Source organism: Bidens hawaiensis, unplaced genomic scaffold (assembly GCF_021521415.1).
Source record: "Bidens hawaiensis isolate Kalapana, Puna unplaced genomic scaffold, B.hawaiensis_p1.1 tig00055862_1, whole genome shotgun sequence".
NCBI classification, from domain to species: Eukaryota; Viridiplantae; Streptophyta; class Magnoliopsida; order Asterales; family Asteraceae; genus Bidens; species Bidens hawaiensis.
The window spans coordinates 1-72089 of NW_027500061.1; the positions used below are offsets into that span (position 1 = coordinate 1).

At 39.2% G+C, this 72089-nt stretch overlaps 2 protein-coding genes across 2 annotated transcripts; both read left to right on the forward strand.

Moving 5' to 3' along the window:
• The first annotated feature begins 1518 nt into the window (after window positions 1-1518).
• Window positions 1519-3230, forward strand: LOC143601192 (uncharacterized). Its single transcript, XM_077078665.1, has 4 exons — window positions 1519-2172; window positions 2253-2514; window positions 2925-3037; window positions 3144-3230. The coding sequence occupies exons 1-4, from the start codon at window positions 1519-1521 to the stop codon at window positions 3228-3230; spliced, it is 1116 nt and encodes a 371-aa protein (XP_076934780.1).
• A 2840-nt stretch (window positions 3231-6070) lies between these two features.
• Window positions 6071-8311, forward strand: LOC143601193 (uncharacterized). Its single transcript, XM_077078667.1, has 2 exons — window positions 6071-6969; window positions 7681-8311. The coding sequence occupies exons 1-2, from the start codon at window positions 6325-6327 to the stop codon at window positions 7981-7983; spliced, it is 948 nt and encodes a 315-aa protein (XP_076934782.1). The 5' UTR covers window positions 6071-6324; the 3' UTR covers window positions 7984-8311.
• The last annotated feature ends 63778 nt before the right edge of the window (window positions 8312-72089 follow it).

Below are 72089 nucleotides of genomic sequence, written 5' to 3' on the forward strand. Positions count from 1 at the left end.
AGCAGCATCCATTTGTTTTCTTCAGCCGGCATAAAATTTGTCGAAAGATCAAGTAGACTCTGGTACACGTTGTTTACGCTTCCGATTGCCTTTTGCTTTCCATCTGATACTTTTCGCAAGAGCCTGACAATCGTGGCCATTGGCAATGTCATAATGCTAAAAAAGGGTGACAATAAAGTTGTTGTCAGCTTCAGAAAATATCACTCTCTTTTCCTCTTTGTGTACCATTAGTTTTAAGGAGAATTTGGCTGGAGAAGTGTTAGGAGCCATAATTTTTAGGATGGATAGTACTCTATGGTGAGATCTAGCAATACTATTTAAACTATTGAGCTGGACAATGGAAAGGTGTTCATTACTATGTATTTATTTGAATATTATTGGAAGTAAGCTAAAGAGGCTTTATTAATTATCCGTTGTTGTGACTTCTGGCTTTTCTTTGATCGTTGTGAAGGCAAAAAAGATGCAATTTATTTGATTTAGTTTCTAAAATACTGTGATTCTTTTCCTTTTACTTCGTTTGTGGTGTGTACAAAAAAGATCTAATTTATGTATTGAGTGGTCTCGTTAATTCGTACGATTTTATATCTTTTAATAATTAATTTGTTGACATCCTTAATTACTGGATATCGGGTTGCAATATTGGGTTCTCTAATCTAGCTTCTAGAGGGCTTGTTTTTTATGTTATATATTAAAAGTTTCGTCACAGTTAAACAACTTTTAGTTTTTCTGAAAAACACTCAATAAACATAAATATGTTAAGATATGCTGTTTGTGAATTTGTGAATGGGAAATTGAAGATTTTTTATAGAGTAGAAAGAATTGTAGTTGGAAGTGTAAAGGTAATAAAGAGTTTATTAAATTTATATCTTTTGTGTAAAATCAGAATTTAAGCGCACCGATTTAAGAAATAAAATAGAACCTTAACGTTGAAAAACGAAATAAGTTTGAAGGGGGAATGAGTCAGCCAGTTACTAAATAGCTTTGTTAAGCGGTTTAACCCAAAAACGACCCATCATCATCATCATCATCATCATCATCATCATCATCATCATCATCATCATCATCATCGTACTCAGTATATCCCACTAATGACAAAACTATGGTAGGGTCTGAGGATGGTAAGATGTAGACAACCTTACCTCTACCCTTTCAGAACAGAGAGACTGCTTCCGGTGAGACCCCGGCTCGCCATTTATGTCCTACTAGCCAATCTAAACTGATTATTTTCACATTGTGTCATGGCAAGATTGGCAGCCATAAAATTTACAAATGGGTGTTCCGAAAGGTAAGTTACATCAATTGCAATTCTTTTCTTTTTCTTCTCTATGTTGTCTTAACAGCTAGGACACCAATAAGTCACAATGAAACTTGAACGTATCACACCAGCTGTTTAACTTACAATAATGTTCATAATAAATACTGAGTAATAACACCTCTTCGTTGTCCGCTTAATTAGTTTAAGTAGTATCTCAAGCTCTCACAAAAAACTACTCTATTGCAACATATTGTTTAACATTAATGGATCCTGATTCTTCACAGTCCAAATTCTCTCTAAAACTATTGGTGCACAAAGAGGAAAAGAGAGTGATCTTCGGTGAAGCTGATAACAACTTTGTTGACACACTTTTCAGCATTATGACATTGCCAATGGCCACAATTGTCAGGCTCTTGAGGAAACACCGTAATGAAAAGCTTAAGGCCATTGGGTGCCTAAATAACTTGTACCAGAGCCTGCTTGATCTTTCTACAGATTGTATGTCTGCTGAAGAAAACAAATGGTTGTTGCTTAATCCCATTACTTCATCACATGATGTATGCCGAAAGCTTAAACTCAACATAAATGATGAAGAGCCCACAAAACGCTTTATGTGCCCGGATTTTAGTTGCATTCGTGGATGCTTTTTAGATACATGCTTAATTAGCACTTGTGACCTTGCCAGATGCAGACACTGTGGCAAGATAATGAACCGAGAAGTCGAATATGAGGATTCAACTGTGGATGGTGATAGTGATGATGATGTGTTTGTGTCTACTTTGACAACCTTTATTGTCACGGATGATCTCCGTGTGATTCCGAATAGTCCAGGCTCAAGCATTCTTTTGCTCTGTGAACTTGGAATCACTGACGTTAGCTCTTTAGATAACATGTCATTTGATTTTGGTGTTGACCAGGTAATTAATTTGGTTATGTTTTATTTGGTTTTCTGAAATTATGTTTTAAGTTAACTATATATATACATTTTTTTTTTCAGATTCTTAATCTTTTAGAAGGGGCTCTATTATCTAAGAATCCTTTGACTTGGATGGTTTTCCCTGGTTCTAGTTGTATTCAAGGTTTAGGTGTTGATAGAGAAAAACCTTTGGTTAACCATTTGACAAAAAATGAAACAGCAAGAACTTTAAGGACTTTAAAATTGAAAGTTACCATGCAAAAATCAACATCCAAACTATTATTTGCAGATGGAGATTGTGATTTGGTTGAGTTTATTTTTGGGTTCCTTGAAATCCCTCTAGGTACTGTGATTGGCAAATTATTTAACGGTACTAGTGTTTTTCTAAGTTTAAACAACTTGTACTCAAGCATATCTTGTTTGAGTGTTGGAGAATGCATAAAGTCAAGTGAGCTCAAAAGTTGAGTGTTGGAGAATGCATAAAGTCAAGTGAGCTCAAAAGTATGCTTCTGGAACCCCAGTTGGTACATAAAAAACTCTCGGTAAACCAGATTTTTCCTGTAAGTGTTTTATTACGCTATTCTAAGTTATATTTGCGTAGCTATAATAAGGCTGAAAATGTTTGTGCAAGTATTAGTCGTACCACAAAGCCTAAATTTTTTTCGGGGGAACGCTTTTATGATTGTTCTTTAAAAGATTCATGAGTCGTCGAAGGACGATATTTGAAAGCGTCCGTAAAGTTCATGTTGACAGATAATCTTTTTGTAACTCCGTTATCATCTTTTTCGACAATTACTACGCTTGGTATGTTGGAAGTTCCTTTAAATGATATTGAGGTACATGAAGTGAGCTTCGGCATTGAGCAGGTAAACGATGTTAATTCAGTCAGTAAACGACTGTTTTTACTACTAAAACAAATTTAGTTCATTCATTATGTAAATTTAAGACTCGCTTAACTTTTTTTTTATGAAGGGTTTGGAACTTCTTGACGCTTCTCTAAGATCTTCTGAGGCTTTCACTGGCTCCATTTTAAAAAGGAAAAATAAAACGAAGAACTGATTAGTCGTTGGATCGAGTCGTTTAATTTGCTGGAGGATTACCAAGTCAGTCAAGAAATCCCGCTCATCAGAAAGTTAGTTTGGTGAAGTTGATTGGTATAGTTTTGTTAAGTTGATTTACTCTTACTGTGGTTTGTAAGGTTATATAAGCTTGTGTTTGTAATACATGATGCACTTAAAGGAAGCAATTAAATGGCTCAAGAGTTAGTAATAAATTCAACCTTCTTTTTTTAATAATTCAAAACATGGTAATATAAATCAACCTTTTTTGAAATACCAAACTATATAGATATAAACATTAAAGAAAACAGATAGAAGTTAAAAACCATAACATTAATATGAACTCAAATTCATGCAAGCATCATGATCTATTCCTATGCAGGCTGATCGGTTCTCAAGAGCCGAGTACGGGTTCTTTCGAGTGTCAGTTTCTCGTAGGTCGTCAATCATCAAGCAATTAACAGGTTGTCGCGTCCTGCATCATAAATGATAAAGTTAACGGAAGCAATCAAATAAAAGATAACACCAGATCAACCAAAAAATGAAGGAATTAATATTAATTAAGATCCACGCACCGTGAGGCTTGACTCATTCCCATGCAGCCTGATCGGTTCTCGAGAGCTGAGTACGGGTTCTATCAAGTGTCGGGCTATACTTGGTCGTCATCAAGTAACGGGTCATCGCCCCTAACATCATACTTCCCGTCTTGGAAAAAGACTCCACCATGAATTTCGTGAAAACCACCTAGATTGAAAGGAACATCAATCTGCTCATTATTAACATCATGACGTGACTAAATAGTTTGACTTCCTGGGTCGCTTCACTTGGCTTTTGACTTCTACAACCCGGCTCAAAGGGAGCATGGATTTGCGTTCTATTCACTACAAGCGTGACTCGTTAATAGTTCAGTTCCAACTAGACAGCCACACATAGAGGTGTAAAACGCGTAAATTTACACAACTGAGAAAGGGGGGGGGGTGTCATAAGCTAGGATTCGCCCTTGGGCTCCGGTAAATAAAAGGCATCAACGACATGCAATTACTTTTGTGATTTCGTGCACACACCCTGGAAGCATCGCAATGACATCGTTTTATTGGTGAGTGTTGATGTGCTCCCTCGGTGAAAGTTTCGGCACTCGTATCAACATGTCCTCGTTTTGTTTATCATGAAAGCTTGAGACATTACAAATCTGTTCAAAACAACATCACATTGTTTATATGATAACTACTCGCAAGTAGTAATACCGGAACAATTGTTTTGTTCAAAAATTTTTGTTTTCTAAACTGTTTCTAGCACACCCATTAAAAAACTTAAATGCTTAGACCATAATGTTTTACACTTTTGATTTAAAATGAATAGTTTCTAACACACTACTTAGTAAATTCAACATGAGATTAAAACATTTTAAACTTACGATTAATAATAAATCGTTTCTAACACGCTTGTTAGAAAAAGAAATATTTTTTCAACCAACTTAAAAGAATGTTATTTGTAACCAGCAAGTTATAAATTGTAAATGTTTTTTATTTTACTAAACCGCTTCCTAACAAGCATAACCAATACTCATAGGTGACTTAAACGATGCATGCTATATAACTAAACGTTTACCTAAAACATGCTAAGAATTAGTACTTTATAAGAATCCATTTTAAACAAAAAATGTTGAGTAGCGAGTGGTTCACAAAAATTGTTTAAAAGAGTGTTAATACCATACCGTATACAAACCCAACATATATAAAGAATGTAAATATACATGTTTATGTGAGTATATTGATTCAGCTGTTATCTTCTACAAAAAAAAACCTTCAACAACGGCTTTGACTTTGTTCTTGATTGCAAAACGAGGAAACTACATGTTGATGGTTGTGGCTAATGATTTGTGTACAATATGGGTCTTTTAAAACATATTTCAAGTTACTATTTGAAGAACTTGTCTGTCTCCCTACAACAACCGATGCAGAATGTATTGTAAGTTGGCTCATGCATCCGAGGTTACCCTGGGTAAGATAGTGTTCATCGTGATCTGGAGAATGAAAAAGGAGAAGAGTAGTTCTCTATAATTATAATAAGCAAATGCTACTAATAGTAAGTATTTTTAGTACTTTTGGTGTGTGTGATAAAGAACCTTTAGTTTTTTATTTTATACTCAAATATTCTTCCAAGGTTAATATGAAACAAACACTATTGAACTTGGTCTTGCCAAAAATCATCCACATAACAAAATTAGTTGAAGACGACTTGCTAAAATAAAAACTAGGTCCAACAATAATTGAAGACCTGAATGGATCGTGCGTGAGAGTGGTGTATGACAAATTCACACGTTCTAGAAACCAATTTCGAGTATCTACATCTCATTAATCTTAGCTCTGCTCTAGACATAGTTGAACACAACCTCATAAATAATTATCTATACCGAATATATAAATATAGTTATTTAAGTTCAATATTGGAAAATAAATTCATTTTTCTATTTTGTTTAACACAAGCCTATTCAAATAGGTATGTATAGTTATGTAATTTAGTTGTTTTAAATCAATATAATATTCAAATTTTTTTGTTATACACATGTTAAAATTAAATAACAGATGATTAAGGATAATGTGCTAATGTCTGATCAACTTTACTAAGTTAAATGGTATGATCATTATTTTTTGTAAAAGAAATAAGAAGATGATGTGAATTTGCATTAATATATATAGATTGTAAGCACCGGATAATAATAATTAAATGGAAAAGAATCACATTTTTTTATGTCAGAACAAATGAATGTTGCCATTCAAAAAATGGTGGCGACGTAACTTGTTATCCGCTTACCTATATCTCTATTGTAATTGGATCTTTCTATTGTATTTGGATCTTTTTGTTCGGTATATGAAAAATAGTTTGTATTATAATTCCCTTTAATAGTCTACAATAGGTTCAAAGAAAACCAAGAAGTCACAGGGAAACTTGACCGTAACCCACAAGTTCTAATTAAAGCCTCTTTAACTTACAGTAATAATAATCAAGTAAATACTGAGTAATGAACACCTCTTCATTGTCCAAACAATTACTTTAAAAAGTGTTAGGTAGATCTCACCAAAGAGTACAAGATCATGGCTCCTAATACTCCCCAATCCAAATTCTCTCTAAAACTGATGGTGCACAAAGAGGAAATGAAAGTTATATTTGCTGAAGCTGACAGCAACTTTGTTGACACTCTTTTCAGCATTATGACATTGCCGATGACCGCAATTGTCAGGCTATTTAGGACACGACCTGATGAAGAGGTTAAGCCGATTAGAAGCCTTAACAACTTGTACCAGAGTCTACATGATCTTTGTAGCAATTGTACGTCGGCAGAAAAAAACAAATGGATGTTGCTTAATCCAAGAACTTCATCATATGATGTATGCAGAAAGCTTAAACTCAACATAAATGACCAAGAGCCTACTAGACACTATATATGTCAAGATATTGGTTGTAGTCGACAGTCTGGTGCGTGTTTTAGCATTTCTAGCCTAGCAAAATGCAGTAACTATGGCAAGATGATGGATCGGGAGGTCAAATATGAGGATTCAACTTCGGGTGATGATTGTGAAGGTGGTGTGTTTGTGTCGGATTTGGCATCCTATATTGTCACAGATGACCTGTGTGTGATGCCGAATAGTCCAATCTCTATTGTGCAGCTGCTTTGTGAACTTGGAATCACTGCGGTTAGCTTTTTAGATGCAATGACAATTGACATTGGTGTGGATCAGGTACTTCCATATGTATTGTATTGCACGATCTCTAACGCGGGAAACCAAAATGGACGGAAACTAGATCTGTCCATCCTAGTTTAGCACGAATAGGTTCTGAAATCATAACTAATTTTTTTATATATACTAAATTTTTTTGTAAATAAATTATAAAATATAAATATTAAACATTATTAATAAATCATATCTATATATTTTTTGTATAATTTAAGTTAAAGATAAGAGTTATTCAAAATTAGTTTAACTATGATGTAGAGGTGATATAACAGTATATGGTGTGGATGCTAATTTCCAAAATGCACATCTTACATACATATTTTAAGTTCAAAATAAGATGACAGGATATTATTTTTCAGATCCTTACTCTTTTAAAAGGAGCGTTCTTATTCAAGTATCCATTGACCTACTTGGTTTTTCCTAGTTCGCCTGTAATCCAAGATTTAGTTAATCCTAGAAAAGAAACTTTGTTTAAGAAATTGACTTCCCGAACCTCAACAAGATTGCCGTCGGTAGTTACTTTGCAAAAATCAACATCTAAGGTCTTGTTAGTAGAAGCAGATTGTGATTTCGTTGAGTTTCTTTTCGGGTTTCTTGAAATTCCTTTGGGTACTATGATTGGTGAGTTGATGAGTACGTGGTGCTAGTTCTTTTGAGAGTTTGAACAACTTGTATTTAAGCATTTCTAATATGAGTGTTGGAGATTACATAAAGTCGGATGATCTCAAGAAAATGCTTCTCCAACCAGCTTATTGCCCCGACGGGGCTGCCTATGCAAATTTGAGTCGTTTCCAAAATAGTCAAGGTTATTGTGGTGAGATGCATTGTATTTATAACTTTAGAGATTCTAGAGTGGATGGAAGGTATCTGAAAACATCTGCAAAGTTCATCTTGTCCGATGATCTTGTCATTACTCCATTATCATCTTTTTCTTCAGTTACTATGCTTGGAAAGTTGAATGTTCCTTTTAATGACTTTGAGGTAGTTAAAGTAAGCATTGGCGTTGATGAGGTATAACTTTTTTTGGATTGTTTGTTTTTGTATTTCATTTGAATTTTGAGGTATATTGTGCAGGGTTTGAAAGTCCAGGATGCTGCCCTAAAATCCATATCAGCTCTGATAGATTCCATTCTGAAAAACAATACAGGAAACTAAGAAATGATCCGTTTACTAAAATGTTTATGTTTGATTTTTATTCACCGGAATATGTTGGTATATACATTTTGGTCTGGATAATTGTACTTTGCTATCATATATTATGGATCTAAACCGAAACCCAATTCAATTTTGACCGAAAAATGAAAATGTAATTCTATTCGGTTCTAAATAGTTTTGGTTGGATTTGGTTTTCGATTTAATCAGTTTGAAACCAAATTGGCATTCACAAGTTTTTAGAATATATTTACACCGTTCATCAGTTTGTTAAGGCATTTTTTATTTTCTAGTTTGATCCTTCAAGATTTTGAAATTTGTTTACTTTACTTAATTTTTGAGAGAGGAATGGGCATTCGTGGGTATGCACTGGACCAATCCTGCAATACCAGCTCATTTTTACCTTCAAATACACACGAACCACAAAATCACTTGCAACACATGCACACAAGTACCCTAAATCTTTTGTTTTTTCTTAATTTAAAATTACTAAACAAGTAAATGTAATTAAAATTAATTTTTCATTATAAATCGAAAAAATAAAATACAAAAATTCAAACCGAAAATTTTAAAATTTAAACTAAATGATCCTTTACCTTGTGCTCTAGATGATCGCGTGGCCTCCTAAAAATTGGTTGTCCCTTTGGAGACATTTTCGCGTTGTTCCGCAATCAACGCTATAGAATCCTCCACTTGTTTTTTAGCATCACCAACACTTGAATCGCCGCTTCCTTCCATAACGTGTGCGCATCTAGTTTTTCATCCAATCCACCTTTTGGTTTGACGACCCGACATGCAATTTACCCTTTTCTTCGGTTGCCTAGGACTGATTCCGTCATTCAAATCTAGCATCGACGTGTCCATTGTGAAAAAAATCACCAGATGCATCTTGTGTGTGGTTGCCAAAATAAGATGAATTTCTCTTGCCGGAACATCTACCAAATTCATCGCCTAGCAACGGGATCTTGGTCCATTTCTCATGGTCTTTAACAACCTTCCAAACATCAGCATGTTTGAAAGCTTGATTGCATTAGTCAAGGTAATCCCAAGCACGTTTTCCATAACATTCAAATCATTATATCTTTCATACCGGGTTAAAAAAATAATATAATGATGCAATAAAGTAAAATATATATAACAAAATTAATTTAGACTGAAATGTAAATTGTACAGCTTGTATGAAAAATCCGTTTAGCCAATTCTTTTTAGTCAATATCGTTCCTCAAATTGAGTTTAGTTGATTAGTAGTTCGATCGCTTCCGCCCTAAGCTCTTTGAAGTGTTTAAGAACGGCTTTCCACAAACTATCCGTTTTTTGTTTATTTCCTTTTATCCGATCTACAGAGACATGAACGAATGCTTGAGCTAAACCTACTTCTTTGTTGGCAGTCCAATATGTTCGATCGGCTCATTTACTAAATGTTCCCTTTTTATTTCCTTTTAACTTCAACTACATCATCTTCTTAAAACTCATCATCTTGCACGTCATTTCTTCCAAATTAGGTTCGAATTGTGTTTCTAGCACAATATCTTCATCATCAACGTCTTCTTAAACCGAGGTATCCACAATTTCATGTGGGGACCATTGAGTAACGTACCAAACGGCTCAAATGCGGACAAAGCTTCTTGAAAGAAGGTGAGTCGACCGGGTGCAACCATATATGGGGCATTAGGTTGCGAACAAGAGTTTGGTGGGTGTTGTTGGCCATAAAAATTTGGTGGTGGTTGTGCATGATAATTTTGTGGTGGTGGTTGGGGTCTATATATAAACGTCACCACCAAAAAAGGCCCCTCATGGGCTCGAACCACCACCTCATGTGTTCGAACTAACACCTCATGTGTTCAAACTACCACCTCGTTTGGTTGAACCCCCCCTCGTTTACTTGAATGGGCCCCACAAGGTTTTTTGCTTGAGCAACCCACAACTGTTTGTTTATCCATGGCTAAAATGAGAAAAATGATTGATTTTGTTACTATGATTTGGAGTGAATTGGAGTGGAGGACAATGGATAATATATAAAGTTTGTAAAATTCCGTTAGTATATTTATTTGAGTTGGTCAATAAAGTACCATCTATATTTATTTGAGTTGGTCAAATAACACACATTAAATTAAATATGGTTAAGAGTATATCAATACGGTTAAGGTTAACAGTAAATACCATTTTCTTGCCCGCCCACATGGGACATGGGTGACGGTGTGGTTAGAAAGCTATGGATTGGAGACTACCAGTGAATGTGTCCCGTCCCCTATAATATATATCAAGGTAACAACCGGTCACGTTAGGGTTATGAATGGAGAGATATATAAAGATAATGGTATGTTGAAAATAGAGATCGTAGTTGTAGTGCTGGGTCCATTCTAATTAAATCTTTATTTTAATTTTGGTTATACATATTTTAGAGTAAAGTGTTCATTGATCACGAGGTTTTTTCAAGTATGCAACTTTCAATTAAAATAAGCTTTTTTTTCAACTAGACCATCAAGGTTTCTCAATTGTTGTCATATCGCTCAAATCGTTAATTTCATTACTATTTTAATTTTAATAAATGCAAGGTAAAACCGTCAATAAATTATTATTATTATTATTATTATTATTATTATTATTATTATCTTGCCATCTTCATCCTCAACATCTTTGTATTATATATTTTAATGAACAACGATTTAAAAAAATTAAAGAAATAAATTTTTTGGATGAAATCATATAATTAACTAAACTCATGGATGATTTTTACACTTTACACTATATTTCTTTAAATAAAGGTGGGCCCAACTTTATATTTTTTTGGGTATATTGGTTTTAAATAATCTCAACTATCATCATTTAGTCGTTATTCACCTCAACTAACAAAATGGCTGGTGACGGTCTCATCTTTTGTCATTTTTCTACAAACACAACCTGACTAACGAAATTCTAACATCATTAATCTGTTAATTTTCGAAGATGTGGTATGCTCACGTGTCAAAAATTTTGCTTATGTGGCATATACACAGTATGCTTATGCGAAAGATAACACCACCACCACCATGGCCGCCACCACCTCCATGACCGCCACCACCAAGCGTGGCGTCATGGTGGTGGCGACGCCCATGGTTGAAAAAATTGTTAAAAATAGGAAGAAAGAAAGGGTTGAAATGGTTTTTAAAAGGGGGAAAAAATTTTGAGTTTCTAGGTGATCCGCCATTTGAATTGGCATATCCCAGAATGATTGGAGAGTGTGCCAGCGATTGTCTGGTGAGCTGGAAGATTTTCTAGTGATCCGCCATTTGAATTGGCACATCCCAGAATGATTGGAGAGTGTGTCAGCGATTGTCTGGTGAGCTGGAAGTGTAACATCCCGTTTTCTAGTTTCGGTTGATAAATGAAAATACGAGTTATTATGAGTCGGGCTAGTATTGGGTTAAAATGGATATGGGTTATGGACTTGGGTCATGTAGGAAAGAAGGAAAAGACCATGGGCTTAAGCCCATGATCCATAATTATATAAAGCTTAATTACCCATTTTTCATTCATTTACACATATTCCATACACCACCAAAACACACACTTAGCTCTCTCTCATCTTGCTCTCTCTCTCTCTCTCTCTCTATATATATATATATATATATATATCCGAAATCACCAAGGAAAACCGATCCCGATCCAAGGTAATGATAGTGTAGTATTGTATCAGCTCAAACCCGTTAGATCTAGTTGCGGAACGACGAGCCGACACCGTTAAAACATTAAAGTCACGAGATCCGGATGGAATCGGGTATAAACCGAACATAAGATGAGCTTAGGGATCACCCTAGCACAGATCTGGATCGAACGGGACGAAAAACGGTGTAAAATGGGGTAAACCGCGTTTTTCCGGCCACCGCCCGGTTTTCCGGCACGGCGGCGCCGGAATGACGACGCTGGAAAGGCGGCGTTGGTATTTAAGGATGTCAGAGAATGTTTCTGACATTCTCTAACAAAACCTAACCCTAATTCGTTATGTGGTTCGTTACGGAAGAACCCTCGTTCGTTAGACTAGTTCGTTAAGGAAGAATAACGAACTAGTTGAGCAATTCGGTATGATTTCTAGTTCGCTATGAAAGACCAATTCGCTATAAAGTTCAATTCGTTAAGATGGTCCATAAGTGGTGATTCGTTATGGTATAACGAATCAGAACTCAATTCGTTATAGAATTCTAATTCGTTAAAGAACTGAATAACAAATCAGATAACTGGGTAACGAACTAAGTTTACAAGAATGGCAGAACAGTCCCTGGACTTAAAAGAATGATTTAATTGCAAAGAAGCCCTTGAACTTTTAAGTAGCAAATTAATTAATGATTCAAAATGCTAATGGAAAATGTGATAAGACAGTTAATAGAAATAAAATTTTTCAGCTCGACCCCAGCCAGGGGCTCTGCACCTTGCCCTGCTAGGGGCTGCCGCCCCTAGACCCCGCTGCCAGGGGCGCTGCCCCAGGACCCCCGTTCGTTGTGGGTTATGAATAAACTAGAAACGTGATATAGATAGTGATAGTTAATTGATATGTGTAATTGCTATACAGTTAGTCGTGCACAGCTCAAGAAAGGAATAACTGTTAACGGTGAACGTAACCGACTTCAGGTGAGTTTCTAGACCCATTCCTTGTTATGTTTTCGGGGCTGTGTGCATACTCGATGTGATTAGTTAATACACTTATCCTAAGTGATAAGTGTATGCCATATATGTATTATGTGAAATGTATGAATGCTTTCTTGTCGGTACATGAACGTCTTCGGATATTGCATGTACTGCCAGGTAATGGTTGATGTTATATGTATGTTGTAAGATGATGAATGGATGATGTATGTATGTGTGAAACTTACGACTATGTATATAGGATGTATGTTGAAGAGGTATGGAAGAAAGGGTACCGGACCCTAATAATATCCGAGGATGAAGGGTGACCGGACCCTAATAATATCCGAGGATGAAGGGTACCGGACGCTAATAATATCCGAGGATGAAGGGTACCGGACCCTAATAATATCCGAGGATGAAGGGTGACCGGGCCCTAATAATATCCGAGGATGGAGGGTACCGTTGTGACATCTGCCCTATCCGACCCGACCCAGGTACCCGTTTCTCCGATCCGATCTCTTTCTTTTATGATTTAATATTTATTTATACTTATACTTTATTTTTAATAATAATAATATTTTCCTTCCCGCCTCTTCCTCTCTTTTCCTTCCCGCCGTCCCGTCCCTCTTCTTCTCTCCGCCTTCTTTTCCCTCTTGTTGCCGTCCCGCCTCTTTCTCTCTCTTGTCGTCGTTCCGCCCTTACGCCTTGAACCTCCTTTTTCTCTTAACTCTTTGCTTGTCCTTTGTTCCTTCCCGCCTAAGGTTGTCTGCGCAGCTCCACGCGCCAGACTCCTTACAAGGAAGCCTGCGCGAAGACCAGTTGTTCCTGCGATACGCGAGGCGAACTGTTCTCGCAGCGCGCTAAGAATTGTAGTTCTTCTCGCAGCGCGCTAAGAACGGTAGTTCTTCCCGCGACGCGCTAAGAATTGTAGTTCTTCTCGCAGCGCGCTAAGAACGGAAGTTCTTCCCGCGACGCGCTAAGAATTGTAGTTCTTCTCGCAGCGCGCTAAGAATGGTAGTTCTTCCCGCGACGCGCTAAGGATTTTAGTTCTTCCCGCGGCGCGCTGTGGACTGTTCTCTGTCTGCCTTCGCCCTCGCGCGTGCGCTCGATGCTTTCTCGCGCTATGTCTTGAGTCTTTTCTTCTGTTTAATCCAGCCGTTTACTTTTGTGATGTCTTATCTTCTGTGCTGTTGACCTAACCTGCCTTATGTCTGAAAAGCCACTTTTGGCGCAGCATGCGCACCAACCCCATTGGTTGACAGAAAAAGTGACTGACATTATCTTTTGAGATCTGCTTTTTCCATGCTTGACCAGTACCTTTATCTGACCCTCCCATGCCTGTTTACTGTTACCTGTCAGCTTTTCCTTTGCCCCCTGCAGCTGCCATATCTTTTGATATCTTTTGCTTTTGGAATCTTTTGCTTTTTGAGATCTTTTCCCCTTTTCTAGGGATTTTGTTCCCTAGGGTTTCCCTATAAATAATAATGCTATTTTCTTAACACTACACACACAAACACTTATTATCTTTCTCTTCCTTGCTCTCTGCCGTTGATCCTCTGCCGTCTCCTCTCTCTGCCTTCGTCCTCCCTCCTGTTCTGCCCTGTTTTCCGGTAACATATAATATATATAATAAATTGTTTAAGTTACTTATTAATTATGCTAACTTATAATCAAGACTTAAATCCAATCATTAAAACAATAATCTTTAATTATAGGTTAACTTGTGCTTGTTTAAAGTTGGTTCTTGCTTTATCTTTCACCGCATCGTTTATCAAGTGAGTAATCTCGTACCTAATCCCTTTTTATTTTAATGTTTTGGGATGTTCATGTGTTCGTACAAACTTAGAGTCTTAAATTTGTTTATGAACTTTAGTCGCGCAGTATCCCATGTGTTGAGGACGTTTACTTGGCTGTTTATTTGTATGTGTGTATCATTAACCGCTTTGTTCGGCCTATTCCGAAGTTTTCATGGATCCATTAGATGAACACGGGAGACCTATCGTTTACGGTTTTCTTTGTTTACACTTGCACAGATGTTTTCTTGTTTTTGTGCTCATTTGGGAGCACGGATTGAACTATGAACTATGATCTATTTAGGCTTGATCACAATCTGATTACACCCTTGTTAAACACCAGACATACACGTGTTGCGCGCAGATTTATTGTTATCTATGTATTGTATTAAACTTGATTTCTCACCAACACGCAAGTGTTTGACGTTTATTTTAACACATGTTCAGGTTTGCTGTAGCTACAATTGGAGCTTGTGGACACGTAGGACGTTTTTACTTTTGGACCTAGATTAAAATGTATCAAGACAAGTTATTATTGTTCGAATATTTTGCCTTATAATATATTGATTTATGTTGATTTATGTTATCTTGTGTTTACGTTGCGCGTGCGTGAATGAATATATTTATTAAATATTGACACCCAATAGTGTCACGAGTAATGAAACAATATGTGGCGCCCCGATGTATAATCCGCCTTTGGTCGGGGTGTTAAAGATTGGTATCAGAGCTCGTTGACTTTAGGATAGGTGGTTAGACGTAACGGCCTAGAATACCTAAGAGTCCCTTCTCGCGCATGAGAGAAATCTCATGTTTGCGCGGTTATTGTTAATTACTCGTTATTTATAGATATGCTTGCGCAGACGCAGGGTATGGTTTTATGTTTTATTTCGCGATATTTCGATTTTTGCTGAATTTCGATTTTTATTGATTTTACTTACATATTCGTTTGTTGGATTTGAAAATCCGAAAAGTCATGGTGATACATGAATAGTTGATTTTCAAATTCCATTTACGATTATGTTCCGAGGTTGGAGACTTGAAAAGTCATGGTGATACATGAATTGTCAACCTCCAATACTCATTTTCTTGTATATTTTATATTGAAGATTGAAAAGTCATGGTGATACATGAATCGTCAATCTCCAATACTCGTTGGCTCGTATATTTTAAATTGGGAATTCGGAAAGTCATGGTGATACATGAATTGTCGATTCTTGATTCGAATTTGTTACCTTTATTAAGTTTGCGTCTAGGGTCATTTATTTTACTTTAACTTTTGACAGTAACTGACTCCGCGAAACCAAGCTTTATAAGATTAAACTTTGCGCTAAGATATTAACTAAATTAAAACTTTTATAGAATGCCTCCGCTATCTCGCCGTCATCAGAGGAGAGAAGCCTCGCGCAGGCGTAGACAGCAACGTTCCCAGGAAATGGCCGCCGCAATAGCCCAAGCCTTGAGCCAAAACAATACCTCCGGTTATAACATTAAGTCCTTTAACGCGGGTAACCCTCCAAAGTTCACAGGTCTTGAAGGAGCCACCGTGATGCTCCAGTGGCTCGAGAAGATAGAAAACACTTTCCTCCATACCCAATGCCCTCCTGACAGACGAACCCTATATGCTTCCAGTGTCCTGGAATCTAGAGCGCTTACATGGTGGAATGGAGTAGCTCATGCGCGTGGCGCAGAAGCTGCTTCTAGCATGACATGGGAGGAATTCAAGGAAATTCTGACGCGAGAATTCTGCCCTCCCAACGAAGTTAAGCGCCTGGAGGAGGAATTTTGGAATCTTAAGCAATACAGCGGTGAAGCGCGCGAGTACGCGACGCGCTTCCATGAACTAAGCCTGCTTGTCCCTCACCTTGTTACCCCTTCCCACCGAGCCATAGAGAAATTCCTTGGGGGTCTCCCCATGGAAATTCAAGATTCTGTATGGGCCAGAAACCCAGCAACCCTCTCTGACGCCATCGAGTTGGCCGATGTGCTCAGCGACAACCATGTCAGAGCAGGAACCCTGTTCCTACGGGGAGCTGAGAAGACCAAACCCAAGACTGCCCCTGAACCAACAGAAACCAAACCAGAACCCTCAAACCGTAACAACCTCAAGCGCAGGCGCAAAGCCTATGCGCTTACCAGCCCGCCCATTGTCCAGCAACCCACCTACCAACCTCCAGTTTACGCGCCTAACCCACTGTCGACCTACCCAACACCTCCTGTAGTCCACAACTATGCCTTAACCAACCCCGCACTCCCTGCCCCGCCAACTAAGAAACCTTACACAGGAACCCAACCCTTTTGCCCAACCTGTAGACTTCACCACCCAACCCAAACCCCGTGTCGACAATGTAACCGATGTGGCCGCGTTGGTCACTCTGCCGAGTTCTGTAGAGTCCCTTCCGCCAACCCAATCGCGCAAACACCACCAGCCTACCTGCAAAACCCTCAACCAACATACCCTAATCCACGACCCAGGTCGTGCTTTAACTGCGGTGATCCCAGTCATTTCCGGAACGCGTGCCCGAGACTACAAGTGCAAATCACACAAGCGAATCCGGTGAACCAAATTTCGAACCAAGTGACGCGCGGACGAGCTTTTAATATAACCGCGCACCAAGTGCAAGCGAATAATGACGTAGTTAATGGTACATTTTTGCTTAACAGATTTTATGCTTCTGTACTTTTTGATACTGGAACCGATAGAAGTTTTATTTCTCGCGCGTTTGAGCAGAAGCTTGCGCGACCGCGCAACGATTTAAAAGAAAATTTTTCAGTTGAATTGGCTAATGGCGAAACTGTTTTAATTAACTCCGTGATTAAGGATTGCACGCTTAACCTTAACGAAAATGATTTTCTGATCGACCTCATCCCCATGCCTCTTGGAAGCTTTGATGTTATTATTGGTATGGACTGGCTCTCGAAGAATCGCGCCGAAGTTATTTGCGCCAAGAAGTTGATTCGCATTCCTCGAGAAAATGGTGATCTTCATATCTACGGCGAGAAACCCTCCCGCGGTCTTAAACTTATGTCTTGCGCCGAAGCCCGAAGACTCATGCGGAAGAAGTGTATTGCATTTTTAGCCCATGTGGTTAAACCTGCTGAAGAAAAGAAGCTTCGCGATATCCCTGTTGTGCGTGATTTCCCTGAAGTTTTTCCTGATGATCTTCCTGGTATCCCTCCCGCTCGTGAAGTCGAGTTCCGTATTGATCTTGTCCCTGGTGCTTCCCCCGTAGCTAAATCTCCTTATCGTCTTGCACCCGCTGAAATGCAAGAATTGGCAAGCCAACTTCAAGAGTTGACCGCTAAAGGATTCATTCGCCCTAGCTCTTCGCCCTGGGGTGCTCCGGTGTTGTTCGTTAAAAAGAAAGATGGTACGTTTCGCATGTGTATCGATTACCGCGAGTTGAACAAACTCACCATTAAGAACCGGTATCCCTTACCGCGTATTGACGACCTCTTTGATCAACTCCAAGGTGCCTCTTGTTTCTCCAAGATTGATCTCCGCTCTGGCTATCACCAGTTGCGCATCCGCGATGAAGATGTTCCGAAGACTGCTTTTCGAACTCGTTATGGCCACTTTGAATTCTTGGTCATGTCCTTCGGTTTAACCAACGCACCCGCCGTTTTCATGGATCTAATGAATCGGGTGTGTAGGCCTTTCTTGGATAAATTCGTGATTGTGTTTATCGATGACGTTCTGATTTATTCTAAGACCAAGGCCGAGCATGAGCAACATCTTCGGTTGGTATTGCAAAAGCTTCGAACCGAGCAGCTCTTTGCCAAGCTCTCTAAGTGTGAATTTTGGTCTGATGAAGTACAGTTTCTTGGCCATGTTGTGAACAAGATGGGGATTCATGTCGACCCATCCAAAATTGAAGCAATCAAGAACTGGATTACGCCGACCACTCCTACCGAGATCCGTTCCTTTCTGGGCTTAGCTGGTTACTACCGGCGATTTATTTCGAACTTCTCAAAGATCGCATTGCCTTTAACAGCTCTAACGCACAAAGGTAAACCGTATATTTGGGGCTCGAAGCAAGAAGAAGCCTTTCTGACGCTCAAGCGTTTGTTGTGTGAAGCTCCTGTTCTTGCGCTACCTGAGGGTAATGATGATTTTGTCGTGTATTGCGATGCATCCAACCAAGGTCTCGGTTGTGTTCTTATGCAACGAGGCAAGGTTATCGCTTACGCATCAAGGCAACTCAAGGTTCACGAGAAGAATTATACAACTCACGACCTCGAACTAGGCGCAGTTGTTTTTGCCTTGAAGATCTGGAGACACTACCTTTATGGTACCAAGTGTATCCTCTACACTGACCATAAAAGCCTTCAGCATATCTTTGATCAAAAGGAACTCAACATGAGGCAACGCCGATGGAACGAACTCATCAGCGATTACGATTGTGAGATCCGGTATCATCCTGGTAAGGCTAATGTGGTAGCCGATGCGCTCAGCCGCAAACCCTGCCAGCTTAACTGTATCTTTCCGCGCACGCAGCTTCACTTTGCGCCGATTCAGAGCAATCTTGAATCACGCATTCGCGACGCGCAGCGCGCATCCATCAGTAATGGTAACCTTCGCGCCGAGTTAGCGTGTGGCGCGGAAGCGCACTTTGTCCCTAATCTGAGTGGAATTCTCTGCTATCTCAATCGCATCTGGATTCCCTTTGATGAGAATCTTCGCGCTGATATCCTGAGTGAGGCGCATAAATCTCGGTATTCTATTCATCCCGGCGCTGATAAGATGTACAAGGATTTGCGCATTACTTATTGGTGGCCCGGTATGAAAAAGGACATTGCTGTGTTCGTAGCTAAATGCCTGACTTGTTCTAAGGTAAAAGCTGAACATCAACGCCCATCTGGTTTGCTCGAACAACCAGAAATTCCTACGTGGAAATGGGAAGGTATAGCGATGGACTTTATTACCAAGTTACCTTTGACAGCAAGCAAACATGATAGCATTTGGGTAATAGTGGATCGATTGACTAAGTCTGCTCACTTTCTGCCCATTCGTGAAAACTACCGTGTTGAGCAACTCGCGCAGCTTTATGTCAAGGAGATTGTCTGCCGCCATGGTACTCCTTTGAGCATCATATCCGATCGCGATGGCCGCTTTATATCTCGCTTTTGGAAATCTCTCCAATCTGCGCTAGGAACTCGCTTGGACATGAGTACTGCATATCATCCTCAGACTGACGGACAGTCTGAGCGAACTATTCAAACTCTTGAGGATATGCTCCGATCTTGTGTTCTTGATTTTGGAGGTAATTGGGATTCGTACCTGCCTTTGATCGAGTTCTCTTATAATAACAGCTATCATTCCAGTATCGGTATGGCCCCATTTGAAGCACTTTACGGTCGTAAGTGCCGCTCCCCGATTTGTTGGAGCGAAGTGGGTGAAGCTCAAATCACAGGACCCGAACTTGTTCAAGAGACAACCGATAAAATCGCCAAGATCCGTGATCATCTGCTGACTGCCAGAAGCCGACAGAAGAGTTACGCAGATCGCAGGCGGAAGCCTCTCGAATTTCAAGTTGGTGATCTTGTTCTCCTCAAAGTGTCGCCCTGGAAAGGTGTTGTCCGCTTTGGGAAGAAAGGTAAGCTTGCTCCTCGTTATGTTGGTCCATTCAAGATTCTCGCGCGTGTGGGAAAAGTTGCCTACAGACTTGACCTGCCGCCCGCGCTCAGCAATGTGCATCCAACGTTCCATGTTTCCAATCTCAAGAAGTGTTTAGCCGACGAGAACCTTCACATTCCACTTGATGAATTTCAAGTTGATGAATCTATGCATTTCGTTGAGAAGCCTGTTGAGATTATGGATCGCGAGGTTAAGCAAACCAAGCGCAGTCGCATCCCTATCGTGAAAGTTCGCTGGGAGTCCAAGCGCGGAGCCGAGTTTACATGGGAAAGGGAAGATCAAATGAAGATCAAGTACCCGCACCTGTTCTCTGCGCAGCCTACTTCGAGATAAATTTCGGGACGAAATTTCTTAAAGTAGGGGAGACTGTGACATCTGCCCTATCCGACCCGACCCAGGTACCCGTTTCTCCGATCCGATCTCTTTCTTTTATGATTTAATATTTATTTATACTTATACTTTATTTTTAATAATAATAATATTTTCCTTCCCGCCTCTTCCTCTCTTTTCCTTCCCGCCGTCCCGTCCCTCTTCTTCTCTCCGCCTTCTTTTCCCTCTTGTTGCCGTCCCGCCTCTTTCTCTCTCTTGTCGTCGTTCCGCCCTTACGCCTTGAACTTCCTTTTTCTCTTAACTCTTTGCTTGTCCTTTGTTCCTTCCCGCCTAAGGTTGTCTGCGCAGCTCCACGCGCCAGACTCCTTACAAGGAAGCCTGCGCGAAGACCAGTTGTTCCTGCGATACGCGAGGCGAACTGTTCTCGCAGCGCGCTAAGAATTGTAGTTCTTCTCGCAGCGCGCTAAGAACGGAAGTTCTTCCCGCGACGCGCTAAGAATTGTAGTTCTTCTCGCAGCGCGCTAAGAATGGTAGTTCTTCCCGCGACGCGCTAAGGATTTTAGTTCTTCCCGCGGCGCGCTGTGGACTGTTCTCTGTCTGCCTTCGCCCTCGCGCGTGCGCTCGATGCTTTCTCGCGCTATGTCTTGAGTCTTTTCTTCTGTTTAATCCAGCCGTTTACTTTTGTGATGTCTTATCTTCTGTGCTGTTGACCTAACCTGCCTTATGTCTGAAAAGCCACTTTTGGCGCAGCATGCGCACCAACCCCATTGGTTGACAGAAAAAGTGACTGACATTATCTTTTGAGATCTGCTTTTTCCATGCTTGACCAGTACCTTTATCTGACCCTCCCATGCCTGTTTACTGTTACCTGTCAGCTTTTCCTTTGCCCCCTGCAGCTGCCATATCTTTTGATATCTTTTGCTTTTGGAATCTTTTGCTTTTTGAGATCTTTTCCCCTTTTCTAGGGATTTTGTTCCCTAGGGTTTCCCTATAAATAATAATGCTATTTTCTTAACACTACACACACAAACACTTATTATCTTTCTCTTCCTTGCTCTCTGCCGTTGATCCTCTGCCGTCTCCTCTCTCTGCCTTCGTCCTCTCTCCTGTTCTGCCCTGTTTTCCGGTAACATATAATATATATAATAAATTGTTTAAGTTACTTATTAATTATGCTAACTTATAATCAAGACTTAAATCCAATCATTAAAACAATAATCTTTAATTATAGGTTAACTTGTGCTTGTTTAAAGTTGGTTCTTGCTTTATCTTTCACCGCATCGTTTATCAAGTGAGTAATCTCGTACCTAATCCCTTTTTATTTTAATGTTTTGGGATGTTCATGTGTTCGTACAAACTTAGAGTCTTAAATTTGTTTATGAACTTTAGTCGCGCAGTATCCCATGTGTTGAGGACGTTTACTTGGCTGTTTATTTGTATGTGTGTATCATTAACCGCTTTGTTCGGCCTATTCCGAAGTTTTCATGGATCCATTAGATGAACACGGGAGACCTATCGTTTACGGTTTTCTTTGTTTACACTTGCACAGATGTTTTCTTGTTTTTGTGCTCATTTGGGAGCACGGATTGAACTATGAACTATGATCTATTTAGGCTTGATCACAATCTGATTACACCCTTGTTAAACACCAGACATACACGTGTTGCGCGCAGATTTATTGTTATCTATGTATTGTATTAAACTTGATTTCTCACCAACACGCAAGTGTTTGACGTTTATTTTGAACACATGTTCAGGTTTGCTGTAGCTACAATTGGAGCTTGTGGACACGTAGGACGTTTTTACTTTTGGACCTAGATTAAAATGTATCAAGACAAGTTATTATTGTTCGAATATTTTGCCTTATAATATATTGATTTATGTTGATTTATGTTATCTTGTGTTTACGTTGCGCGTGCGTGAATGAATATATTTATTAAATATTGACACCCAATAGTGTCACGAGTAATGAAACAATATGTGGCGCCCCGATGTATAATCCGCCTTTGGTCGGGGTGTTAAAACCGTACCCTAATAATATCCGAGGTATGTAGGGCGAATGCTCTTTATAACGTAAGGTTACTTATGTATGTGTATGAAAGATTGATGGGCAGGTTAAGTATGTAATGCATACCTTCGGGCACGTATATGTGTATGTAAAGTAAGTTATGTGATTAAATAGAACTCACTCAGCGTAGCTGACTTTTAGTATGCACACAGGCAAATAGGTTGAGGCAGCTCGCGTGATTGAAGACACATGACATGGAATCGAAGATACCGGCATCTCGAAGAAATGTTGTGATGTTTTAAAGACTGTTTTGTTTTAAATGACTATGAATGTTTTATAAGACAAGATTTGGAGGTTATGTAAGATATTATGGTTGAAGTTTTATATTCAGCGTAAAGTTTTAATTAACTCTGACTTGTAGAACTGTGTTTATGAGTAAATCCAACACCAAAGTAGAGGTACTGGTAACGGGGCCTTACAGGAAGATTTTCTGGTGTTCCGCTATTTGAAATGGTGGAAGTAACCTAATTACCATGTGTTGTGTTAGACCATTTCAGAAGTGACCTAATTACAATGTGTTCCGCCATTTGAAATGACGAAACCCCACTTTACCCCAGACTGCACATCCATAGCCTGCCCCTCTATCTTTGTTTCACATACGTCATTTCAAATGACATTAGTGAACAATAGCATTCCTGACACGTCTAACGAGAACCTTTTCAACCATGTTGTTCACTATCTGAAATAGCGAAAGTGAACAGTAACCGACGCTGACATATATGACGAGACTTTTCACATTTTTTACCACGCTTTTCACTAATGCCATTTCAAATGACAATAGTGAATTTAGAATTTATTATTATTTTTTTCAGCTTTATTTTTTTTAAATATAGTTTTATTTTTCAGTTTTATTCTACTAACTTTTATTTTGAAAATATAGTTTTATTAATCTTTCAGACGACTTGAACCCATAACCCCATGTTAAACCTTCAGTCTAAAAAGTTTAAATCCACTCGTATAATACAATGCTTTACTTTGTAATAAAAAATGAAGTAAACTCCATAGACCAAAGACAGAAAGTTTAACATGGGGTCTTCGATTCAAGTCATGTGAAAGATTAATAAAACTATATTTTTCAAATAAAAGTTATTAGGATAAAATTGAAAAATAAAAACTATACTTTAAAGAAAAAAAATCCCAACTCCACTCACGCCATTTGAAATGGCATGAGTGAACTGTGTGTTTAAAAAAGTAAAAAGTCTTGTCTATGTGTCAGTTTCGGGACTGCTCACTTCCGCAATTCAAATAGCAAGAGTGAACAATATGGTCAAAGGGGTTCTCGTTAGACGTGTGAAGAATGTTATTGTTCACTAACGTCATTTGAAATGGTGGAAGTGAAACAAATATATAGGGGAAGGCTATAGATGCACCAGTCCATGGTTGGGGGGTTCGGCATTTCAAATGGTTGAACACATGGTAATTAGGTCGCTTCTGCCATTTCAAATGGCGGAACACCAGAAAATCCTCCAGCTCACTAGAGGATTGTTGACACACTTTGCAATCATTTAGAGAACCGGGTATTTCAAATGATGGATCACATAGAAACCTAAAAAATATGTCTCTCTTGTAGTAACCATTTCAACCATTTTCATTCTTCCTGTTTTTTAAAATATTTCGTGGTTGTTGCCATGGTGGTGATGTTGCAATCTGCCACATAAGCACACCACCATGCATATTTCACATAAGCATGTTTTTGACACGCAAGTATATTACGTCATCCAAAACTAACGACGTTAGGATTTCGTTAGTCAAGGTTCGCTGGTAAAAAAATGATAAAATGTGGCACTGTCACAAACTATTTCATTAGTTGGGACCGACAACGACCAAAAGATGATAGTTGAGATTATTTAAAACCAATATATTTATTATATTTTAATTTTGTTTTTTATCATTTTTTTAAATCTCAATAAATATATAAATGAAACATTTATAAACTCTCTGGTTGCTCCATACATTCTCTTAAGCCACCAGATTGCTTTATTTGTAAATGAAAACTTCTCATGCATTTGACCCGAATTCACGGGTATGGGTTTCACCAAACCCAAATAGCCCTTAAACGGGTTATAACATCTTATTAAATTAAAAATTAATTTCACCAAATATTTGATATGAAAATCCTATAAATTAAGGATATACTAAAAATTAATATATTTTTTTTAAAGATATTATTTATAATTAAAAAACAATTTCATATTAAAAAAATAAGCAAGTCATAAGTCTCACCAAACCCAAATAGCTTTTAAATCGGTTTATAATATCTCATTTATTTGTGAAACTCGTTCATCATTAAATCCTAAGTATATTATTAACTTACATACAATAAATAATATTAAAATCCAAAAGAATATATATAAATTAGAAACAAATAATTTAAAACAACCTCGTATTACAAGGGATAAAAACTAGTTTAAGTATATAAATGATGGTATTTTGATCCCTTCAATCAAAAGTAATAGATTTTATCTAATGAAGTTAGCTACAAGGATAGAAATCTATCTTTTCTAATAAAAGAATACAACTATTGCCACTTGTCAAGCTTATAGCCCTTCTTACATTTTCTTAACAAATTTTCATATATGGCCCTTATATTTTAGTCATTTTAATATATGAATCCAAATTTATGTTTATTAAATGTAAATACTAACTGATTTTTTTATTAACAATAATGGTGAAATAAGAAAATATCAAAACTGAATGCAGACCTATAGAATAAAATTTGAAAGTCACAAGTAATTGCAAATTAAAAAAAATAAAGTTGCATTATTGTCGAAGAATTTGGATTTGTATGGTAAGCTACAAATTGTTTTTAAGCAGAGATTCAAACAGTAGTGCATAATTTTTTTGTATAAGATTGGTTTCAAATTTGGATTTAAAATTTTCTTATATACATTTGAACTCATGAAATGTGTATTTTCTTAATTTTCTACAAACATTTTGTATAAATATTACAAATATGAAGAATATCTAATATATATATATACATACATATCTTGGTGTTTAGCATTAAATCATTGAAGTTGAATAGTATAATTATAATCTATATGCATAAATATTTACTCTATGAACTATATGCCATCTATTTATATGATTTTTTTATGTAGTATAAAGGGTTTTAATAATAAGAAGATCCATATTTAGTTTTAAATATTTTCTTTCATAACTCAAACTAAAATACTTCAGAAACATATGTTTTTTACCTGATTTATACTTTTTCTATACATTCAAATTTATTTAATTTAATATGTCTTATAAGATAAATTACTTAATTAAAAGCATTTGATATTTTAAACCAAAAAATTTATTTCAATCTCATTCCATTATTTTCGTTTTCCAAAACTCATTTAAGATATTGAAACCTAGAGCATCGTTTTCATTAGTTATTTACAAAATTCCTATATTATATTAACTTATTAATTTTATTTTTATACAAATACAATGAATTGAGGTTATGTTAGTGTTACATGTTGGTTAGTACATAATTAAAGTGTTTATTATGGTTTATATTCAAAATAATAAAAAATAAACAATCGATTCATTATATGTGGAATGAGAACAATCGACTTGGACTAAATCCTGATAACGTCAACGACTAAGGCTTAACCTTTAATACCTAAAAATATATATAAATGATTTAAAAACTAAAAGTTTATTTTTGTTGACCTAAAACCTAGAATTCTGACCCAAGAACCAATCCAAATTACTTCGGTTCGGGTTCGGGTTATTATTTTCTTGGGTTCGAGTTTCTCGAGTCGGGTTAGTTTGGGTTCGTATACGGGTTTTCTTGGATTGGGTTTCAGGTTACAGGTAAAAGTGACAGTCCTACTTCCAATTATTATATATAAGAATCACTACATTCACTTTATGCAACTTTAAATCTTCTAAAATTCTTCTAACAAATAATAATCACTATTATTTGAACATGGTTATAAGGTTAGTATGTATTTGTCATTTTTCTGGCAATTATATTCATATGAAATGAAACAAATCATTTTGTTATAGTTTAATTTTCGGTTTTTATGTTACTTGATTATACAATTTTTAGTTGTAGAATATAAAATCAATTAAAAATTTGTTATACACAAAATATTAATGATAACAAATTTATCATGATCAATCAATTTCAAATTCTAAATATCCTAAGGATGATTATAACATCAAAGTGTAGATAATATGATTTTTGGGATAATCATTTTTTTATAAACATGAGCAGATGTTCTCAAATGACATCATATTAATTGATTAAAAGCTATGATATTTTATGTGTATGAATATTTTTTAATAGTTTCATAGATATATTATCACTTATCTAGAGTTGGTATGCATTTAGAGAACTTTTTTTGTTACACGGACAGCTATACGTGGCTATATCAAGAGTTATAAGCAGACCTATATGTTACCTTATTAAGAGTTACAAGCAGACATGAAATAAAGATTTTGATTTTTGATAAACAATGTATACTTACTAATATAATCACAAATGTAGTGTAAAATGAAGTTTTTTACTTATTTGTAACATATTTGTATAATCTTAGTTATCTAATATCTGTAATTTTAATGTTAATTGTAATTGTATTAACAATATATGATCAATTTATTGAATGTATTTCACTTAATGATAAAGTTTAAAATATTTTATCAATTATCCGTGTAATACACGGGCCTCAAACTAGTAAATAATATTTAAAAAACAAAACAAAACAAAACAATAACTTTAGGCCTTATATATGGACGATAAAACGGTAACTAGTGATTTTGATGAAACCTTAGGACTCAAAACAACTCTATATATTATTTTTAGGTATTGATTAGTTTGTGGATATAATATATGAGGCTAGTAAATAGAATGTGTGGGTACAACGTATAAACCATGCTGCAAAACAGATGTACAACATGGCAAGAGTTGAAGTATAAAGATTTAGGTGCTGTTTGTTTTTCAGAGGTAAAATGTCAGAAGACTGCGAAACCACATCTGCCAACATCTGTAGCAGAAGAGGTGGACCAAAACTCTGCAGTCTGCAACAAGAAGACTGTTTGTTTTTTAACATCTGCAGACTGCTAAAATAAGCTGAAATTTAAATAAACTGAAATATAAATAAAAAAGGTTGTGAACTGGTGATAACAATTACGATTTTTCCCTTGTCTTGGCTTGATCAATGTTATGTTATTATTGTTTTTTGATAGGAGATTAGGTGTTTAAGTTTTAATACCGAGCTTGGTTAATAGATGCAAACAAACATTACAGTTTTGTATCCTTATTTGTAAGTTAAATGTTTTACAGTTTTGTTTAGTCTTTAGGAATTTTACAGTTTTGTTTACAGATTTGGGTTTTATATAATAGTTCAAACTTTCAAAATGCTCTCCATTTACTGCAAATTTAACAAACATCATAAGTGTCCCAAACCCTAGCCTTCTGTAATTAGTTCTTATAAGTAACAAACTCTAAGCAAGAAACCCTTGAAAAGCCTAAATGTCAAATATTATCAATCATAAATTGTTGAGTCTAATTAACAGACTATTCTTCAAAATGAAGCTATAAAAATGTATTTTCATAATCTGTTAACTGCATATGATGGTGATGATGACTAAGATGGGCATCAATTAAGCATTGTTAATAAACCAAATTAAGCAAACTTAACTAAACAACCGAACATACCACGGAAAAATTTGGTGTTATTAAGCACATAGATCATAGATGATTAACATCACAACCATTAAAATTAAAATATGAACCATGTAACTTACTTACCAGGTAGAATTAAAAGGAACTTCTATGAAGATGAGATAATGATTTGTGCTGCTCCAACAAAAGGTAAAAGAAAGAAGAATAAATAATAAGTTGTTTGAATCAATCGGATCTAAGCTAAAATGAAAAGAATAGAAAGAAAGCATACCTTCAAGAAGATGCCGGCTTGGTGAGTGGAGCGGACGGCGGCCGGCGGTGTGGAGGTAGCCGGCTTGGTGAGTGGAGCGGACGGCGGCAGTGGAGAGGAGGAGGAGTGGTTAGGGTTAGGAGGAGGATGATGATCGGTCTGGGAGAAGAGGTTAAAGAAGTAATAATACCAACACTTCTGGGAGAAGAGGGCGCGCAGACGTTTTTTAATGAAACGTCTTCGAAAAAACAAACACACTGCAGAGCCCAACGTCTGCGCGCCCTCTTCTCAGTGCAGACAAAAGAGGTGGAGAAGTGCTTCTGAGGAAAAACAAACAGCACCTTAGGGTATGGACCCTAGCTATCTCAACTACCCAAATGCTTGACGTTGGATCTAACCTAAAAAGCACAAAGGTGATGGTAAAATTCATAATAATATTTTATCTTAACCTTTTGACAACAAACTATTTCAAACTTAAAGATCAAATCTTGATATTTATGGGTGTAAGTAAACAAGCCAAGTCGAGCCGCGGTGAGCTATTCAAGATATGTTCGTTAAAGGTTCAAACTGAGCCAAACGTAAAGAGTTTGAACCCAGCTTCATCGATTAAGCTTCAAGTACCCGCCTCAATAAGGCCACGCACATATAACTATCATACTATGAAAAGATTTCACTTGTTGCTATTTCTATGCGTGTGTCAACCGTCAACGCATATATACCAACCCCGTAAATGTCAGTTAAACTTTCACAATAAGCCGATAAGGTGCTCAAACCAACTGTGATAAATATGAATGGTATTTGTAATTATGTCCCCAGCAATGCATCTTATCTCTGGATAACATCTTATTCAACCACACTCTGGGACATGATTTGGACCACTATTGTCCCCAGTCTTAAAGTTATAGATCTCTTGCTTGAAAATATGTAAATCGTTATTCAGATTCAGTCGTTCACAGGGATAAGAAAAAAAATAAACAAATAATAACCGAGATAACTAAACCGATAGAGAAACCGGTGGTCCGCTTATAATTTCTTTTATTATTGATTCTTATGATTCAGTTATGGTTATATGTGTGTACATATACAAATTAACCGAATTGTCCTAATATTAAAATCATCCTTTTTATATTTCTATTTATAATAGTATGTTATTGTTGAAAAGGTACTGTCATAATTTTTATAAATAACAAGATCATTGTCGTATATTCTCCTTTTATAAATTAGCTTGGATCCACTCTAGTTTATAGCCTCGTTAGCCAAATTTGCCGGAATCATCTTTACCTGTAACTAAACTAGCCAAACCATTTTAACCAAAACCGATTAATTATAGTATTAAAAAAACTTGGATGCTGATTATAGGTTTGGTTTTAAACTTTTAACCACAAATTTACTTGATGTATAGCAATGACGGGCAGACAAACGGATCAATGTCACTGATAATTCTTTATGATGCATCAAGTCTCAGATCGATAATCAAACATCAACTAAAACGAATAACTCTCGTTTATATTAATCAGAAAATCTTACTTAAAAACTGAACTCTATCAAACCCTAACTCGGTTGGACTCTTGATTAACCCTAACTCGGTTGCATCTAGATGAACCCTAACTCGGTTACATCTCGTGTGTGTCTCTAGACGAACCCAAACTTGGTTGCATCTCACACCACACTATCTATAATGTCTAACCATAACTTGGTTTATATAAACTAACATAACTTGCTAGCCAAGACATTACATATTATAATTACAATACAATTAAGAAACATATTATAATTAGGAAATATAACCAACTATGACCGACTTGTCAATATTAGTCTCTCAAGTTCACTGACTTGTGACTTAGAGTCTGAAATTACTTCCAACAATCATCACCTAATTTCTAACTCGAAATAAGTGGTTCTTCAACTCTGAGCATGTCTCTTTTGCCCTGTATGATTTGACCCATGAAATTGACCTTTTCGGTTTTCACAACCATCTTGATCTTGATCTCCCCGGAACTTTTCTTGATCTATAGATGTGTTCTTCGGCGCTCCCGAACTCGACTACCTCTGTGACCCTGTCCCCGACCATTCACTCGGTCGTATGAAAACGCATAACCACTCCTTTGGCTGCGATTGCGGTCATCTTATCGAACGAACAACAATCTTCTTGGTCTTCTTAGTGAGCATCCGGTTCGATCCAACATATCAAACCCTTAAGTCAGAACATAACTCGTTCAACCCGAATAACAAAAAGCTATGAATTGAACCGACTTGTCCAGTCCAATATTTAATGATTAAACCCAACTTGTTAAATCAATAAGAAAATAATAAACCAATTTGGCTTGTTTTTTTTTCCTTTGAAGTTCTCTTCAGCAAAACAAAAAAGAATCTCTGTTGACTTTGCTTTTTAGCTTCTTCTTTAACCAATGAACTAATCACAAATCAAGAAAGCCCTCTTTTTCTACGAATCTGGATGCCCCTTGAATCAATCGCAAAACTCAAAAATTCAGAAACCTCTTTTTCTGCCAAACAAAGAACAACGCAAACGAACACGACTTTTTTTCTTTATCGTAAAAGTGTTAGTGGTGCTCCTTGATCGATCAACACCAAAACAAACACTTGACCTTCGATCAAACAAATTTACTTACCTCGACCACGACTTTGATCGAACACCGTAAACACGTCTTGATCACCAAGTCTTAGCCCGTCGCTGACCCTTGTCTCGATCACGACTTAACCGAACCCTCCTTATCAATCACTACTTTGATCGACGACTTGAGTCTTCGGTCTCCTCCTTATCAATCACAACTTTGATCGATAAACACCAAGATCGTAATAGCTATGATACCAATTCAAGTCCCAGATTGATAATCAAACACCAACTAAAACGAATAACTCTCGTTTATATTAATCAAAAAATCTTACTAAAAAAACTGATTACAACTCTATCAAACCCTAACTCGGTTGGACTCTTGATGAACCCTAACTCGGTTGTATCTAGATGAACCCTAACCCGGCTACATCTCGTGTGTGTCTTTAGACGAACCCAAACTTGGTTGCATCTCACACCACACTATCTATAATATCTAACCATAACTTGGTTTATATAAACTAAACTAACTTGCTAGCCAAGACATTACCTATTATAATTACAATACAATTAGGAAACATATTATAATTAGGAAATATAACCAACTATGACCGACTTGTCAATGTTAGTCCCTCAAGTTCACCAACTTGTGACTTAGAGTCTAAAATTACTTCCAACATATCATATGTTATATATATATATATATATCATATATGTATCTAACAGTCGAGTGAAATTGTATATTTTTAACAATAATTCCTGTGAACAATCCTTAAGACGCTACAAGCCAACTGCTCAAAAGAAAAATATTTTTTTCTCTAACCCTAAAGAAGATAACTTTGTTTTATTTAGTAACTAATCTAATTGCTCACTAGTTGTTGGTAAATTTAGTGTTATCAATGACATTTTAGTCTAATTGGTTTTGATATGGCATAGTTGTTTGTTTCTTCAGCAATACTATTAATTGTTAGCAACTATGATATGCAGTAAGCATAATATTAGGGGTAACTAGAAAGGCACATCCAAACCGGTTCGCGAAACTGAAAATGGTAACCAACCCAAACGAAACAAGTTTGGAACCTGAGAAAAACAACAGTTTGGGACCAGTTTTCATATTTGGAAGTAGGAACCGAATTGAGAACCGGGTTTTAAGGAACCGATCCTAGGAATCGGTTTGGAGCTAGCTTAGAGTGTTTTCTTTTTTTACATCTAGCCATTTTTTTAACGGCCATATAATTGTTTTAAGACTATTTAAGTTCGTTTTTCTTATGTTTTTTGAATCATTTTATCCCTGTATATTAGTATAAATAGATCGATATTGGATATCTAGTTTAGTCACAACATTCAAAATGCCAAAACTTTGTCAAAAATGCAAAAAAGAATAAAAAATGCTCTTGTTTACATACGCTCTCAAAAGCTTTATCCATTATGACAATCGAAAGAGGGCAATTTTCGAGGGCAATCATAATCATCCGTTGGTGTGGTGCATCCTCAACCATAAGCTTCCGTTGTGGGGTTAACGTTGACCACAAGAAAACAAGAACTTTTTGCACGTTTTGATTTATGTGAATTCTCAAGTGGCTTAAACCGTGCTCGATGCAAAAAATGTGTTGTGTTTTTCAGACCCTAGCGAAACTCTAGTTTGAAAACTTTTGTAAGATGCATTGATACATGTCAGGCTGCAATAGCCAGGTCAAAGAAAAAACGCTAAAAAACAACTACCCGAAGACCATAAATAAATATCGAAAAAATAAAATAAGATGTACTTCGCATTTTAATTTTTAAAATATGTTTTATGTAATAAATTATGTTTTTTTACTTTAAATTCAAAAATAATAAATATAAAAAAGGTTTTACGCTTCTTATGTTATGCACTTAATGTTATAGTAACTTTTTGGTTTTCTTTAACACAAAACCAGTTCTATGCTCAATTTGGTCCCAAACTAAACCTAAGTAGATGTCATTGTTTAGGGTTTACATTTCTCTCAAACCGGTTCAAATAATAACTTGTTTCACCAGTGAACCAATTTTGACCACGTTGACTAGGATACGATTCAATTTTAACCGGAAGCAGTTTAGGGTTAAGAATCAAGATATCCCTTCATGCTCATTATTGCTTTCGTTGTATTATTCAATTAAGAGTTAAGTGTCATTTTAGTACCTATGGTTTGTCCAATTACACAACTTTAGTACCGATTTTGAATTTATTGCAAATGGCTACCTCACTTTTCTAAAACTTGTCATTTTAATACTTTTTTCTAACTCGTCTAACTTTGTCCGTTAAGTCAAGGGTAGTTTGGTAACATCTTTATTTATTTATTTTTTTTATCATTTTACCTTTTCTTTTAAATGTATTCCCTTTTATTTCTTTCAAAACCCTAAGTCCCCATTTGATCCAGATTGAGCATAAACCACCATTGAAGCTCATGTTATGATGTCACCATCAACTACTAGATGCATTTAACATGTTGATTGATGTTGCCAAATATCAATTAAATGGTCCGAGAATTGAGACTCGATTTTAGAGTATATAAGAGTCCATACCAGGTTTGTTCTCATGTATGTTATATTAAAAAGAAAAACAACTATTAATTTAATGGCAATTAACTCTTGGTTATAATAAGCTTAGATATAACTCTTGGTTACTGAAGTATTTTGGTTGGATAACAGATCTACGTTTTGAAAATTTAGTTGAGTTGATTCCATGAAACCACCCATAATATTTAGGACAAAGCACATACAATGTCAAAAGATCAGGTCTTGAGGTTTGAGATTGGGGATGAGTGTGAAAAAGAGTTTTTGTTATATACATTCGTCATTTTTCAAATCCAAAAACCCAGCCCATTTTAAATTTCAATGTAATTTGGATTTTCACTTATCAATAAAGTTTGAATTTCATGTTATTACATTGTTTATGAATATATTCACTGTTTTGGTCAAAAATCTACTAAGGATAATGTAACCAAATTCGTTTGGGGAGGATTAGTGCTAATTTGATATGAACGATAATAAATCAATTGCAAACGCAAACATAAAGATTTGTGACGAGGAAAAGCCCTTGATGTAGTTCGGATCACCGACACAAAAACCCCGGGTGATAACAAATCGTCTATCACCACTTTATTAATGTAAAAAATCGAGTTACAAAGGTGGAGATTATGATCGGTCTTACAATGAAAGATAAGTGTGAGTGTTATGCTAGAGAGTTCTCAGAAATGCTTTGGTGTGCGAGATTACAAGTGTCTTCCTAACTGATCAATAATCTCGTTATAAATAAAAATAACAACTAACAAGTTTTCCTATAATCACGCCACTCTTCCCACTAGTTGTTCCCTTCTCTTTGACCACGTGTGGGAGTCATCCAGTAGCGCTAAAATAGGGTGACTAAGTCGTCCAGCCGTTATATCTAGCAAACATAACACCACCCAAATACAATATTAGTAAACAGATAATACCAAGGATCCTTAATCCTTTGCAACCTTGAACATATCTTAAAGATAATTTATCCATAAGTTACTCAAGGATAGAGGATCCTCAGCATAAATTCTCTGCCCTAACAATTGCCCCCAAAATGGTGGGTGTTTATGCAATACAGCTGTCATTTTAAATTTTGAATCCCTGCAAAAGATAGAACGATTAGACGGTTGTCAGATATCATTATTATTGTTAACCCTTAGTATCACTTCTAGCCGCCTATATATGTGATCTCTTCAGTCCTTTTATAACCACACATCTTGGCAAACCGTTCAGGTATCCTTCTTCTTTCCCTTTCTTTTCTTTATCTAATATTCTGAAAAAATGTCCACCGCCTCTTCTTCTCCTTCCGACCACTCTGAACATTCTGATCATTCTGACCAGTCTGAGTTATCAGAGATGCATTCACAAAACCTTATAACCAACCCATCCATGGAGATATGCAAGTTTACCGATCCTGAAATCGATGAACTCCGTCCACTGTGCCCGTCGGAAACTATTTTCCGGCCATTTGATTCCTTGATTCGGTGCGATACCTACTCAAAGACTTGGATCTGCTTTCCCGCTTGTTCTTTACTCATCGGCTATACATATCCATTCCCCTCTTTTACCCAAAGTTTCTTTGAAATCACCGGGATGTCTTATATCCAACCCATGCCGATGATTTGGAGGGTTTTACGTACCGTTGAGAGATTGATAGAGGAGGAAAGCATCGAGTTTAGTGTTCCAGAGTTGTCATACCTTTACAGTTTAACCACCCATGGCTTAAACCGATTCATCTTGAAGTCCAAAACTAGGCAGCCCATTCCAATTTCTAAAGTAACCTAGAATGGTTCTCTTTGGAGGAATCAGTTCTTCTTTGTTAAACGAAACTCCATCCCTGGTGGGGTCGATTTACCTTTAAAGTGGGTTAAAAAGGGTAGGATCCTAGATCCTTAAAATAGAAACAGTTTAGGATAACTGATCCTTCTTTTAACTGTTTTTATTTTGTCTATTCTTCTTTGCAGTGGACAACTTTGCTTCTTTGGCGAATTTACCTAGAACAAATGATAAAGAAAAAAGGTTTCTTGCCCTAGATCCCGAAGTTCGGACTTTCCAAGCCAAATTTGTTGAGGCTTTTTGTGAAATCTCTTCAGATTCCAACAGCAACATGTCAAGTAAGATTTGTATTTGGATAATAAATAAAATAAAATAGAATACTTATCTGTTTCTTGTTCTCTGTAGGTGCTCAGAAATCCCACAAATCCGTCAGCAAGTTTTCCCTGAAAGACATTGGTAGTCTAATCACTCCTCAAACTGTCAAGAAAGAATCTTTAAAGGCAGCCACCACTTCTGAGCCAAGAACTGCAACCACCAGGGCCAAATCAGCGGCTTCCAAGAGGAAAATATCCTCAAAGCCTGAGACTCATTTTGACATGATCATTGCTGTAAGTATCCTTTATCTTGGTATCCCTAATTTGACAAACAAGTATCCTTTCAACTGTTGCACAATTATTTGGTACATGACGTGAATGCCTCCAAAGATCATTATGACAAGATCGTGAGCCAGATGAGTGACAACCTTACAGGAATGGGGAGTGCAGAAGTGGCGAAGGATAACGCTATAGCCCAGCTCACCAAGGACAAGAAGCGCTTGAAGGATCTTCTATCCACCACAGAAGCTCAGCACCAAGAAGAGGTGAAGCAAGCCACTGAGGAGGCGAAGATATGGGCTGCAAGATCGGTGTTGCATGCTAGAATTAAGATGGTTGCTGAAGCTGTTGATCCTGCTTTTGACAGATCGGCTAGGAATGTGGAAGATTGGAAGCAGACTTTGGTGGAGCTTGGTGGTGAAGAGGATACTGCGATGGCTGATGGAAACGAGGCTGGGACAAGCAGAGCGAAGGATGAGGTTAAGATTGATGAAGGGAAGGCAGCAGCAGACGGTGAAGAAGTTGCTTAGGCGGGCGATGAAGGATATTAAAGACAAGGCCCGAGCCCGTTATTTATTTATTTATTTTGATGATGTTTTTATGGATATTGGATAATGTTTTGTAATCGATAAAAGTAACTAGGATGAAGGATCCCTGATCCTTAAGACAATTTCCAGGGGTAGCAAAGGTGGATGGATCCTCTATTGTGGGGATGAAGCCTTTGTTGCCCCTGTCTTTATTTTTCTGCACTCTTTGAACAATTAGTATCACTTGCTTAACCCGGGTGGATGGTCCATCTTTTGAATGGTGAAATCCGGGTTAAGGTTTTTGGGTAAGTCCAATTGACATAATAATAATTTAAATATTTTGACTATTTATGTGTTGTTATCTGTTCTTCTCAAAATAAGTTTAATATAATCTTAGTTTTATGGAAAATTTTAGGAAAAAATCTTGAGTAAAAGTTGTAAGAACAGAATATCCATGTAAAAACAGATTAAGGATCTTGGATCCTTTCATAAAAAAGAACTTATAAAGATTTAAACTAAGTAAATGGAAATCAATAAGTTGAAGTCATACCATAAGATCCAATTAGACCTAGGTTACCATATGTGTTGATTCTTCTACAACAAATGAGTTAAGGATCCCGAATCAACTTAATCCTTCTGTGATTCTAGCAATTCGAATTTATGATACCTGATGCAAACAACTTACGATATTAATCGGGATTAAACCCATCAAACTGGGGACAAGCCCTAATTAACTGGGGACAAGCCCAACAAACTGGGGACAAGCCCAAATAAACTGGGGACAAGCCCACATAAACTGGGGACAAGCCCAAATAAACTGGTGTTAAACTGGGGACAAGCCCATACTGGGTACTGGCCCAAAAATTCGGATGTCAACTGGGGAATTGCCCAAACGTAAGTGACGTGAAAACGTCAAAACCTTAGCTAGCATGAAAATGCTAGAAACCTTTGTCTTGAGATAACATGAAAATGTTATAAACCGGTGGTATGGTACGTCTACTATAAATCGTAGGATCCTCTATATAGCCGAAGACAACGAAATTGTCAGCCACTAAGAGTGTACTGGTCCCGCTGCCCTGGACCATACGTTGGATAACGTGCGCTCCAGGCGAGAGTGTAGAAACTCTAATTTATAAGAAAGGTGAAAACCTTTAAACCTTGGAAGATATGACCATCGGGGGTCACATCTTAATCGTGGACTAAGCCAAAGAAAATAGTAATGTACCTTAAGTATGAGGGAGAGGTGGCCAACCTTTTAGTCAATGAATCCTTTATAGGAATCTGCATTGTTACTTAAAGCTTGGAAAGAACAAACGTTAAGAATATATTATCATTAAATCGATAAGAATCTGAAAGGGATAAGTGATTAGATAGATATTACCAATATTAGGATCCTTGATCCTTTAAGAATATTTGATTCTCTGAGGATATTAGATCCTGATCAGAAAAAGTATTTCTTGAGATGGAAATCATTCCATGCTCTTGGTAGCTTGTTGCCTTCCATAGTGGGCAAATGATACGCCCCCTTTCTTGCCTCCGACTCGATCAGATAAGGACCTTACCAATTAGGTGCTAGCTTTCCATCTGCCGGATTGGTTGTATTTTGGAAGGCTTTCCTTAGGACCAAATCTCCTTCTTGAAATCTTCTGATCCTTATACTCTTGTTGTATGCCCCAGCTACCCTTTGTTGATACGCTGCCATTATGATCTTGACTAGGTCTCCGAGTTCTTCAACAGTATCTAGATCTTCGAGAAAGATTTCACTATTGGCATCAGGATCACGGATACTTGTTCTGGCTGTAGGAACCACCATCTCTATAGGGATTACAGCTTCTGAGCCAAACACCAGTGAGAAAGGTGTTTGACCTGTTACATTCTTTGGTGTTGTTCTATCACCCTAAAGAACATATGGTAGCTCTTCGGCCCACTTGCCTTTCTTGGACCCTAGTTTCTTCTTCAAGTTTTGATGATAATTTGTTACTTGATTCTGCTTGGCCATTAGCTTGAGGATGAACCGGTGTGGAGGTAATCATCTTGATGCCCCAATTGTCACAAAAGTTAGTGGTTCTTTTCCCGATAAACTGGGAACCATTGTCACAAATAATTTCTGAAGAGATACCAAATCTAGTAATAATATTTCTTTTAGTGAAAGATATCACCTCTTTTTCGCGGACTTGAACAAAAGCTTCTGCTTCTATCCACTTTGAAAAGTAATCCGTCATTGCAAGCATTAATACTTTTCCTCCTGGCGCTTTAGGTAGCTTACCCACAATATCCATGCCCCACTTCATGAAAGGTCATGATGAGGATATATGATACATAGGTTCAGCTGGTTGGTGTATGATGTTTCCATGCCTTTGGCAAGCATCACACTTCTTTGAGTACTCCATTGCATCCTTCTTCATTGTTGGCCAGAAGTATCCAGTCCTAAGTATCATGGAGAATAATGCTCTCCCCCCTGTGTGGTTTCCGCAATCACCTTCGTGGAAGTCTTGGAGTACCTCTTGTATTTCAGGATCCTCGATGCATCTCAAATAGGGACCTGCAACATATTTTCTATATACAATATCTTGTAAAATAATAAATAGTGATACCTTCAACCTGAAAGCTTTATGTTTTCCCCCGTAGGGATTTCTCCATCTTGGAGGAATTGTTTGATTGGAAGGATCCAAGATCCTGCTTTTGGGGAGGACGAAGGATCCTTTAGTTCTTCTATGCAATCCACTGTTACCTCCACAACTTCTTGTTCTCCAATTGCTGGAGACAATATATGAATGATATGTATCTTTACATCATCCGGGATCTTCAATGATGATGCTAAGTTTGCTAAGACATCTGCCCCAACATTTTCTTCTCTTGGTACCTGCATGATAAAACAACTAGAAGGATCTTGCTAATTCCTTCACAATTTCTAAATATTTGACCATATTCTCACCTTTTACGGTATAAGAACCGTTAAAGTGGTTAGTTATAAGTAAAGAGTCTATATAAACTTTAAGATAACTGATCCTCATCTGTATGGTACGTCTACTATAAATCGTAGGATCCTCTATATAGCCGAAGACAACGAAATTGTCAGCCACTAAGAGTGTACTGGTCCCGCTGCCCTGGACCATACGTTGGATAACGTGCGCTCCAGGCGAGAGTGTAGAAACTCTAATTTATAAGAAAGGTGAAAACCTTTAAACCTTGGAAGATATGACCATCGGGGGTCACATCTTAATCGTGGACTAAGCCAAAGAAAATAGTAATGTACCTTAAGTATGAGGGAGAGGTGGCCAACCTTTTAGTCAATGAATCCTTTATAGGAATCTGCATTGTTACTTAAAGCTTGGAAAGAACAAACGTTAAGAATATATTATCATTAAATCGATAAGAATCTGAAAGGGATAAGTGATTAGATAGATATTACCAATATTAGGATCCTTGATCCTTTAAGAATATTTGATTCTCTGAGGATATTAGATCCTGATCAGAAAAAGTATTTCTTGAGATGGAAATCATTCCATGCTCTTGGTAGCTTGTTGCCTTCCATAGTGGGCAAATGATACGCCCCCTTTCTTGCCTCCGACTCGATCAGATAAGGACCTTACCAATTAGGTGCTAGCTTTCCATCTGCCGGATTGGTTGTATTTTGGAAGGCTTTCCTTAGGACCAAATCTCCTTCTTGAAATCTTCTGATCCTTATACTCTTGTTGTATGCCCCAGCTACCCTTTGTTGATACGCTGCCATTATGATCTTGACTAGGTCTCCGAGTTCTTCAACAGTATCTAGATCTTCGAGAAAGATTTCACTATTGGCATCAGGATCACGGATACTTGTTCTGGCTGTAGGAACCACCATCTCTATAGGGATTACAGCTTCTGAGCCAAACACCAGTGAGAAAGGTGTTTGACCTGTTACATTCTTTGGTGTTGTTCTATCACCCTAAAGAACATATGGTAGCTCTTCGGCCCACTTGCCTTTCTTGGACCCTAGTTTCTTCTTCAAGTTTTGATGATAATTTGTTACTTGATTCTGCTTGGCCATTAGCTTGAGGATGAACCGGTGTGGAGGTAATCATCTTGATGCCCCAACTGTCACAAAAGTTAGTGGTTCTTTTCCCGATAAACTGGGAACCATTGTCACAAATAATTTCTGAAGAGATACCAAATCTAGTAATAATATTTCTTTTAGTGAAAGATATCACCTCTTTTTCGCGGACTTGAACAAAAGCTTCTGCTTCTATCCACTTTGAAAAGTAATCCGTCATTGCAAGCATTAATACTTTTCCTCCTGGCGCTTTAGGTAGCTTACCCACAATATCCATGCCCCACTTCATGAAAGGTCATGATGAGGATATATGATACATAGGTTCAGCTGGTTGGTGTATGATGTTTCCATGCCTTTGGCAAGCATCACACTTCTTTGAGTACTCCATTGCATCCTTCTTCATTGTTGGCCAGAAGTATCCAGTCCTAAGTATCATGGAGAATAATGCTCTCCCCCCTGTGTGGTTTCCACAATCACCTTCGTGGAAGTCTTGGAGTACCTCTTGTATTTCAGGATCCTCGATGCATCTCAAATAGGGACCTGCAACATATTTTCTATATACAATATCTTGTAAAATAATAAATAGTGATACCTTCAACCTGAAAGCTTTATGTTTTCCCCTGTAGGGATTTCTCCATCTTGGAGGAATTGTTTGATTGGAAGGATCCAAGATTCTGCTTTTGGGGAGGACGAAGGATCCTTTAGTTCTTCTATGCAATCCACTGTTACCTCCACAACTTCTTGTTCTCCAATTGCTGGAGACAATATATGAATGATATGTATCTTTACATCATCCGGGATCTTCAATGATGATGCTAAGTTTGCTAAGACATCTGCCCCAACATTTTCTTCTCTTGGTACCTGCATGATAAAACAACTAGAAGGATCTTGCTAATTCCTTCACAATTTCTAAATATTTGACCATATTCTCACCTTTTACGGTATAAGAACCGTTAAAGTGGTTAGTTATAAGTAAAGAGTCTATATAAACTTTAAGATAACTGATCCTCATCTGTTTGGCTAAAAGTAAACCTGCGATAAGTGCTTCTTATTCTGCCTCATTGTTGGTAGCTTGGAATGCACATGCAATGGACTGGGGATTATATCCCCCTGTGGCGATTTCAGTAGGATACCCAATCCTATTCGTCTTACGTTGGATGCTCCATCAGTAAGAGGATATTCGTCTTACGTTGGATGCTCAATCAGTAAAGAGGATCCAAGGATCTTTGGTTTCTTCCAGTTGCTGAACTTCCAAATCAGCTTCCTCTTCCATTTCACTACTAAAATCAGCCACAAAGTCTGCCAGCGCTTGTGACTTGATGGTTGTTCTGGGCTCATACTGAATATCATATGCACTCAGTTTCACAGCCCATTTGGCTATCCTTCCTGACAATTCTGGTTTTCTAAGCACATTCTTAACAGGAGAATTAGTTCTTAAAATAATAGTATGTGTTTCAAAATAATGTCTCAACTTGGTTGAGGCCATAATCAAAGCAAGAATTAACTTTTCAAAGTGAGAATACCTGACCTCTACATCTAAGAGACTATTACTTACATAATATACCGGGTGCTGTTGTCCTTCATGATCCTTGGCTAGAACAACACTAACTGCATTACCTGACACAACTAAATACAGGGACAGCGGCTCACCATCTATTGGCTTCATCAAAGTGGGTGCTGAGGATAGATAATCCTTAAGAGCCTTTAGTGTATTTTCATGCTTTTAAGTCCATTCAAACTTTTTATTTTTTCTAAAAATATCATAGAAGTCTTTGCACTTCTCTGAGGATCTGGACATGAATCTATTGAGAGCAGCTATTCTTCCCGTCAACCTTTGAACATCTTTAGCATTCACATGAGACTTTAAGTTGATGATGGCTTATATCTGCTCGGGGCTCGCTTCTATCCCCCTTTTGGTCACCATGTATCCTAGAAACTTTCCAGCCTTAACACCAAAATGGCATTTTAACGGATTCAGTTGCATATTGTACTGATCCAAGATATTGAATGCTTCTTCAAGATCTTTGAGGTGATCCCCAGCTCTCTTTGACTTCACTACCATGTCATCTATGTAAACTTCCATGGTTTTGCCTAACTGATCCTTGAACATCATGTTGACCAATCTTCGATATGTTTCCCTTGCATTTCTTAGTCCGAACGGCATAGCAATATGACAGTATATGCCGGTAGGTGTCATGAATGTTGTATCCTCATGATCAGATGGTTCCATCTGAATTTGTTGAAATCCAGAGGAAGCATCCATAAAGGTAAGCATTTCATGACATGCCGTTGCATCCACCATGGAGTCTATATGTGATAACAGGAAAGGATCCTTGGGGCATGCCTTGTTTAAATCAGTAAAATCGACACACCCTCCACTTTCCATTCTTCTTAGAAACAAGAACCACATTAGCCAACCATCGAGGATACTTAACCTCTCTGATCATACCGGCCTTAAGAAGTTTTTCAACTTCTTCTTGTATGATCGTGTTCCTCTCAGGAGCAAATTTCGTTCGCTTCTGATGGACGGGTTTAACAGAATAATCAAGGCCCAACTTTTGAGTAATTACCTTCTTAGAAATACCTGTCATGTCTGAATGTCTGAAGGCAAATGTGGACTTTCCTCGCTTTAGGAAGGATTTTATATCTTCCAAGATCTCATTAGGAGTATTGGATCCTAGCAACACCTTCATGTCTGGATCCTTGGGATCCAAAGATAATTCTTTTATTTCTCGCTCCCGAGCCTCCAGCACGTCCCTAGGATGCTGCTATGGTTGCTATGTTATTGTCTGTTTAGCTTTTGGCTTCATGGATGAAGAATAATAATTCTTGGCTTCCACCTGATCACCATCTATCCTTACTACTCTCCAAGGAGTCGGTAGTTTGATATACTGATGGTAAGTAGAGGCTACAACCTTCATTCCATGTATCCAAGGCCTGCCAAGAATAACATTGCAACAAGAAAGATTGTCAATAACACAAAAATTTTGGTAAGAGTTTAACCCTTCAATGTATATTAGGAGTTTGATGTTCCCCAATGTTTTCTTGGTTTCACCATTGAAACCCACTAACACCGACGAACTCGGAATAATTTCCGAGTCTGGGATGTTCATTTTTTGTAGTACATCATGATGGATGATGATGACCGAGCTTCCACCATCGACTAGGATCCTGCGCACATAATGGTTAGCAATAAACAAAATTACAATCAAACCGTCATGGTGAGGATCCTGGATGCTTGTCTTATTTTCTTCATCAAAGAAGATTCTTTTGTCAGTCATCAAAGTAGTGGATATGACTGGCCGTTCCCCGTTCTTCCACTTGGTTTCTTTGGCGAGTCTTCTTGTTGCGGAAAATGAAGTACCGCATATATCTGAGCCACCGTAGATGAAGTTGATTACTTGTGCGTCTGGTGCTAGTGGAGTTGCTTTTTGTGGGACCTCTTCAGGATCCTAGATCATGGAATTCTTTATTCTCAAGAGCTCCTTGAAGTGGCCCTTGCTTAGGAGGTACCCAATTTCCCTCCTTAAACCAATATAATCGTCAATCTGATGGCCGAAGTCCTCATGGAATGCACACCATTTGGACTTGTCTTTGAAGGATGTTGTTTTCTCGTTTCTCCAAGGCCACCTTGCCTTATCACCTAGATCCTTCATGGCATAAATTAAACCATAAGTATCCACTAAGAAGCAATGTTCGGAAGTGCTTGGGTAATCTTCATTACTGTCATCTCCATCTTCAACAGCTCGGATATTTTGATTGTTGAATTTGGAGTAGGGCTTTGAGTTGTTGTTCCTGAACGAGGATCCTTGTTTTTTATTGGGAGATTGTTGCTTCATTTGAGCCCCTAACCGTTACCGGATCCTCTTGTAATCCTCTAGACATATGAATCTGAGCGCCCTGTTTATGACTTCATCGAAAGTCCTGCATGGAGTCATCACAAGATCATCATAAAAGGGGGGGGGGGGGAGCCCATTTGAAGTCCCATCTTGAATGCTTCAACAGCCGTGGCCATATCAAGATTAGGGATTTCTAGGGCTTCCCTACCAAACCTTGTAATAAAATCCCTAAGGGATTCATCATAAGGCTGGACAATTCTATACAAATCACTAGTTAACTTCTCAAATTTTCTACTACATGAAAACTGGCTTTGAACAAGTTAACTAAATGCGAAAAAGAAGTAACAGAGTAAGGAGGAAGACTTAGCAGCCATTTAAGTGCAGATCCTGTTAGTGTGGATCCAAAACCCTTGCATATACAAGCCTCCTTATGTTTTCAGGGATTGGATTAATCTCCATCCTCTCCCTGTATTGAGCCATATGCTCTTCGGGATCAGTTGTTCCATCATACACCTTCATGTTGGGGGTTTGAAATCGTTTTGGGATTTTAGCATCACAAATAGGTGGAGCAAATCTGGACAACGTGTGACTCCCTTCTGGTATTTCAGGGATTGGTCGGACCACCCCTGATAAGTCGCACCTGCATTTCTTAGTCCAAAACGCATGGAAATATAACAATATATTCTAGTAGGAGTCATGAATGTTGTGTCTTCCTGATCAGATGGTTCCATCTGAATTTGTTGAAATCCAGAGGAAGCATCCATAAAAGTAAGCATCTCATGTCCTGTTGTTGCATCCACCATGGAGTCTATATATGGTAAAGGGAAAGGATCCTTGGGACATGCCTTGTTTAAATCGGTGAAATTGACACATACCCTCCACTTTCCATTCTTTTTTGAAACAACCACAACATTAGCCAACCATCGAGTACACTTAACCTCTCTGATCATACCGGCCTTAAGAAGTTTTTCAACTTTTTCTTGTATGATCGCATTCCTCTCAGGAGCGAATTTCCTTTGCTTCTGTCAACGGGTTTAATAGAATTATCAAGGCCTAGTTTATGAGTAATTACCTCTTTTGAAATATTTGTCATGTGGGAGTACTTGAAGGCGAATATGGATTTTCGTTTCTTGAGGAAGGATATGATATCCTTTTCAATCTTACGCAATACATATATATATATAAATTATATATTTATTTATTCATTTTCTCTATTTCTTTTTCCTCATTCACTCATACACGCATAAACCATACATGACCTATTCTGTAGGAATGTCAACACCGTCATCATCATCCAACCAGGTGTCCCACGCCCCAGGAAAAGATCCCTAGATCTCCAAACCATCGCCACCTCGAGCAGGCCCAACACTAGCAGCTCCCACACCAAAGAGGCACTGTCCACCAGGAGTCGCACATGAGAGCAACGGTAACTGGAGTTGGTACCCAAGTTTGACCGAGCAGTATATTTATGACAAACTGAAAATTTTTCTTACTTTTTCAGACACTCATCACGACTTGACTCAAATTTTCGGGACGAAAATTCTTTAACATGGGAATGATGTGATAATCGTAATTTCAGGTTAACTCCGTTAACTCAACTCCGTCTATTCAAACTTAAGATCACTGAATCTATAACGCACACCTGATTACATTTAAACTAGGGTTTAAATGACGCTTAACACTTACTACATGTGTAGTCTTTCGGGAATTGCACCGAAACGCAAACGAGTTGACGCAAACGATTGGTGAATAAACGAAAAACGTCAAAACAGTAATTATGTGATAATTATGTGTTAGACTTATGTGTTATGTGATAACATGGTTATAAACGTTAACTCAAGATGTAAACAAGTTAGTTTAAGCTAGTTAAGTAATACTTAGAAGTGGAGGGGCCAAAGTGTAACATAGTATTATTATAAATACTAATAATAATAAACCCTAACTATTATTTTCTCTTCTCCCTAAATCCCGATCGGCCTTTCCCCTTGGCTCCTTGGCTGCCGTCACCTATACACACACATACAACCATCAATTTCAACTTTTGATCGAAGATTAAGGTGCTAGGAAGGTATAAACGACTATCCTATGCATCCTTTATACTTTATTTTGATGTTTAATGGGTTAATTGAAAACCCTAGATGGCCGATTTCATGTGTGTATGTAACTAATATGATTGTTGTTGATTTGATAATGATTTGATAACTAGAATGAATATTGTTACATGTTAATTGTTGTGTCTTTGATTTGAGTTCAAACAAAAACCCTAATCATGTATGTAATGTGTAATTGATGTGCATGGATAGTGATTATGGAGTCTAGAGTGTTATATGAATGCATGATGGTCCATAGATAGTTAATATGTTGAGTTTTGATGCAAACAGTTTCTGGACAGATTGTTTTATTGATGTTTAATTGACTGTAACGAAGTGTAAATGTGAAAATTGGTTGAGATTATTGATACTAAAGTAAACTAGGTTGAGTCTAGTTTCTAAAGAATGTAAATTTGCAATTTTTGGACGTGGAAAAGTTAACTTTTATGATTTTACAAAAACGTTGTGCAAATCTGAGTTGTTAGACCTGCTGTTAGGTTGTTTTGTAAATGTTATATCTCATGAACTACGAGACCAATTGGGTTGGTTCCAGTTCTGGAAGTTGACCTATTGAGTTAGGAACCTAACCCAAGTGGTCTTGCATTTATTGGATTTTTCGTTTAACGGGAATTGTAAATAAAATTCTGTTGCGCATGAATTTGACTGTTATGAGTTTGCTGTAATGATTTGATGATTGTGAGAAACCTATGTGGAATAAAAATAAAATAAAACATGTTCTGGAAACCTAATACATGTATTCTTTTGTGATGATTTTTGATGAATTAATTGAGATGCTATGATCGGTGGAATAGTACAATCTTTCAAGTAGAATTTCTGTCTCGGTGAAACTAGCTGCTGAGTTTTGTGAAAATGCATGAAACATGATACTTGCTATATAATTGTTATGATTTGACCAAATTGCCCTCATGGGGAATAATGGCTAGTTAATTATTATGTGTTGACCAAATTGCCCTTACGGGGAGTAATTGCTAGTGATGTACTTTATGAATACATGACACGTAAATAATTGCTTACACATGTAACGTATCACAAATACATTTGTTAAAGTCACACACGATTCACAAACGAAACACGAAACATGTTATGTGCATAGGTATTATGTGCCGGGTCTAGAGACTCGATAATATTCCGACACTTAGAAAAATCTCTTTGTTGTTTTAGAACGCTAGAGAGAGTTTTTCTGTGACGCGCATCTTGGTGATTTAATTTGGGAATTTCTTCGCAAACAGTGAGTTTCACTTTCCCCTTTTAAAACTTTTTAAACGCTTTTCACTTGGGGGTGATAACATACTCCGAAAACGCATTTAAGATTTTGTTAATATAGATTATATATCACTTGTAAAGACTAAGTGGCAAACGAGTTAACTAAAGTCCTTCATTCACATCGAACCGTTTAATGTTGGATAATAGCGAGTCATTGTTGAGTAGTACTACTGGGTTTGACAAACCCCACCCAACGCTAAACTCGACTGGAGGTCGAGCGGGTGTAATCTTGGCTAAACACATACCATGGTCTGGATGACCTGGTGGCAAGGCAAATGATAAACAGTCAGCTTCGGTGTCGAACACTTAGTGATACTTGTTTTATAGGCTAACTACCTATAGATATATAATTGACATAACACTATCTGGTAACGCAAAACGCTGTTAACGCAAAACGCTGTAACGCAAAACGCTGTAAACCAAAACGCTGAACGCAAACGCTAAACGCTTTATTTTTATATAAGTTGTGAACTCACCAACCTTGTGTTGACACTTTTAGTATGTTATTCTCAGGTAGCCGAGGCGGGCGCGCGGTTTAGGATCATGCATTGCTTGAAACACTTTTAATAATGCAAACTTATTTTAAACTGTTATCATTGGGTTTTAAGTCGTCCTGCGTGACGTAACATTGGTTTCTATGGTTTTTACGCTTCCGCATTTAATTACTCGTAAACGTTTTCATGGTTTTGAAACCTTGTTTTATGGTTTGATTATAACTAATGATTCTGATCCTGTTAGTTCACACCCTCTGACGGAAAAACTCCGTTAGTGGATTTTGAGGGTGTGACAGATTGGTATCAGAGCCATTGGTTATAGCGAACTAGAAGCTGCATGCATACTAGACTATAACCGCGACGACCCATTAGTTATAATGATACGCACTGAATAGATTTGTGTAGTCTTTGTTATCTATTCTCTTTACCTCTTTCACTCATACGCGCGCGCATACACGGCTTACCTGTAGGAATGTCGACGCCGCCACCCTCATCATCATCTGATCCGATGACTCATGCTCATGGGAAGGAACCACAAATACCTACCGCATCGCCACCCCGAGTAGTCCCGGAACTCGAAGCTCCCGCACCGAAGAGGTACCGCCTATCCGGAGGCATATACGAAAACGACGTTAGCTGGGATTGGTACCCTAACATGATCAGACGTATGGTCTATCGCGAACAAGTTCCCCCGTTACCTCACCCGAACCATCCTGCTTATCCCAACACCCTACCACCCATAAACGAACCTGTAGAGCGAGTTCTCGCAGCTGTTGTTTTATGTTTGGAGCGTGATGTGGGTTACATGCGCTATACGAGAGCCAACGTTTCCGGACTGTTAAAAGACAGAACCGAGACTAAGGAGGAGATTGCCCGCATGGCAGCGGCAATGAAGGAAATACAAGAGGCTAGTGATCAACAGATGAAAATTATGAGAAAGATGCAAGCCGAGATGATAGACTTGCAAGAGCAACTCCAAGTAGCAAGGACCCGAACCGAGATGGCTTTAGAGTGTTGCGATGTGTTACAAATGCAAATTGCTCAGAACGCAGCAGAACCTGAGGCAGAGCCTGAGGCCGAGCCTGAGGCAGAGCCTGAAGAGGAACCTGAAGAAGATCCAGAAGAGGAGCCCGAGGAAGATCCCGAGGAGGAACCTGAAGAAGAACCGGAGGAAGAACCGACTGAGGAGGAGGCACACTCAGAGGTGTCCTCAGATGATGACATCTAGTGATGATGACACTTAGATGGAGGGGCTGTCTCCATCTGAACTATTATTTTCTATGATTTTAAGGATTGATTGGAAATACTTTGTAGCGAATACAATGGTTTTAATCATGAATTATTAATTAGATTAATATATGGTCGTGATGTGATGTCATTTCTTAATTCTTTCTTACCTATCTTTTTATTACATGTATGGTGTGTTGTATATGAAAGAAAAATTCATGTTTAACATTTTATACTGTGATTCTAGGAAATGGCTGGAAGAAACGCTGGACACGGACGTGGTAACATCAACTTGACTGCAGCTGAACTCCAAACTCTGTTGAACGACCATGCAGCAGCCGCTTTAGCCGCACATGTTCAGAACCAAGCTGGAGGTCCAAGTGGAATGTGTACCTTCAAGAATTACCTTGACTGCAAGCCCAGTACGTTTAAGGGCACTGAGGGAGCTATAGGCTTCCTGCGTTGGGCTGAGAAGGCCGAGTCGGCATTTGAGATGTGTAATTGTCCCCCTGCCAGTAGGGTCAAATTCGCTGCTGGAACACTTGAGGATTCTACCCTCACTTGGTGGAATTCGAACGTACAGATCCTTGGATTGGAACTGGCTAACGCGATGAACTGGGAGGAGTTCAAGAACATGATGCGAGAGAAGTACTGTCCGAGAGAGGAGATTTCGAAGTTAGAGTCAGAATTTTGGTCACTGAAGATGGTGGGTTCAGAAATCGAAGCCTACACCACCCGTTCTCACGAGTTGGCTGTGATGTGTCCACGGATGGTAGACCCGCCGAGTAAGAGGATTGAAATGTATATTGATGGGTTAGCACCGCAGATTCAGGGCATGGTGACGTCTTCCAGACCAGCCACGATTCAACAGGCGATCCGTTTAGCTCACAAACTGACGGATCAAGCTGTGACCCAAGGTGCGTTACCACCTAGGGGTTCAACCACAAAAGCCCGTGACAACCCGAGCAATGACTACAACATCAACAGCAACCCGAGCAGCGGAAAGAAAAAGTTTGACAACACCAGATCCTCATCCTCGAACCTCCCACAGCAACAACACTACCGTAAGCCCGAATTCACTCGGAGCTTTAACAATCAGAATCACAACAACAATAACAACGGTAGCGGGCAAGGTTCGAGTGGATATGCTGGGAAATATCCGAAGTGCAATAGGTGCAACTATCATCATGTTGGCCCGTGTGATCGTGTCAAGTGTCAGAGATGCGGAAAGATGGGTCACCAGGCGAAGGAATGTAGAGGAGATCTTGCGGCAAAGGGTGCTCCTAAGCCACCTATGACGACGAAGGGATGTTTCGAATGTGGGCAGGAAGGTCATTTCAGGAAAGATTGTCCCAAGCTGAAACAGAACGACAACAACGGAGGTAATGGAATTGGCAGTAGTGGTGGAAGCAATGGCAAAGGAAGAGCTTTCGTTATTGGGTCGGGTCAAGCCCGCAATGATCCGTACGTGGTGACTGGTAAGTTCCCTGTGAACGATTGTTTTGCTTCTGTATTGTTTGACACTGGAGCTGATAGGAGTTTTGTGTCGAAAGCCTTTAGCCAACTCTTAGACTTAACTCCAACTCCGTTAGATGCTAAGTTTCCTGTTGAATTAGCTGACGGTAAGACTATAGTAACGACTCATGTACTTGCGGGATGTAAGTTAAAACTGTCAGGTCATGTCTTTGATATCGACCTGTTCCTTTTACGCTTAGTAGTTTCGATGTCGTTGTCGGCATGGACTGGTTATCCGAGAACCGAGCGGAGATTATATGTCACGACAAGATAGTCCATATTACTACCCCTTCCGGCGAAATCATTTCGGTCCGAGGTGAGAGAAGCGGCATGACCACCAGCGTCATTACCCTTATGAAGGCGCAGAAGTACCTACGAAATGGTCATCCGGCAATTTTGGCGCAGATTGTTGAGAAACCCGCGGAGGAGAAGCGAATTGAAGATATACCAGTTGTGCGAGATTTTCCGGAAGTTTTCCCGGATGATTTGCCCTGACTCCCTCCTATACGACAAGTCGAATTCCAAATCGAGTTGACACCCGGTGCAGCACCCATAGCACGAGCCCCGTATCGGCTCGCACCGGCGGAGCTTCAGGAGTTGTCCACTCAGTTGCAAGATTTGTTGGATAAGGGTTTTATCCGACCTAGCTCATCGCCATGGGGAGCCCCTGTCTTGTTTGTCCGGAAGAAGGACGGGACTTTCCGCATGTGTATCGACTACCGGGAGTTGAACAAGGTGACGGTCAAGAACCGTTATCCTTTACCCCGAATTGATGATTTGTTTGACCAGCTTCAAGGATCGAGTTACTACTCGAAGATCGACCTGCGATCTGGTTATCACCAACTAAGAGTGCGCGAAGAAGATATTTCAAAGACGGCTTTCAGAACACGGTATGGTCACTACAAGTTTTCGGTTATGCCTTTTGGACTAACCAACGCACCAGCCGTATTTATGGATCTCATGAATCGAGTATGCAAGGCGTGCCTCAACAAGTCTGTGATTGTTTTCATTGATGATATTCCCGTCTACTCCAAGAACGAAGATGATCATGAAGAACACTTAAGGGTAATCCTGGAGTTATTGAAGAAGGAACAACTGTATGCTAAACTCTCGAAATGTGAGTTTTGGCTTCGCGAGGTTCACTTTTTAGGACATGTGATCAACGAGAATGGTATCCATGTCGATCCCGGTAAGGTAGAGGCCATCAAAAACTGGGAAGCACCTAAGACTCCGACTGAGGTGCGGCAATTCCTAGGACTGGCCGGCTACTACCGGCGTTTCATCGAGGGATTTTCAAAGATTGCACAACCCCTCACCGCTTTGACTCACAAAGGCACTAAGTACAATTGGGGTGAAGCGCAATAATCCGCTTTTCAACTGTTGAAAACCAAACTCTGTAGCGCCCCTATTCTAGCCCTCCCCGAGGGAACGGAGAATTTTGAGGTACACTGTGACGCATCGATACAAGGTCTCGATTGTGTGCTGATGCAACTCGAGAAGGTGATAGCTTATGCCTCTCGACAACTACGGGTTCACGAGAAGAACTACGCGACCCATGATTTGGAACTCGGAGCTGTGGTGTTTGCCCTTAAGATATGGAGGCATTACTTGTACGGTACCAAGTTTACCATTTACACCGACCACAAGAGTCTCCAACATATCTATGATAAGAAGGAGCTGAATATGCGACAGCGTCGTTGGGTCGAGCTGCTCAAGGATTATGATTGTGCCATCAAGTATCACCCTGGCAAGGCCAATGTAGTGGCCGATGCCCTCAGCAGAAAAGAAACAGATAAACCCAGACGAGTGCGAGCATTGCAACTCACGATTCATGCAAACTTACCCGACCAGATTCGCGAGGCGCAACACGAAGCTTTGAAAGATGATAATCTTCCATCGGAACTCATGCGGGGCATGAACAAGCAACTTGAAACCAGATCGGACGGGGTCCGATATTTTGAGAACCGGATTTGGGTTCCACGGTTCGGAGAGTTGAGAACTCTGGTGATGGACGAAGCCCACAAGTCCCGATATTCTATCCACCCTGGCTCAGATAAAATGTATCATGATTTAAAGGCACTTTACTGGTGGCCGAACATGAAAGCCGACATTGCCACCTACGTGAGCAAATGCTTGACTTGTGCCAGAGTCAAAGTAGAATACCAAAAACCATCTGGTCTACTGCAACAACCGGAACTCCCAATGTGGAAATGGGAACACATCTCAATGGATTTTATCACGGGTTTACCTAAGACACCGACGGGATGCGATACCATCTGGGTGATCGTTGACCGGTTGACTAAGTCTGCACACTTCTTAGCGATTAAGGAATCGGACAAAATGGAGAGACTGACTCGCGTCTACATGAAGGAAGTAGTGTCTAGACACGGAGTGCCTGTCTCAATCATTTCTGATTGAGATTCTCGTTTCACTTCGCACTTTTGGAAGTCACTACAAAGCGCACTAGGCACCCGTCTTGATATGAGCACAGCATACCATCCTCAGACAGATGGGCAAAGTGAACGAACTATTCAGACCCTGGAGGATATGTTGCGTGCATGCGTATTGGATTTCGGAAAAAGTTGGGAATCTCACTTACCTTTGGTAGAGTTTTCGTATAATAACAGCTACCACGCAAGTATTAAAGTAGCACCGTTTGAAGCGCTGTACGGACGGAAGTGTCGATAACCACTCTGCTGGGCAGAGGTGGGTGACAGCCAAATCACTGGTCCAGAACTGGTACTCGAAACTTCGGAAAAGATTGTTCAAATCCGAAATCGCATGGCAGCAGCACGAGATCGCCAAAAGAGTACGCCGACAAGCGCCGAAAGCCTCTCGAATTTCAAGTGAATGACCAAGTGTTACTTAAAGTCTCACCTTGGAAAGGTGTGGTTCGCTTTGGTAAGCGAAACAAACTCAACCCACGATATGTTGGTCCCTATCGAATAACTGAGCGCATTGGTCCGGTGGCGTACCGATTGGACCTACCAACGGAACTCAGTGGCGCACACAATGTATTCCACGTGTCCAATTTGAAGAAATGCTTATCCGATGAAACCCAAGTAGTCCCTTTGGAGGAACTGCAAGTTGATGAACAGTTACGTTTCATTGAAGAACCAGTCGAAGTTTTGGATTGGGAAACCAAAACGCTCAAGCACAGCAAAATTCCAATCGTTAAGGTTCGTTGGAACTCGAGACGTGGACCGGAGTTCACGTGGGAACGCGATGATCAAATGATGAAGAAGTATCCTCACCTTTTTGAAGGGCTGACCAAACACAGAAAACCGCGAAACCCGACAAACCGTCAGACATCACCGGAGGTATGAATTAAATTTCGGGACGAAATTTCTTTCTACTAGGGGATGATATGACAAACTGAAAATTTTACTTACTTTTTCAGACACTCATCACGACTTGACTCAAATTTTCGGGACGAAAATTCTTTAACATGGGAATGATGTGACAATCGTCAATTTCAGGTTAACTCCGTTAACTCAACTCCGTCAATTCAAACTTAAGATCACTGAATCTATAACGTTAACTCAAGATGTAAACAAGTTAGTTTAAGCTAGTTAAGTAATACTTAGAAGTGGAGGGGCCAAAGTGTAACATAGTATTATTATAAATACTAATAATAATAAACCCTAACTATTATTTTCTCTTCTCCCTAAATCCCGATCGGCCTTTCCCCTTGGCTCCTTGGCTGCCGTCACCTATACACACACATACAACCATCAATTTCAACTTTTGATCGAAGATTAAGGTGCTAGGAAGGTATAAACGACTATCCTATGCATCCTTTATACTTTATTTTGATGTTTAATGGGTTAATTGAAAAACCTAGATGGCCGATTTCATGTGTGTATGTAACTAATATGATTGTTGTTGATTTGATAATGATTTGATAACTAGAATGAATATTGTTACATGTTAATTGTTGTGTCTTTGATTTTAGTTCAAACAAAAACCCTAATCATGTATGTAATGTGTAATTGATGTGCATGGATAGTGATTATCGAGTCTAGAGTGTTATATGAATGCATGATGGTCCATAGATAGTTAATATGTTGAGTTTGGATGCAACAGTTTCTGGACAGATTGTGTTATTGATGTTTAATTGACTGTAACGAAGTGTAAATGTGAAAATTGGTTGAGATTATTGATACTACAGTAAACTAGGTTGAGTCTAGTTTCTAAAGAATATAAATTTGCAATTTTTGGACGTGGAAAAGTTAACTTTTATGATTTTACAAAAACGTTGTGCAAAGCTGAGTTGTTAGACCTGCTGTTAGGTTGTTTTGTAAATGATATATCTCATGAACTACGAGACCAATTGGGTTGGTTCTACTTCTGGAAGTTGACCTATTGAGTTAGGAACCTAACCCAAGTGGTCTTGCATTTATTGGATTTTTCGTTTAACAGGAATTGCAAATAACATTCTGTTGCGCATGAATTTGACTGTTATGAGTTTGCTGTAATGATTTGATCATTGTGAAAAACCTATTTGGAATAAAAATAAAATAAAACATGTTCTGGAAACCTAATACATGTATGCTTTTGTGATGGTTTTTGATGAATTAATTGAGATGCTATGATCGGTGGAATAGTACAATCATTCAAGTAGAATTTCTGTCTCGGTGAAACTAGCTGCTGAGTTTTGTGAAAATGCATGAAACATGATACTTGCTATATAATTGTTATGATTTGACCAAATTGCCCTCATGGGGAATAATGGCTAGTTAATTGTTATGTGTTGACCAAATTGCCCTTACGGGGAGTAATTGCTAGTGATGTACTTTATGAATACATGACACGTAAATAATTGCTTACACATGTAACGTATCACAAATACATTTGTTAAAGTCACACACGATTCACAAACGAAACACGAAACATGTTATGTGCATAGGTATTATGTGCCGGTGTAGGTTCCCTGGACGGATCACACGAGATATCCCGATATACACAGGTGCGGAATCCCTGTGTAGATCGTTACGGACGTAGAATATTAGCTCACGAACACACGTACACACAATACGAACAACCACACGTTATATTGATAACTTAAACCGAGATGCTTACAGACTCACGTCAATAGACTTACACGTAAACTGAACTCGATCAACCAAAACTCTAACTGACCAACTGATTAATTAACCTTAAACCGTAAACAGTAAACTACTTAAATACACGACAACTTCGCTTCAGGCGAAGTTGTCAATAACTTCGCTCGTTGAACAAGTTCGCCTAGGCGAACTTGTCAACAACTTCGCTTGGTTAACAAGTTCGCCTAAGCGAACTTGTCAACAACTTCGCTGTTACACAAACAATTACATAAACAATATTACAGACTCGATTACAGACTTTATACATATAAACTACTGACATCTATGCACCAACAGACTTCCCCTTGGCAGTAATTTAGTATCTTGATCTTTCAGCTCTTGTCTTGTAATCCTGTATCTTCATGCGTGCACTCCTTCTCTAACACACACCGTCACAACTCGTTGATACTTTCTAGCTTCATCCTTCCAAGCTGGAATATAAAAGATCTTTTTCTCGTTGAGCATCTTCAGATCAGCTTGTGATAAGTTTACAAGATGCATTGGATCGTAAACTCTAAGTATCTCTTGTTCATCCTCATCTTCCATCACAGCTTCAGCAGTCTGGCAATCAACGTACCACTATTTTAGATTCTTCAACACATCTTGAGGCATATTCTTCATTGGAACCTCCTTGATGCATCGGATCGGCTTGTACTTCATCACCATCCATGGCTTGCCATCTGCTCTCAATCCCCTCTCTGTATCCTCCACGAGCTTTCCCTTTTGTGGCTTTAATAGTTCAAACTTCTTTTCCTTTATGCCTTCTTTCCACACAATCTTCTCAATCATTCTCGCCATATTGTTGTCACTTCTGTTTATCAGGCCCAACCTGGCCAAATCCTTCACCTCGCATTCCGGCAACGTGTTGAAAGATCTCAACATTCTCTTGAAGTATTGAATGCCATCATAACGCTTTACCACAAACAACTTGATTTGATCATCATAAATCCAACATATGATTCCCTTCTTAGACTCAGCATAGCCTTTAATGTTATAGCTCTTCTTGAACATGGCTGGAACAGCAGGCTTCTTGGTCTTGATAAACCAATGAGCACAGCCTTCCTTCCACCTAGGCTGCTCCTCCCACTCAGTCTCATCTATCTCAACACTCACGTCAGCTTTCTCAACCTCAGGGATCTCGTGTTCAACGTTTTCTTCTACTATCTCCCCCTCTTCTATTCCACTCTCAATCACAATCTGCTCACCGATCTTTTCAATCATATCACTCGGCAGCACATCTTCATCAAACAGCACATCGTCGCTGAACATATCATCATCAAGCTCTTTCAGCGCATCAATAACATCATCTTCAACTAACACCACATCATCACCAGAACCACCAGCTACGTCAGTAGACTCCCCCTCAGCTATGGAAGTACCAAGAGCTTCAGAAGTTCTTGGCAGCTCACCACCTGCATCTTTCGATGCATTGGGATCATCATCTCGGTCATTCCTCTTTTTCGATCTGAGCTCGTCGCCCTTACAGCTCATCTCCCCCTGAGATGCCAAGAACTCCTTCAAGGCATCTATGATTTTCCCATGCTCGACCAGGAGGGATGCCTGTAGTTGATTTGCTTCCACTAGGCTTTGAATAGTCTTTGATTGTTCTGCCACGATCCGCTCTAGTGAAGCTATTCTTTCTGAATCTGACATTGGCGAAGGCGAGACTCCAGAAGCAGGCGTAACCGCAGGTGGTATCATACCTGATAACCCTGCAGCAGTAATAACCGTTGACTCCACAAAACGAGCAGCTACCACCGATTGAGTAAGCGTTGGCGGTGGTAGTGACACGATCTCCGGAGTCGACGTCTGGATGATAGTGGTGGATGGAATGCCAGCCGTTGATGTAGCCACCACGGTAACATCCGCAGCACTTGTACTCGTCACCTGTACAGAAAAAGGAACAATGGACATACCAGACAGTGCGGCCGGAGCAAATCGTACAGTCCTTGAAGTCTCTCCAGCTCCCATGCCAGCACCTGTCCTCTCCCGTCTTGATCTTCTAATCAGCTTATGTATGTCTTCTTCTTCTTCCGACTCATCATCATCTTCCGTTCTCTTCCTCTTCCCCATCGTTCTCTCTCTAGACACCATCAACCGTCTCCCCTCATTCATAATCTCGTCCAAATCGGAGTCAGCCATCGACGTAGCTGCTCTAGTCATACTCACACCTAACCTTTGTGCAGCAGAGACCTGCACCTCTTCCACATGATCCATGTCAAAATAGCCTTGACCTCCAAAAACAGCGTCAAGGTCTATATCCTCTGCAGTAGACACAACAGGCACAGCAGGAGCAGGAACAACTTGAGTTGCTCTTGCCTGTCGCGGTTGAGGATCTCTGAACTCGTCCCCGCCAGCAGGAACATACTCTGGGTTGATTAAAAACCCAAATAGAGGAGTATGCCTGGGACGACGTTCAGGATTGCTCCTCGCACTTGACGTGCGGCATTGAGCAAAGATACGTTTGCTCACTGATTCGACGTATCTGATCGGGCGTCTCTGAGGTAGAGCCGGAGCCACATGGTTCAATATCATCTGTAAGAAACGTGGGTACATGATGAACCGCTCCCGAGACATCGCCCTTCTTTGCCTGTCTATCTCGTAAAAGACCATTTGACTGAAACTATAACGCTTGTTATAGGTCAGTGCAGTCATAGCAGACTGCATGGTCGCACCCATACCATCTGTGCCCGCCTTCCTCCCCGACATGCACACGATCATGACGTGCACAAGGAAGCGCCACTGATCAAGAAGGAAACCTTTCCTTCTCTGGGTATCTCCTAATGGACCAGAGTAGCCCATTCGAAGATACGCTCCATCACGAAAGGGAGCTACGAACTCTGTAGGATCGTCTCGTGTCTCTTCTCCAAATCGTAGCGCCACCCGGATCTGTTCAAAATTGAACTGAACTACTTGATTGTTTACCGTTGCTCTCATCACCGGGGGCTCAACACGGCAATCATATTCTACCGTCTGCCAGAAGTCTTCGATATTCGGCAGAGAAATCGGCAGCGTGTTTGTGATCGCATGAAAGATCCTCGAGCGCAGGAGGAACGTGATAATCTCGCGGTAGTCGTCCACACCGCTCGCCTCCGGGTCAAGAGTGATGTACATATTGTGACCCGGGAAAAACTGTCTCTGATTTTCACCATCATCGCCTCCTGCACCACCAGCACCCGCTATCGCAGCCATATCTGCAACAAACTAACCAAGTTAGAACGACACAAAGACATAGCACAAGTTCGCTTTGTTACCATGAGCGAAGTTGTGATAAACTCTGTATAGGCGAAGTTAAAGTTGAGGCGAAGTTGGGAACAACTTCGCTTCAGCTTTAAGTTCGTCTAATTAACACTAAGTAAAATTGATCTTAGGCGAAGTTAAAGTTAACTTCGCCTCATCACAACATCGCCTCAGGCGAATTTAAGTTCTGGGCGAAGTTACGGATAACTTCGCCTCAGGCGAACTTAAGCTTCGGGCGAAGTTACGGATAACTTCGCCTCAGGCGAACTTAAGCTCCAGGCGAAGTTACAGATAACTTCGCCTAAACCCTAACTTCGCCTGAATCTGAATCGGCGACAGTGAGATTCATGGAACAACGTGCAGTTGATGATTCGGCTAGTTTTTGACGATTAGCACTCGTAAACACAAGTTTTAAGGACATGTTGACGATCATTATAGTGTTTAACACGTAAAAACACAAGTTAAGAGAATCGGTTTCAAAACCGATGGTTCGACGTTAATAACCGGGTCGAAACGACCCTTGATTAGCATGAACGACCTTATAATATATGATAAAACAACATCCGAACCTTTGATCGGTGAAAATATCGGAATTAAAAACACGTAATCGATGTTAAATCAAGTTCGCCGGAGAATAAGTGAATCTGTGGATATAAGTTCGCTGAAAATAATGAAAAATTTACTGTTGAAAGTCCTTTTATATGGGCGGAGTTATACAGGCGAAGTTACGGATAACTTCGCCTAGGCGAAGTTAACCACAACTTCGCCTGTTCAACAACATCGCCTATATATTTACAAAATCAAACCTTATAATCTTAACAATTTTCCAATTAAGTTATAAAACTTTCTAAGAAGAAATAAATGACATGTTAATTTCTAAGTAACCAGTTAAAAAATCATAAAACTATCTAAGTACAAAAACTTAAAAATACAAAGCATAAGGGATCAAATTTCAGTCTCGATAGGGACTGCTACGTTTTAGAAAAGATCCGAACAGGAATCATACTAACTACGTGACTGTCACATAGATCCGTGTTTAGCTGTATTATGACATATAGAGACAGGTTGTAAGCAGGTATAACTTAAAGTGGTTTTCATCGTTTCTGTGATACGAGTTAGGTTCAATTAATCCTTAAAATTTAAGTGGGCAACAACTCAGAAATATTGATGCCTCCTATCTATCCTCAAAGCGTATTTGGCTTTCCCCAAGTCACCCCGAATTGACTTCGACCCATAGTGTCTGATTAAACATGTATGTACTCTTCTTCTGGTTCCCGTTCTTCTTCTTACTCTAAGATAGAGAAGTCTTGATATTGTCATCTCTAATATATTTCAATAACTCCAAATATATATATATATATATATATATATATATATTTTTTTTTAACATAGACTTCAAAGTAGAAATTTACTGCAAGTCCCGAATCTGGATCACTGCAGTATCTTGAAACGCTATCTTCACGGGAATCAGAACACACATGGGCTCGTGTATGACTGGGTAATCGCTTTTCTGCCTATCATTCGGAAAGATATATTATGAAGACACGCAAAACTCTTAAGGAGTTTCCACGTAAAATCAAGTAAAATTAGTTTGTATCACGTCTACTTTTACGCACCATAAAAAGTTACCTTGACATACAATGATTGTCCTAAATCCTTTTAAGCCTAATAGCTTCACTAGTTAAGCACACAAAGTTAGTATATCTATCATTTTCCAAGGTTGGATCAATTTTCCGTTTAACATAGCTAACAAACTTCTTACGAAGTAACAGACTTGAAAAATACTTTCATTTCCCACGGCAAAATTTAAACAAAAATCGCCCCGACCAAAGCAAAGTCTTCAGGTAAACGGCTATCCCGAAGATCCAATGGATCAGCTGGACCGACCACATACTAGTATGTGTCCTTCTAACTAATTATGATCGACTAATTTTAAGCGGAAGAAAGAAAAATTCATCATAAACCGCCCCGGTCACTATCAGTAATCTGGTTAATGGCTATCCTCAAAATCTACAAGTAGAAAATGAGGACCAAAACATATCCGAAGACAAGTCCTTCAAACTAATGTAACCGACATAATTTTAAGCGATTAGTGACGTTTTTTTGTTTTTGTTTTTTTTTTAATAAATAAACAAGAAAAACATGGTTACTCGGGATTGATCATCCCATTCAGTTCAATAAGGTTTTGAAATCTGGATTTGTCAAACGCTTTAGTGTATAAATCAGCGAAATTATCAAGCGTATCCACCTTTTCAAGAATTATCAGTTTCTTCTCAGCACAATCCCGTATGAAATGATGACGTATGTCAATGTGTTTAGTTTTACTATGTTTCACGGGATTGTTAGTTACTGAGATAGCAGCGGTGTTATCAATGCAAATAGGAGTAAGTAAGAAATTCATACCATAGTCGCGCAATTGTTGCTGAATCCAAAGAACCTGAGAGTAGCAGTTGGATGCTGCCATGTATTCTGCCTCACAGGTTGAGATTGCGACTGAAGTCTGCTTCTTGCATTGCCACGACACCAATCTGCCACCAAGAAACTGACAACCTCCAGTTGTTGACTTCCGACTCTGATTGCACCCTCCATAATCAGAGTATGTGTAAGCGACCAGCTCCAAGTCTCCTCCTCTCGGGTACCACAATCCCAGCTTCGGCTTGCCCTTGAGATACCGCAGTATCCTCTTTGCACCTTTCAAATGAGATTCTTTTGGATTTGCCTGAAAACGTGCACAAAGACAAACAGCAAACATTATATCAGGCCTAGATGCAGTTAAGTACATTAAAGAACCTATTATCGCCCGATATTGAGTTGGGTCCACATCTGCATCACCGTCTACTTCAGCACCCAATTTGTGATTGACGCAGATTGGAGTATCATATGGAGAACTGTCCTCCATCTTGAAGCGCTTGAGCACATCATGAACATACTTCGTTTGATGAATGAACATCCCGTCCTTCCTCTGATCAACCTGCAATCCTAGAAAGAAAGTTAGTTCACCCATAGCACTCATTTCAAACCTTTTCTTCATGACGGCTTCAAACTCCTGACACATGGAGACTTTTGATGCAGCAAAAATAATGTCATCCACGTATACTTGCACCAGCAGGATGTCGCTTCCATCTCTTTTGAAGAACAACGTGCTATCAATTTTCCCTCTTTCAAAACCATTCTCGAGCAAGTAATCCGATAAAGTTGCATACCAGGCACGAGGTGCCTGATGTAATCCATACAACGCCTTGCTCAACCTGTACACGTGATCTGGATAGTCTGGGTCAGGAAAACCCGGTGGTTGCTCAACATACACAACCTCATCAACTATTCCATTCAAAAACGCACTCTTCACATCTAGCTGAAACACCTTCATCTTTTCATAAGCAGCAAACGCCAGAAACAATCTTATGGCTTCCAATCTGGCGACAGGAGCGAACACTTCGTTATAATCAATCCCCTCTTGTTGATTAAAACCCTTCACGACAAGCCTCGCCTTGTTTCTTATAATGATCTCCTTATCATCTCTCTTGCACTTGAACACCCATTTTGTGCCTATCGCATGCACATTTTTTGGTTTTTCAACTAAAGTCCAAACTTCCATCTTCTAGAATTGAGCCAACTCTTCTTGCATGGCCTTGACCCACGAGCTGTCCTTTAAAGCCATTTGATAATTCTTCGGTTCGATCTGGCTTATAAAGCAGGTATACAGGCATTCATCGATTATTCCTGTCTCCTTAATGCTTGTATAAACACAGGTATGTTCATTCAAGCTATTTCTCGTTTGTACACCTGAGGACACATCACCAATCACATTATCCAGAGGGTGATCTTTATGAATTCTCGTGGTCGGAACAGCACCGACATGCAAATTATCTTCCAAATTAGAAGAGATCTCATCAATGGTTGTTTCATGCTGAGAGTGAAAAGGATTGATAAATTCTTCTTCAGTTGAGGCAGCAGGGGTACCGATAGTGTTTGATGAGGAAGGTTGACATTTTTCAATCACCTGTCTTGTGCAATAAATTTTCTTCCTCATCGAGTATCATCTTCGTCGCAGCTCTTTCTTCTTCTTCAGAAATCTCCAAATCCGGTACGTTAAACGACTTAAAAAACTTAACATAGTCGAAAAGCTCAGCAGGTCCATTGCTAGGTTTTGGCGGTTGGTAACTTGTGATGTCAGTGTTACACACCACCTCCACCTTACAAGTCGAAGTATTGAAGACCCGTCTGTTGGGAGTACCAACAACATAACCGACTAATATTCCTTCATCGGCTACTTCTCCAAATTTCGAATTTGTCTTCAAGATCGAACAAGGGGACCCGAATGGTTCAAGACCACTCAAGTTGGGCTTCCTTCCATGCATAAGCTCGTAGCAAGTTTTACCAAGTCTCTTAACGGTTAACACTCTATTCAGAACATAGCAGGCCGTAGCAACCGCTTCAGCCCAGAACATCACAGGAAGCTTCGAATCTGCCAGCATAGTCCTGGCTCCTTCAATTAAAGTTCGGTTCTTCCTTTCAGCCACTCCATTCTGTTGCGGAGTATACGCAGCGCTGTATTGATGTTCAATTCCTTTCTGAAGATAGAAGATCTCCATTTCAAAATTCTTGAACTCCGTCCCATTGTCACTTCTGATGAACTTAACTGTTTTACTCATGACGTTCTCAACTTTAGTAATCAAACTTTTCACCATTTGAGCCGTCTCATCTTTCGATTTCAGAAAATATACCCACGAGTATCGCGAGTAGTCATCAGTGATCACCAAGCAGTATGAAGTACCTCCTAGACTTTTTATATTCACTGGACCGAAAAGATCCATGTGAAGCAGTTCAAGAGTACTAGCAATAGAGTTAACCTTCTTGGTGAGATGTGATTTCTTGTGTTGCTTTCCCTTCTTGCATGCAATACAATTGTCTTCAAAGTTATAACTTTTCAAGGGAACGCCCATCACAAGCCCATTTTTGACAATGTGGTTCATCTTTCGAAGATGAATGTGCCCCATCCTTCTGTGCCATAGTTCGGATTCTGATTCGCTTGCTTTTGTCATTAAACATGATTCTCCCAAGGCCATTTCAGTAGACCTCATATCCATCACATACGTATTTGTATCACGTGGAGCTGTCATCACTATCCACTCGTCTGGTATCTGAAAACCAGGCTTCAACACGATCGCCTCATTCTTCGTGAAGTGAACAGTATACTCCTTATCACAAATCTGCGACACACTCAGCAGATTGTGCTTCAGCTCTTCCACAAAATTCACATTCTCAAGTGTCATCTTCCCATTGGACACCGTTCCTTTTCCAATAATTCTTCCTCCATTTTCACCAGCAAAACTAACTCTCGCTCCCTGAACAGGTTTTAAGTCGTGCAACAAGTATTTGTTGCCCGTCATGTGCCGGGAACAGCCGCTATCTACAATCCAAAGACTGTGGGCAGCCCTGTTCAACTGTTCCTGCACAATAAAGCAAATGATTAGAATCTAGGGACCCAAGACCAATTGGTCTTGGATCTATACATCCCGTACTTCTGCTTTCCAAAGTTAGCATTTGGATAATTCCTGTCAGTCCAATTAGGAAATCTCCTTGGAAATTGAGTGTGAGGCCTTCCAAACCTATGTGTATTGAAAGTATTATATCTTACGGTTTGGTGATTAGCATTGTAAAACTGAGGTTTATTTATGTGAAAACCTGTATTATTTACATTTCGAAACTTTGAAGGGTTTTCAGTTTTAGCATTATTAAAATTTCCATTAATCTTATGCTCAGTTTTATTAGGCCTCACGCCTCTGAATTTAGGCGTCAGAGGACAATCTGCAACACGATGTCCTAACTTATTACATCTAAAACAACACCTATATTCCATTTTCTTCTCAAAGGTTGTTTTGGATGTCGAGGCAGTGTTACCGGCCATTCGTCTCACATAAGGTGGGACGTACGGGTTGAGTGGAGTATTCTTTTTAGGAGATTTATCTTTTTCTCCACCAGTGGGTAACACTACCTTCTCTTTTGTCTTACCCGATTCGGACAACTTATCCGAATCCGATGAGACTGGACTTGTAACAGAAATATTTACACTTGAAACAGGCGAACTCGTTTCGCCACTACTAACACTTGGTTCTGAACTCGTAACCTTGATAGGAACTGTCTGAGGAACTTCAAAATCAGCAGATTTCTGTACACTAGGGTTAAAAGTGTAATTGTGGTTATACGGTGGTGGAACCTCGTGATAACCAATTCCTCCACTCTTTGTAGAGGTACCTTGATCACTAACAAGGTGATCAAGAATAGCTGAGGAATTTCTGAACTGTTCTAGTTTTCGGTTCAGTTCCACCACTTTCACCTGGTGGTCAGCAATCTGCTTTTCTCGTTCAGCAATCAGTTTAGTTTTTTCTTCTAAAACCTCATAACTTAGATCAATTACTTCAATTTTTTCAGCAAGTTTAGTTTTTAAGCTTTTAACATCTTTTTCACATGCTTTAATTTTAACTTTGTAACTGTTTTCTCTTGCTTTTGTGAAGTGATGATCTTCTTTAAGAGTTTTAAATTCAGCATCTAAACGAACATACTGATCAGTTATGGTAGCAAGTTGCTCAGACAAATTCTCACATTTAGTACAAGAAGATTTAGAACTTACCTCGGAGATTTGATCATTGTTATCTGCCATGAAAGCTTTTTCCTTACCAGTAGCTTTCTCTTCTCCGGTAGTCTTCTCACGTTCTTCACTCTCAACCTTAGCCATATTTGCCTGTTCACCATTTTCATTCAAATGCAGGTTCCAGTTGTATTCACCTGCTTCTCTAGACAGCATGGCATTGATTTCCTTATTATTCCCAGTGTGCTGTGCAGGCCTGCGTTGACCACGTTCAACTCTCTCGTTTCGGCAATCTTTGGCAAAGTGCCCGGTTTGTTGACAGTTATAGCACCTCACTTTGGACTTGTCGAACCCTGGCCTGCCACCAACAAACTTTCTCCCTGTCTTTCTCATGAACTTCTTCACTCTCCTCACTATCATGGCCATCTGCCATTATAAATCCATCTCCTCCAAATCATCAGCATCGATCTGGTCGTAGTCTTCATCTAGCATCGCTGGATCAACCACCTTTCCTTGAATGTAGTTTTCATAAGAAGCAATAAATGAAGAATAGAGGCCAAACTGCTCTTCAGCAGATTTGACGCTCATTGGCATCTTTGAGTAATTATTGCTTGAGGAACTTGAAGATCCACTACTCTGGCTTGCTGTCTGCTGAGTACCACTTGATCCACCCGCAACAAAGCAAACATCCCCATTTGAATTTACTGACACATGCCCCTCCTGTGAAGAATTGGCACCCGACTCACCTTTCGAGTAGTAGGCGGCAGAGTCAGTCTTTGAACTTGTATTGGAGTTCACTTTAGCACCGTACATGCTCGGATCTTGAACCTGATCCATAGATGTTTCCTTTCTTACCATATTAAGCTCAAAAGTTCTGAGCTTGTTGACCGCGGTTTCAAGATCATAAGTAGAGAAGTCCTTGTCTTCTCTCATCAGTACAGTATACATCTCCCATTTTGGTGGGAGAGCATCGAGAAGTTTTTCTACAATCTCTTCTTCTCGGTAGGAAATGGAGTAGTTACTCAATTCAGTCATTAGATGATAATATCGAGTGATAATATCATCAAGAGATTCGTTCTTTAAGTACTTAAAGACTGAAAATTGAGTTTTAAGCAGCTTTATCTTTGAGGCCCGAATGCCTACATTTCCTTCGAATCTGCTCTCAAGAGCTTCCCAAAGCTCTCTAGCTGATGTATACTTTCTGAAAGTATGGAGGATCTCCTGTGGAAGAGCCATTGTGATTGCAGCATGAGCCTTGCTTTCGGCTTCATACATCTTCTTCTCCTCTTCTTCCATTTTACTGTATTTCTTTATTTGGTCTCGACCCTCATACTCCATGATCGGTGGAATATATCCATCATGGATGCATACCCACATTTTTGCATCCTGGTACTTAACATACTGTATGAACCGATCCTTCCACGCAACAAAGTTGGTTCCCTTCAGCAACATTGGGGCCTTTGTAGCTGACCCCGCTTCAACTTCCATCTTGACAAGCTCTGAAATATTGATTGACGACATCCTTCTTGAAGACTATGAAACCCGAAAAATTCTGAAATGGGCGAAGTTAGAAAAATTTCTTCGAAACAGTACTGTAGGCGAAGTTAAGTATAACTTCGCTTAAGTAGTAACTTCGCTGAATCCTTCTTAAATTCGCGTAACTGGGCGAAGTTGAGAATAACTTCGCTTAGGATAAGCGAACTTAGAAAGTAAGCGAACTTGAAGAGAACTTCGCTGAACTAGGCGTACTTGAGAAGAACTTCGCTGAGTTAGGCGAAGTTGAGGAGGTAGGCGAAGTTGTGAATAACTTCGCTTCTCCTTATATCTTCGCTGAAACCCTACGAATCCTGACGGCAACTTCGCCTGATGAACAGCAACTTCGCCTGACGAACTGAAACTTTCTGCAGATCTGAAAAACGGATTTTAACGACGATTTTGACGGTTTGAAGGCTTGAACACACTTGTAGGAGGCTATAATGAGCAAAAACACCAAAAACTCGTCCCGGTAATACCCGAAATGGAACGAATTCTACACCCGCGTGAATATCCCGAACCACACAATCGAGCAAATGCTCTGATATCAATTGTAGGTTCCCTGGACGGATCACACGAGATATCCCGATATACACAGGTACGGAATCCCTGTGTAGATCGTTACGGACGTAGAATATTAGCTCACGAACACACGTACACACAATACGAACAACCACACGTTATATTGATAACTTAAACCGAGATGCTTACAGACTCACGTCAATAGACTTACACGTAAACTGAACTCGATCAACCAAAACTCTAACTGACCAACTGATTAATTAACCTTAAACCGTAAACAGTAAACTACTTAAATACACGACAACTTCGCTTCAGGCGAAGTTGTCAATAACTTCGCTCGTTGAACAAGTTCGCCTAGGCGAACTTGTCAACAACTTCGCTTGGTTAACAAGTTCGCCTAAGCGAACTTGTCAACAACTTCGCTGTTACACAAACAATTACATAAACAATATTATAGACTCGATTACAGACTTTATACATATGAACTACTGACATCTATGCACCAACAGCCGGGTCTAGAGACTCGATAATATTCCGACACTTAGAAAAATCTCTTTGTTGTTTTAGAACGCTAGAGAGAGTTTTTCTGTGACGCGCATCTTTGTGATTTAATTTGGGAATTTCTTCGCAAACAGTTAGTTTCACTTTCCCCTTTTAAAACTTTTTAAACGCTTTTCACTTGGGGGAGATAACATACTCCGAAAACGCATTTAAGATTTTGTTAATATAGATTATATATCACTTGTAAAGACTAAGTGGCAAACGCGTTAACTAAAGTCCTTCATTCACATCGAACCGTTTAATATTGGATAATAGCGAGTCATTGTTGAGTAGTACTACTGGGTTTGACAAACCCCACCCAACGCTAAACTCGACTGGAGGTCGAGCGGGTGTAATCTTGGCTAAACACATACCATGGTCTGGATGACCTGGTGGCAAGGCAAATGATAAACAGTCAGCTTCGGTGTCGAACACTTAGTGATACTTGTTTTATAGGCTAGCTACCTATAGATATATAATTGACATAACACTATCTGGTAACGCAAAACGCTGTAACGCAAAACGCTGTAACGCTGAACGCAAACACTAAACGCTTTATTTTATATAACTTGTGAACTCACCAACCTTGTGTTGACACTTTTAGTATGTTATTCTCAGGTAGCCGAGGCGGGCGCGCGGCTTAGGATCATGCATTGCTTGAAACACTTTTAATAATGCAAACTTATTTTAAACTGTTATCATTGGGTTTTAAGTCATCCTGCGTGACGCAACATTGGTTTCTATGGTTTTTACGCTTCCGCATTTAATTACTCGTAAACGTTTTCATGGTTTTGAAACCTTGTTTTATGGTTTGATTATAACTAATGATTCCGATCCTGTTAGTTCACACCCTCTGACGGAAAAACTCCGTTAGTGGATTTTGAGGGTGTGGCAATATTTATCGTGAGGAAGTTCCCCCACTACCCATCCCTGGCTGTCCTATGTCTTTCAGCACACTACCACCCCTAAACCTTCCGATAGAACGCATTTTTGCAACTTTCGTCTCCTGTATGGAACGTGAAATTAACATCATGCACTCAACGGGGGTGAAAGTTACTGGGTTACTAGGGGATGGAGCAGAGGCAAGAAAGAGAATTTCATACCTGACTGACACAATGAAGGAAACTCAAGATGCTCATGTCCATCTAATGAGGCTAGTACTCAAGATGCAATCAGAAATCTTGGACTTGAAGGAAGAAATTAGTGATGCAGGAGGCAATGCAGCGGTAGCTCTCGCTCATTGCGCCACACTAATGGCACAGATAGCTCCGAACGCAGAAGAACCGGAGGAAGATCCTGAAGAAGATCCTGAAGAAGACCTAGAGGAAGAGCCGGCTGAGGAGGATGCACACTCAGACGACGACATCTCAGGATGATAACACCTAGATGGAGGGGTTATCTCCATCCAACTTATATTTTCTATGATTTTATGGATTGATTTTAAATACTTTGTAGCGAATACAATGGTTTTAATCAAGAATTATTATTTGGAATATTATATGGTTGTGTTGCGATGTGTGGATATTATATCTCTTTTCTTTCTTTTCCTACCTTTTATTACATGTATGGTGTATTGTATACGAAACCATGTGTTCATGTCTGAAAATGTATGATGTGATCTTAAGGAAATGGCCGGAAGAAACGCTGGACGTGGTCACGGTAACATCAACATGACCGCAACAAAACTCCAAGCCTTACTGAACGACCACGCAGCGGCAGCTTTGGCTGCTCATGCTCAAAATCAAGCCGGAGGTCTAGCAGTATGTACCTTCAAGAATTTCCTGGATTGTAAACCCAACTCGTTTAAGGGAACTGAGGGAGCCATACGGTTCCTGTGTTGGGCTGAAAAAGCTGAGTCAGCCTTTGAAATGTGCAATTGCCCACCAGCCAGCAGAGTCAAGTTTGCTACTGGAATACTGCAGGATTCAGCCCTCACCTGGTGGAATTCCAATGTGCAGATACTCGGATTGGATTTGGCGAATGCCATGAACTGGGACGAATTCAAGAACATGATGAAGGAAGAGTATTGTCCTAGAGAGGAGATCTCGAAGCTGGAATCTGAATTTTAGGCCTTGAAGATTTATGCCCGCGGATGATAGAGCCACTGAGTAAAAGAATTGAGATGTACATTTATGGTTTAGTGCCCCAGATTCAGGGTATGGTGACGTCCTCCAAACTGGACCCCATACAGCAGGCGATTCGATTAGCCCACAAGCTGACGGATCAAGTAGTGGCCCAAGGTGCGTTACCCCCTAGAGGTTCCACCTCTAAAACCCTTAACAACTCGAGTAACGACAACAGTAACAACTCTGGGAATGGAAAGAGGAAGTTTGACATGCCTTGTTTAAATCAGTGAAATCGACACATACCCTCCACTTTCCATTCTTTTTTGAAACAACCACAACATTAGCCAACCATCAAGGATACTTAACCTCTCTGATCATACTGGACTTAAGAAGTTTTTCAACTTTTTCTTGTATGATCGCATTCCTCGCAGAAGCGAATTTCCTTCGCTTCTGGTGAACAAGTTTAATAGAATTATCAAGGACTAGTTTATGAGTAATTACCTCTTTTGAAATACCTGTCATGTCGGAGTGCTTGAAGGCGAATGTGGATTTTCGTTTCTTGAGGAAGGATATGATATCCTTTTCAATATTGGTAGGGATACTGGATCCTAGGAAAAATTTTACGTCTGGATCCTCGGGGTCCAAGGATACTTCTTTCAGGTCTTGTTCTCGAGCTTCCAGTACGTTCCTAGTATGTTGCTGTAGTTGCTATGCTACCGTTGCTTAGTTGCCGGTTTCATGGACAATGAATGGTAGTTCTTAACTTCCACTTGGTCACCGTCTATTTTCACTACCCCCTCGGAGTCTTTTCTATGGGACATATTCAAGATCCTGGATCCTTGACTTTTTTCTTCCTAGGAGCTCCTTGAAGTGGCCTTTGCTTAGAAGATACCCAATTTCTCTTCTCAAACCAATGCAGTCATCAGTCAAATGGCCAAAATCTTCATGGAATGCACACCACTTGGATTTATCTTTGAAGGACGTTGACTTCTCATTTTTTCGAGGCCACATTGCTTTCTCTCCAAGATCCTTCATAACAAAAATTAAGCCATGAGTATCAACAGAGAAGCAATACTCGTAAATACTTGGATAATTCTCATTGTCGTCGTCTCCTTCTTCGACTGCTCGGACATTTTGATTGTTGAATTTGGAAAAAGGCTTCGAGTTGTTGTTCTTGAATGAGGATCCTTGTTTCGTGTTAGGAGAATCTTGTTTTGTTGGAACCCCTAACCATTCTTGGATCTTCTTGTCATCCTCTAGCCTTATAAATCTGAGTGCCATGTTTCTGACTTCATCTAACGTCCTGCATGGGGTCATCACAAGATCCTCATAAAATGGGGAGCACCTATGTAGCCCCATCTTGAATGCCTCAACAGCCGTAGCCATATCAAGATTAGGGATCTCTAAGGCTTCCCTGCCAAACCTTGTAACAAAATCCATTAGGGATTCATCATGAGGTTGGACAACTCTATATAAATCACTAGTTAATTTTTCGAATTTTCTACTACAAGAAAATTGGCTATTGAATAAATTAACTAAGTGTGAAAAAGAAGTAACAGAGTAGGGAGGAAGACTTAGCAGCCATTTAAGTGCAGATCGTGTTAACGTGGA

Excerpts from the sequence above, each read along its gene's own strand:
- LOC143601193 (XM_077078667.1), top strand. The coding sequence starts at position 6,325 with ATGGCTCCTAATACTCCCCAATCCAAATTCTCTCTAAAACTGATGGTG. Across the intron at positions 6,970-7,680 it reads TTGACATTGGTGTGGATCAG|TCGGATGATCTCAAGAAAAT; the intron begins GTACTTCCATAT and ends GATTACATAAAG.
- LOC143601192 (XM_077078665.1), top strand. The coding sequence starts at position 1,519 with ATGGATCCTGATTCTTCACAGTCCAAATTCTCTCTAAAACTATTGGTG. Across the intron at positions 2,515-2,924 it reads GTTCCTTGAAATCCCTCTAG|ATAATCTTTTTGTAACTCCG; the intron begins GTACTGTGATTG and ends TCATGTTGACAG. Across the intron at positions 3,038-3,143 it reads TGAGCTTCGGCATTGAGCAG|GGTTTGGAACTTCTTGACGC; the intron begins GTAAACGATGTT and ends TTTTTTATGAAG.